Here is a 72,089-nt window from a genome sequence, read left to right as displayed (position 1 = left end):
AAACCGAGCCATGTCCCCACTAGCACCTACCTAGGAGGGTGCTACATAAAGATTAGTTAGCAAAATGAATTTTTTTACTTTGCATAGTCATTTTTTCCCCAATCCTTATAATCAAGCTTGATGAGTCCTTCCTGTGGCTCAGTCTTTGATTTGGGGCTAACAATCAGGTTGCGTCCGTTCTTGGTTTCTTCCCGATGTAATTAGACTGTTTACAATGCATTGACGTGTTCAGCCGTTGGGTGGCACCCCGTTGGCATCCCACATATAGGGCTAATCACGCTGTATATAGGACATGCATCCAGCGTGAGGGATGTGTACACCACTCTGGAGAATGTACAGCCTGAGCACAGAGCCTTCACGTTGTCTTGAAATGTCATTGACTTAGAGATAGAAGAGGATTTATGATGTCTGAGGAAGGCGGGCAGTCTGCATAAGACATTATACCGATTTAAAGAGAAACTTTACAAGGCAAATTCTGAGGAGCCTCGCTGGGGGGAACCCATGCTGGGTCATACTTGGAACTCCTGACATTTCCGTTGGAATTCATACAAACCTTGGTATGGGATGGCATCTATGTGTGGTTCGCAATAGAAGATTCCTTATTGTAACTTTAAATCAGGGGTCTCCAAATTTTCTATTTTCTATTTTTTTCAGTCCCTGTCTCAGTAGCCTCAGCTGCACAGATGAATGACTATGAAGTGCTCCAAGGCTTTCTGCTCATTCACAAACTGAAGCATAATAAACACAGTTTACTATGATTCAGTGATGATTGGACACATGAGTGATTGGTACCGATCGCTCACTGTATTTATTCAGAAAAGGAAGAGGCAGTAAATTCCAGATCTACTGGCCCCTTCACCCAGAAAATTGGCATTGGTGTTGATGATAGTTACTGCCAACCAGGGGCGTAACTACAGGGGTTGCAGGGGTTGCAATTGCAACCGGGCCCCTGCTCCAGGGGTCCTGTGCGGCTCCCCTGTACACCTGGATAGGAGGGGCGGCGGGGGCAGCATGTAGAAAAATCACTGTCCTCCTTTTTCCTCCTGTAGCTGCAGGAGGAAAATGGAGGAGATTGGTTCCTCTGTATGCTGCCCCCGCCACTCCTCCTATCCAGTTCACTTGTGTTCTGCTGTCTCTGGGCCCCTGTGTGCTCCCCTGGTCCCCCCCCCCCACTGTGCTCCCTCCCCTCTCCTGCCGGCTGCTGCAGGGGATGTGTCACAATAGAGAACCAGGAAGGGGTCGTTAAATATGTAATTTACCAGTGCCTTCATTTTTTGAATGGACAGAGTCATAGTCAGTGACATTGTACAAAAAATAAAATAAAATAATAAAAAATAATACAATAAAAATACCAAAAAATAAAAACTACTGACACCAGTGGGTGAACTTCCAGGATCACACTTGTGACCGGGGCCCTGGCATTCCACCACCATGGGGAGGCCCCAAGATGGCAGGAAGGGGGCCCACTGCAGGACTTGTGAAAGGGTCCTGCTGCGGGACCGTAATAAAGGGCCCTGCAATGAGAGTAAAGGGCCCCAGGATCAGTGGGAAGAGCCCCAGGCTGCCAGGGGTCCAGGGGGGCCTTCATGGTTTCTTGCACCGGGGCCCTGAAGGTTCTAGTTATGCCTCTGGTGGGAGTAGAAAATTTAATGGCGTCAGTGGAAGTAAGCAATGCCCCATCTTTAGTATTGGGGAGGGAACAGTGCCCCAGTGTTGGTGTCAGTTGGAGATATAGTGCCCCATTGTTACTGTTAGTGGAAGGAATAATGGCTCATTGTTGGTGTCAGTGGCAGAAATGATGCCCCACTGTTGGAGTGTCAGTGGAGAGCATAGTGCCTTTTATCATTGGTGTCAGTTTGAGGAATAGTGCCCCATCATTGGCATCAATGGGAGAAATAGTGCTCCATTGTTGGTGTCAGTGGGAGGAAAAGTGTCTTGTATCAGTGGAAGGAGAAGTGTCCCAAGGGCTGGATAAATATAAGCAAAGGGCCACATCTGGCCCCTGGGCTGCAGCTTGGAGACCATTGTTTTAAAGTAGGGGTCTCCAAACTGCGGCCCAGGGGCCACTGTGCAGGCCTTTACCTGGCCCTTGGGGCACTTTTCCTTCCACTGATACAAGACACTATTCCTCCCACTGACACCACTAGTGTGGCCATCGTGAGTAAGGCCATGTGATTTACTTCCTGGAATTCAAGGGTAAGCCATTGGGTGACTGCCTCCGGTATTTATTGTGTCATGGTAACCATAGGAACCAATGCGGACGCCATTCTGCTGTTAACCCATATGCGGAGGTTAACTCTTACGGTAATGCTGCCGAAGTATTGTACATTCAAAGCAGCATTATATAACTTCTACGATTAGAGGGGAAAAGGTATATCTGAAGGACAGTTAGACCCCGTTCAGACAGGGGCGACACGACTTGCTGGGGCGACCTGTGACCTCGGCGCGACTTGCACAGACTTCATATAATTGAAGTCAATGCAAGTCGCCTCCAGGTCGCCCCAAAGTAGGACCCTTGTGTCGCGCCTATTAGAACAGGTCCTGTACTACTCAATGGCGGGCGACCGACCGCGACTTGTCAGGCGACCAAGTCGCCTGACAAGTCGCGCTAGTGTGAATTTATAATAACATGAATCGTTAAAAAACAACAGTCATTAAAAAACAACTTAAAAACTCCGGTCGTCTGATTAAAGGTAATAATTACCAAGGGCACCATCTAGTGTTCAAAGTGTATAAGGTGCCCTTGGTAATTTTTGGCAAGGGGAGGTCTACGGCCGAGACCGGAAGTATCGGAACGGACCGCATCCTATATATTTTTATTTTTTTTTACCGTTCTTCAGTTACTTCCTCGTTTCTGGCTTAGGAAAATGATGTCGTACATCCCAGGAGGGGAGGAGGGACTTTATCAGCTAACCACACCCACCTGCCTGCATGCTTGAGGTAAGGACAGATGAATTCCAGGAAGTAAATCATCTGGCCTTACTCACCATGGCCACACTAGTGCTGGGGGTGTGGGGGGGGCTTTGCAAAGTGATTTCAAAATAAAGCATGGAGACATGGATGGAATGGGGAGTTTGCTTTTACAAATGAATAGTGTTTTTAGTTTGTAGTGCTCAGCTGCAGTGAAGCCCTTCTTTAAGATGGCCATACACTTGGCAATTTTCCGTAAATTGCAACCACTTTTGAGCCACCAAGATCAGAAAGAACGGTTTCAAGCAAATGCCAGAAAGTAAGCAATCTACGTTCGGTCGACCACCAGAATTCTGTTCATTGTGAAGTGGAAACTGGGCAATAAATTGGCGGCTTTAATATGATTCATGGAAAAATTGAATTGCAATGGCAGTGGAACAGGAAAAAAATCTCCAGCAGTTTTGTTGAGTAATCTGGTTTTTTCTTTGTGTTCCAACCACTTTAAGATTTCTGTATGACCAGCTTCCTGCATAACCATGAATACCTGGTTCAGCTGAGTGTTCATGTTTATACCTTTGGAGAGGGATGGACGAGGTGCACACAGCCACCTGTGATAACGCATACACATACATAGACCTCTATTCTTATGGACACATTATCGTCAAAAGTATTGGGACGCCTGCCTTTACACACACATGAACTTTAATGGCATCCCAGTCTTAGTCCGTAGGGTTCAGTATTGAGTTGGCCCACCCTTTGCAGCTATAACAGCTTCAACTCTTCTGGGAAGGCTGTCCACAAGGTTTAGGAGTGTGTCTATGGGAATCAGAGGCGTAACTAGAACCTTCAGGGCCCTGATGCAAGAAACCATGAAGGGCCCCCCAGACCCCTGGCCGGGGCCCTTACCTTCAAGCCCAGGGCTCTTCCCACTAATCCTGGGGCTCTTTACGCTCGTTGCATGGCCTTTTATTACGGTCCCGCAGCAGGATTCTTTCACAAGTTCTGCAGTGGGCCCCCTTTCTGCAATCTTGGGGCCTCCCCACAGTGGTGCAATGCCAGGGTCCGGTCGCAAGTGTGACCTTTGCAATCCTGGAAGTTCACCCACTGGTTTGCTACCGGGCCCCCTGGAGCATGGGGCCCAGTAGCGATTGCAACCCCTGCAACCCCTGTAGTTACGCCCCTGATGGGAATGTTTGACCATTCTTCCAGAAGGGCATTTGTGAGGTCAGGCGCTGATATTGGAGAGAAGGCCTGGCTCGCAGTCTCCGCTCCAATTCATCCCAAAGGTGTTCTATCGGGTTGAGGTCAGGCCAGTCAAGTTCCTCCACCCCAAACTCGCTCATCCATGTCTTTATGGACCTTGCTTTGTGCACTGGTCCAACTCATTTGGTGGAGGGGGGATTATGGAGTGGGGTCCTTTTTTTCAGGGGTTGGGTTTGGCCCCTTAGTTCCAGTAAAGGGAACTCTTAAGGCATCAACATACCAAGACATTTTGGACAATTTCATGTTCCCAACTTTTTAGGAACAGTTTGGCCCCTTAGTTCTAATGAAGGGAACTCTTAAGGCGTCCACTGAAACTAAGGGGTCAATCTGTTCCCACAAAGTTGGGAGCATGAAATTATCCAAAATGTCTTGGTATGTGAAGGGAACTCTTAAGGCGTCAGCATACCAAGACATTTTGGACAATTTCATGTTCCCAACCTTGTGGGAACAGTTTGGGGACGGCCCCTTCCTGTTCCAACATCACTGCACACCAGTGCACAAAGCAAGGTCCATAAAGACATGGATGAGCGAGTTTGGGGTGGAGGAACTTGACTGGCCTGCACAGAGTCCTGACCTCAACCCGATAGAAAACCTTTGGTAATTAGAGTGGAGACTGCGGGTAAAAGATTATGTATATGGGATTGGACAATTTCATGCTCCCAACTTTGTGGGAGGAGTTTGGGGATGGCCCCTTCCTGTTCCAACATCACTGCACACCAGTGCACAAAGCAAGGTCCATAAAGACATGGATGAGCGAGTTTGGGGTGGAGGAACTTGACTGGCCTGCACAGAGTCCTGACCTCAACCCGATAGAAAACCTTTGGTAATTAGAGTGGAGACTGCGGGTAAAAGATTATGTATATGGGATTGGACAATTTCATGCTCCCAACTTTGTTGGAAGAGTTTGGGGATGGCCCCTTCCTGTTCCAACATGACTGCGCACCAGTGCACAAAGCAAGGTCTATAAAGACATGGATGAGTGAGTTTGGGGTGGAGGAACTTGCCTGGCCTTCACAGAGTCCTGATCTCATCCCTTTGGGATGAATTAAAGCAAGGGAAGTCTTAAGAATTCCCATCACTGGAACTAAGGGGCTAAACCCAATCTCTCCAAAATAACCCCACATCATAATCCACCCTCCACCTAATGATTTGGACCAGTACAAAAAGCAAGGTCCATAAAGACATGGATGAGCGAGTTTGGGGTGGAGGAACTTGACTGGCCTGCACAAAGTCCTGACCTCAACCCAATAGGACACCTTTGGGATGAATTAGAGCAAGGGAAGTCTTAAGAGTTCCCATCACTGTAGTGGAGCGAGTTTGGGGTGGAGGAACTAGAGCAAAGACTGAGAGCCAGGCCTTCTTGTCCAACATCAGTGCCTTACCTTACAAATGGAAGAATGGTCAAACATTCCCATAGACACACTCCTAAACCTTGTGGACAGCCTTCCCAGAAGAGTTGAAGCTGTTATAGCTGCAAAGGGTGGGCCAACTCAATATTGAACCCTACGGACTAAGACTGGGATGTCATTAACCACTTCCGCAATGCTCACTAGAGCTGTACTGCGGCACAGTGGCTCGATAACGTCTAGCGACGTAGACCTACGTCACCAGACATTCCCCCTTCTCGGCGGCGCGCGCGCCGCCGGAGGCTAGCTCCCGCTGTATTCGGGTCGGGTCGGTGGAGTCGGGTCGGTGGAGTCGGGCCAGGGGAGGAGCGGCGGCGATCGCCGCTGCTCTTCCCCGATCGTCGGGGAATCGAGTGTGGAGATCCGCCCACTTGTGTAAACAGAGCGGGCGGATCTCCTAAGTGACAGGCAGGGTCAGATTGCAGGGTTCAGCGTAGCTCAACCTTTGATCTGTCCTTCTGTCACATAGTCCCCTCCCCCCACACACATCAGTAAGCACCAGGCATACATTAACCCCTTGATCACCAATAAAAATTAACCCTTCCCTGCCAGTGTCATTTTTACAGTAACAGTGCATATGTATAGCACTGATTACTGTAGTAATGTCACTGGTACCCCCAAAAGTGTCAAAAATGTCAGTCAAGGGTCCGATCTGTCCGCCGCAATGTCGCAGTCCCGCAAAAAAAACGCAGATCGCCGCCATTACTCGTTAAAAAAAAAACACTAAAAATGACATAAATCTTTCCCTTAGTTAGTAAACGCAATAACTTTTGCACAAACCAATCAAAATACGCTTATTGCGATTTTTTTTACCAAACATATGTAGCAGAAAACAAATTGGCCAAAAATCTAAAAAAATTTTGATTTTTACATTTTTTGGGGGGGGAATTTCATATAAAAAAATGTGAAAAATAGTGTTATTTTTTCAAAATGTATGCTATTTTTTTGTTTATAGCACAAAAAGTAAAAATCGCACAGGTGATCAAATACCACCAAAAGAAAGCTCTGTCTGTGGGGAAAAAAGGATGTAAATTTCGTTTGGGTACGGTGTCGCACGACCGCGCAATTGTCAGTTAAATTCGCACAGTGCTGAATCGCAAAAAGTGGCCTGGACGTAAGACAGCAAAATCCTCCAGTGGTAAAGTGGTTAAAGTTCATGTGCGTGTAAAAGCAGGCGTCCCAATACTTTTGACAATATAGTGTATAGGTGGGCACCAGAAATGTACAATAAATGTAAACGTCGTTAGACTGTACTATCGTTATAGGCCACCCATTACATAGGACAACTTTCCCCCATACCAAATGGATGATCAGTAAGTTTATTTTTATAGATTTTGCTGTTTTAAGGAAATTATAAATGACCAAAGCATCCTATGTGTGTTTTCTCTGGCTTCCTACACTAAGCCTATCCGAGATTATATTACAATTCAGCAGTAAAGGGAAAAAAAAGAGACCAGCGATGAACTTTGCCACTCGTTGGCCAAAAACAGTTTTGCAACTGGAAGCCTAATTTACAGTCGTCTACTGGTCTTCTTCCATATCCGGGGTCATCACTGGACACTGAGTCAGCTGTTTGGGTGGTTTCAATGAGACAGTAGACTCCTGAAGTTGAGGATTTAGTGGTCATCTCTAGCTTCCAGTTCGAAGCGTCGATGTTCAACCTTGTAGGCTTTTCCTCCCGTTCACTGTCTCTCGAAGGGGGGGTTATGAAGATCCGTTGACCCAGAATAAACCGGACCCTGAAATTTTTCCAACCGCACAAATTGCATTTAATGAATAAATTATGAGTCAGGCTCAAAATGTTTGACAGGGATTAGTGACATCGCGTACCCGAAACAGCCGCCAAACTAAAGTCTGAGGAATTGCAGATGCCGAGGATACTGTTTTCTAGGGAAGTCAGAGCCTCCAATTAGTGAAACTCCCCTCCCTAAAATTCAAAAGGGGTGAGCACGTGGAAGTGAGCCTGGGCTGTGTGGATGCTGTGGAGTTCCAACCCTGAGAATAAACGCTGAGGTCGTCACGTCACTGCATGTCCTCCTCCTAACCGGTACCGACACATTTCAGCAGCCCCTCCATTGTTCATTCACTCACCAACCCCAATTACTCATCGTCCGTACTGTAATTCTTCATCTGCTCCGACTCTGTGTGATGAAAAGTTTGTGTTATCCTAATTACTGGGCAATAGTGAAGGTTACAGAGATCTCTGTACTTTGATGGGTTCTTGGAAGGACTTGGTGCCATTCTCCAGATCTCCCCTCCCCTATTTTATGTGGCGTATGGTTTGATATTCTAAACCTGAAAAAGAGAGTTATTCTAGTCATACTCTTTACCACCATAAATAAAGAAATGTCTGGAAGTGAACCTGTCCACACAGAGCAGATCACAGGTATATTGTTACATAGTTGCATATATTGAACAAAATTAAAAAACGCAACACTTGTTTTTTGCCCCCATTTTTCATGAGCTGAACTCAAAGATCTAAGAAAGCCGGGATTCATCCGTGAAGAGAACGCCTCTCCAAAGTGCCAGACGCCATCCAATGTGAGCATTTGCCTACTCAAGTATATAAAAAATAACTGCGCTAAGCCTAAAATAAAGCTGCAGCTGTAGTGGGAATCATTAAAATGGTACAAAGATATAAAAAGAGCTGCGCTAAATTGAAGTTGCTGATAATGAATCAAGCAATAGGGTAAACCAGATGATATGCTATAGAAAAATTGATATCAAACAGAACAAGTCCATGTATGGCAATATTGTCCCAATATAGCAAGAGTAAGCAAGGAAAGTGTGTCTGGTATAGAAAACGATCCTCCACCTAATCAGTGTGCCTTCATCCACATCAAGTGCTGCATGCAAGATGCTCACACCATGCTTACCAGAACTCAATTGAGTATGGGCATATAACACGGATGTTTAGCAGTGGATCCAACCGGGAGACCGATACCTCATCTCAGCTGATCCCGAGAGCTCTAGAGCGTGGCGAGGAGCTGCACTGTATGCCAACACCAAAGGGGGGGGGGTCATATGCACCAACAACGTAAAAACATCAATTCGTCCTCGCACCAATCCTCCAGCAGATATGCAAGAAAGGGGAGCAACAATGGTGTAGCATAGACAGTTTATTCCCAAAAGAGGTTAAAAACACTCACATGTAAGTAGAATCAAAGCGCTTAACACGGATCGTTGTAACAAACGCTGCCGCCCGACTTCCGGGTTCCTCGTGGTGACGTCAGCACGCCTTCCCTATGCGTTTCGGCACCCCCAGGAAGACGTTATTTGTGATGAAACGCGTAGGGAAGGCGTGCTGACGTCACCACGAGGAACCCAGGAAGTCGGGCGGCAGCGTTTGTTACAACGATCCGTGTTAAGCGCTTTGATTCTACTTACATGTGAGTGTTTTTAACCTCTTTTGGGAATAAACTGTCTATGCATACTACACCATTGTTGCTCCCCTTTCTTGCATATCTGCTGGAGGATTGGTGCGAGGACGAATTGATGTTTTTACGTTGTTGGTGAATATGACCCCCCCTTTGGTGTTGGCATACAGTGCAGCTCCTTGCCACACTCTAGAGATCTAGGGATCAGCTGAGATGAGGTATCGGTCTCCCGGTTGGATCCACTGCTAAACATCCGTGTTATATGCCCATACTCAATTGAGTTCTGGTAAGCATGGTGTGAGCATCTTGCATGCAGCACTTGATGTGGATGAAGGCACACTGATTAGGTGGAGGATCGTTTTCTACACCGGACACACTTTCCTTGCTTACTCTTGCTATATTGGGACAATATTGCCATACATGGACTTGTTCTGTTTGATATCAATTTTTCTATAGCATATCATCTGGTTTACCCTATTGCTTGATTCATTATCAGCAACTTCAATTTAGCGCAGCTCTTTTTATATATTTGCCTACTCAAGTCGGTTACAACGACGAACTGCAGTCAGGTGGAGACCCCGATGAGGACGACGAGCATGCAGATGAGCTTCCCCGAGACGGTTTCTGACAGTCTTGGCCCCTTTCACACTTGTACGACTCCAAAGTTGCGCCGACTTTGGAGTGCAACTTTGATGCAACTTTGGATGGGTGCGACTTAGGTACGACTTTGACCAATATTAATGGACAACTGTTTGCATGTCTTTGGAGTGTGGGAGGAAACCCAAGCAGGCACAGGGAGAACATGCAAACTCCAGGCAGGTAGCGTTGTGGGTGAACCAGCGACCCCTTTGCTGCTAGGCGAAAGTGCTAACCACTACACCACTGTGCTGCCCAGGGGTGGCCCAAGACATTGTGCTGCCTGGGTCCAAGAATGAAATGCTGCCCCCAGCCCCCCAAAAAAATAAATAAATAAATCATGCCCACCAAAAGGCCCCCACATCTATTATTTTATATCATGATAATTATAACTAATATTACATTTATCAGGAAGTCAGGTTTACATGCAACAGCTCTGTATCTATATGCAAAATCATCTGACATACCATTATGTTCAATTCCAAACCACAAACTCCAGTGTTATTTTGTTTGTCTGAATGTCTGACGTCATTGCGCACATGAGGAGGAGACGCTTCGCATCCTCATACTCATCAGTGTGCACTACGGGCGGAGGCCGCTGACGAAGTCCCGTAGGACGTAACACGTACGGGAGGTGGAGTCTTTGGCGTCACCCGCTGCTGTCTTGAGAGCTGGAGGAGGAAGCATCGGCTCCCGGCTCGCTTTTACATGCTTTTATGCCGCATCTCCTTTGTAAGTGCAATATTTTTTATTTAATAAAAGACGGATTTATTATACAGTGTACACTTAGATCCTTCTTTCTATATTTTGACTACTACACTGTGGGCTGGTTTGGAGCCTGGAGTATTACACCGTACCTAGGAGGATTTCATCCAGGGGCGTAACTACAGGGGTTGCAATTGCAACCGGGCCCCATGCTCCAGGGGGCCTGTGCGGCTCCCCTGTACACCTGGATAGGAGGGGCGGTGGGGGCAGCATGTAGAGAAATCACTGTCCTCCTTTTTCTTCCTTGGTTCCTCTGTATGCTGCCCCCGCCACTCCTCCTATCCAGTTCATTGTGTTCTGCTGTCTCTGGGCCCCTGTGTGCTCCCCTGGTTCCCCCCCCCACTGTGCTCCCTCCCCCCCTCCTTCTGGCTGCTGCTGGGGATGAACCAGGAAGGGGGTCGGTAAATATGTAATTTATCAGCTCCTTCCTTTTCTGAATGGACAGAGTCATAGTCAGTGACATTGTAAAAAAAATAAAATAAAATGATAAAAAATAATACAATTAAAATACCAAAAAATAAAAACTACTGACACCAGTGGGGGAACTTCCAGGATCGCAAAGGTCACACTTGTGACCGGGCCCTGGCATTCCACCACCGTGGGGAGGCTGGGGGACCATAATAAAGGGCCCTGCAACGAGAGTAAAGGGCCCCAGGATCAGTGGGAAGAGCCCCAGGCTTGAAGGGAAGGGCCCCGGCCAGGGGTCCGGGGGGCACTTCATGGTTTCTTGCACTGGGGCCCTGAACGTTCTAGTTACGCCTCTGATTTCATCCTATTACTGTGGAGGTTCTTATGCCTGTTGATCTTTACTTTTTATGACGTTTTGAGCCCATTTGACCCGCTGGTGACACAGGGGTCATTCATTTAAGGTGGAGCACCTCTTGATGAAGGGAGTGTCACCATACAAGAATATTTTTCTGGCACCTTATTGTGGTCTTTTACTGTAATTTTCCTAAAGGACTTTCACATTTAATGAACTTTTTAGATTTTCGATGTTATTGCGCTGCACTACTTTCTTTATCATACCTCTCAAAGTTCTGCCTGGGTCCAATTGACCCAGTGGGACCCATGGTAGGCCCGGCCCTAAGGCCGCCTATATAATAGTGCATATATAGGGGACATAACTGGATAATGTCCGTCTTCTCCTCACCTGTGCTGCTGTAATGATGGATGGATGAGGAATGCATTATCTCACACCAGGCTTTGCATAAATCACTCCATTAACATCAATGCTAGGACTTATTTACACAAGGAAACCTTAAAACCCCCATACATCCTGACCCGAAGCACCGGTGCCCTTCTCTCTAAATAGTTACAAATTCTGCTTCCTGTAGCAGTTCCTATCTGTGTCCCGCTGCGGGCAGGAATTCCTTGTGATGTGCTGGCCTGGTACAGGATATAAACAGGAAGCGCAGAGCAGCGCTCACACTGCAGCACGCAATCCGCCGGACCTTCCTCGCAGGATCAGGTCTTCTTGTCCCCCCTCTCGAAACATTTGCAAACTCAGCAGGAAATTCCTCCACATTTCTCACTGTAAATCTGTGCGTGATCCGATCTTCTTACTAAACATCTGTTTGTGAGGAGTCTTCAGGAGGAAATCTCCAGTGCCAGAACAGGCCCTTTGTGTTTGATGATGGGGAAGTCATGTATTAGATGAGCTGCCTGTAAAAAAAAAAAAAAAAGCCCTGCTGGGCACTTTTACTGAGTGCAAGTGGATGTGAAGTCATTTCCCGACTCGGAGAAACAAAAGCTGTGCAGTAATATTGTATCATACCTTCACAAATCAAACATTCTTCTTCTGGATATATGGAGGTCCTAGCAGGGAAGGGTGTGAAAAACAATACCTTGGGAACTTAAAGCGGAGTTCCAACCAAAAGTGGAACTTCAGCTTTAAGGACTCCTGATCCCCCAACATGCCACATTTGGCATATCATTATTTTTTGGGGGGGAGAGCGGGTACCTAGTTTTGACGAGGCGGCTTGAGCAGAAGTTCTCCTCTCCTCCTCCCACTCTGCAATCTTCTGGGACACGTCACAGGTCCCAGAAGATTGCCCGGCCATTTAGGACAATTTCGACCACTTGGGGTTTTCACAAGCCGAAAACTCCAACTTTCCAAGATCTCCAACGACGTTACTTCCAGTGAGTGTACACCAGGAATAATAGGATATTTGGACCACTTGGGGTTTTCACAGAACACCGGCAACCTATATACTCCGGTAGATGCCCGCTGGCTGGCCGAAGACCGAAACAAAGCCGGTGTTCTGCTGAAAAATCTAACATTACAAAATCTCCAACCACGTCATTTCTGGTGGCTCTCGAGCAGCAATAATTGGAGATTTCGATAAGTTGCTGTTTTCACAGACCACTGGTGTTCTACCGAAAGCTCCAACTTGCTGAGATTTCCAACGACGTTACCTCCAGTGAGTGTACACCAGGAATAATTGGAGATTTGGACCACTTGGGATTTTCACAGAACACTGGCAGCCTATATACTCCTGTAGATACCCACTGGCTGGCCGAAGACCCCAACAAAGCCGGTGTTCTGCTGAAAAATCTAACACTCCAAAATCTCCAACCATGTCATTTCTGGTGGCTCTCGAGCAGCAATAATTGGAGATTTCGATAAGTTGCTGTTTTCACAGACCACTGGTGTTCTACCAAAAGCTCCAACTTTCCGAGATCTCCAGCGACGTTACTTCCGGTGAGTGTACACCAGGAATAATTGGAGATTTCAACCACTTGAGGTTTTCACAGAACACCAGCAGCCTATATACTCCGGTAGATGCCCCCTGGCTGGCCGAAGACCCGTACAAAGCCGGTGTTCTGCTGAAAAGTCTAACACGCCAAATCTCCAACCACATCACTTCCGGTGGCTCTTCAACAGCAATAATTGGAGATTTCGACATGTTGCTGTTTTCACAGACCACCGGTGTTCTGCCAAAAAACTCCAACTTGCCGAGTTCTCTAGCGACATTACTTTGGGTGAGTGTACAGCAGGAATAATTGGAGATTTCGACCACTTGGGGTTTTCACAGAACACCAGCAGCCTATATACTCTGGTAGATGCCCGCTGGCTGGCCGAAGACCCGAACAAAGCCGGTGTTCTGCTGAAAAATCTAACACTCCAAAATCTCCGACCATGTCATTTCTGGTGGCTCTCGAGCAGCAATAATTGGAGATTTCGACAAGTTGCTATTTTCACAGACCACCGGTGTTCTGCCGAAAACTCCAACTTGCCGAGATCTCCAGCGACGTTACTTCCAGTGAGTGTACACCAGGAATAATTGGAGATTTGGACCATTTGGGGTTTTAACAGAACACCGGCAGCCTATATACTCCGGTTGATGCCCGCTAGCTGGTCGAAGACCGAAACAAAGCCGGTGTTCTGCTGAAAAATCTAACACTCCAAAATCTCCAACCATGTCATTTCTGGTGGCTCTCGAGCAGCAATAATTGGAGATTTCGATAAGTTGCTGTTTTCACAGACCACCGGTGTTCTACCAAAAGCTCCAACTTTCCGAGATCTCCAGCGACGTTACTTCCGGTGAGTGTACACCAGGAATAATTGGAGATTTCAACCACTTGAGGTTTTCACAGAACACCAGCAGCCTATATACTCCGGTAGATGCCCCCTGGCTGGCCGAAGACCCGTACAAAGCCGGTGTTCTGCTGAAAAATCTAACACTCCAAAATCTCCAACCATGTCATTTCTGGTGGCTCTCGAGCAGCAATAATTGGAGATTTCGACAAGTTGCTGTTTTCACAGACCACCGGTGTTCTACCGAAAGCTCCAACTTGACGAGATCTCCAACGACGTTACTTCCGGTGAGTGTACACCAGGAATAATTGGAGATTTGGACCACTTGTGGTTTTTACAGAACACCGGCAGCCTATATACTCTGGTAGATGCCCGCTGGCTGGCCGAAGACCCGAACAAAGCCGGTGTTCTGCTGAAAAATCTAACACTCCAAAATCTCCAACCATGTCATTTCTGGTGGCTCTCGAGCAGCAATAATTGGAGATTTCGACAAGTTGCTATTTTCACAGACCACCGGTGTTCTACCGAAAGCTCCAACTTGCCGAGATCTCCAACGACGTTACTTCCGGTGAGTGTACACCAGGAATAATTGGAGATTTGGACCACTTGGGGTTTTTACAGAACACTGGCAGCCTATGTACCCCGGTAGATGCCCGCTGGCTGGCCGAAGACCCAAACAAAGCCGGTGTTCTGCTGAAAAATCTAACACTCCAAAATCTCCAACCATGTCATTTCTGGTGGCTCTCGAGCAGCAATAATTGGAGATTTCGACAAGTTGCTGTTTTCACAGACCACCGGTGTTCTACCGAAAGCTCCAACTTGACGAGATCTCCAACGACGTTACTTCCGGTGAGTGTACACCAGGAATAATTGGAGATTTGGACCACTTGTGGTTTTTACAGAACACCGGCAGCCTATATACTCTGGTAGATGCCCGCTGGCTGGCCGAAGACCCGAACAAAGCCGGTGTTCTGCTGAAAAATCTAACACTCCAAAATCTCCAACCATGTCATTTCTGGTGGCTCTCGAGCAGCAATAATTGGAGATTTCGACAAGTTGCTATTTTCACAGACCACCGGTGTTCTACCGAAAGCTCCAACTTGCCGAGATCTCCAACGACGTTACTTCCGGTGAGTGTACACCAGGAATAATTGGAGATTTGGACCACTTGGGGTTTTTACAGAACACTGGCAGCCTATATACCCCGGTAGATGCCCGCTGGCTGGCCGAAGACCCAAACAAAGCCGGTGTTCTGCTGAAAAATCTAACACTCCAAAATCTCCAACCATGTCATTTCTGGTGGCTCTTGAGCAGCAATAATTGGAGATTTCGACAAGTTGCTGTTTTCACAGACCACCGGTGTTCTACCGAAAGCTCCAACTTGACCAGATCTCCAACGACGTTACTGCCGGTGAGTGTACACCAGGAATAATTGGAGATTTGGACCACTTGGGGTTTTTACAGAACACTGGCAGCCTATATACCCCGGTAGATGCCCGCTGGCTGGCCGAAGACCCAAACAAAGCCGGTGTTCTGCTGAAAAATCTAACACTCCAAAATCTCCAACCATGTCATTTCTGGTGGCTCTTGAGCAGCAATAATTGGAGATTTCGACAAGTTGCTGTTTTCACAGACCACCGGTGTTCTACCGAAAGCTCCAACTTGACCAGATCTCCAACGACGTTACTGCCGGTGAGTGTACACCAGGAATAATTGGAGAGTTGGACCACTTGGGGTTTTTACAGAACACCGGCAGCCTATATACTCCGGTAGATGCCCGCTGGCTGGCCGAAGACCCGAACAAAGCCTGTGTTGTGCTGAAAAATCTAACACGCCAAAATCTCCAACCACGTAATTTCTGGTGGCTCTCCAGCAGCAATAATTGGAGATTTCAACAAGTTGCTGTTTTCACAGACCACTAGTGTTCTGCCGAAAACTCCAACTTGCCGAGATCTGCAACGACATTACTTCCGGTGAGTGTACAGCAGGAATAATTGGAGATTTTGACCCCTTGGGGTTTTCACAGAACACCGGCAGCCTATATACTCCGGTAGATGCCCGCTGGCTGGTCGAAGACCCAAACAAAGGCGGTGTTCTGTTGAAAATCCTAATACACCAAAATCTACAACCACGTCACTTCCGGTGGCTCTCCAGCAGCAATAATTGGAGATTTCGTCAAGTTGCTGTTTTCACAGACCACCGGTGTTCTGCCGAAAAACTCTAACTTGCTGAGATCTCCAACGACGTTACTTTCGGTGAGTGTACACCAGGAATAATTGTAGATTTCAACCACTTGGGGTTTTCACAGAACACCGGCAGCCTATATACTCCGGTAGATGCCCGCTGGCTGGCCGAAGACCCAAACAAAGCCGGTGTTCTGCTAAAAAAACTAACACTCCAAAATCTCCAACCATGTCATTTCTGGTGGCTCTCGAGCAGCAGTAATTGGAGATTTCGACAAGTTGCTGTTTTCACAGACCACCGGTGTTCTACCGAAAGCTCCAACTTGCCGAGATCTCCAATGACGTTACTTTCGGTGAGTGTACACCAGGAATAATTGGAGATTTCAACCACTTGGGTTTTTCACAGAACACCGGCAGCCTATATACTCCGGTAGATGCCCGCTGGCTGGTCGAAGACCCGAACAAAGCCGGTGTTCTACTGAAAACTCTAACACGCCAAAATCTCCAACCACGTCACTTCTGGTGGCTCTCCAGCAGCAATAATTGGAGATTTCGACAAGTTGCTGTTTTCACAGACCACCGGTGTTCTGCCGAAAACTCCAACTTGCCGAGATCTCCAATGACGTTGCTTCCGGTGAGTGTACACCAGGAATAATTGGAGATTTCAACCACTTGGGGTTTTCACAGAACACCAGCAGCCTATATACTCCGGTAGATGCCAGCTGACTGGCCAAAGACCCGAGCAAAGCCGGTGTTCTGCTGAAAATCCTAACACGCCAAAATCTCCAACCACGTCACTTCCGGTGGCTCTCCAGCAGCAATAATTGGAGACTTTGACAAGTTGCTGTTTTCACAGACCACCGGTGTTCTGCCGAAAACTCCAATTTGCAGAGATCTCCGGCGAAGTTACTTCAGGTGAGTGTAAACCAGGAATAATTGGAGATTTCAACCACTTGGGGTTTTCACACAGCACCGGGAGCCTTTACACTCCGGTAGATGCTATAATTGGTGGAGATTGTTAGTCCGCCTGCTAGTTGTCGCCGCCTAGAAGGCAACCATGTTTTTGGTTACTATCTGGCGCACTAATAATCTGCACTAATTATAGCATGTACTGGAGTGTAAAGGCTTCCGTTGTTCTGTGAAAACCCCAAGTGGTCAAAATCTCCAATTATTCCTGGTGTACGCCTACCAGAAGTAACGTCGTTGGAGATCTCGGCAAGTTGGAGCTTGCGGCAGGACTCCGCTGTGAAGCCGCAAGCTGTCACAGCCGGGAGAGAAGCGATCATGGGACAGGTGAGCATGTTCATTATAAATCAGCAGATACACTTTTTGTAGCTGAAAAGTGGATCCTCTAATAGAGATTAGATGTAATAAAGCTCCCCACAGTTGAGGGTCACTCTATGTTCCTCCAGTTGGACTCAACATGTTTCGAGGGGATACCGCTTCATCAGGAGTATAGATTCAAGAGGAATTAATCTAAAATCTTCTCTGATTTTATTATTGTAGGCTTCAGCCTAGATGTCCTTAGTGGACCAGCATATTGTGTTGTGCAATCGATACATTCTTCCTCATGGGCGGAGCTTTTTTAACCAATGTGTAATAAAAATGTATAAATTTTTTAACCTCTTTACGACCGCCCGCCCGCCACAGATGTACTGCAGCAGGCAGCCGCTCCCAGGCAAATCGCCGTAACTGTACAGCGCTCGCGAGCAGGAGGCTAGGGGGGCGAGCATGCGCCACCAGCGGCGCGCTCCCGCTCATCAGCTGGGGAAGCCGATGCACAGGGCAGGTGGCTCCGATTGCCGCCTGACATCCACGATCTCTCCCTGCTGAGAGAGAAGGACGGGCAGCTGTTGTAAACACATCCGACCGTTCTTCTCCCTGGAATGATCACAGAGCGCCCGTGATCCTTCTATGTAGGATCACATGTCTCTATGATCATTTCACAAGCCACGCCCCCCACAGTGAGAAACACGCCCCTAGGCTCACATTTAACCCCTTGATCACCCATAATGTTAACCCCTTCCCTGCCAGTGTCATTATTACAGTAACAGAGTGTCAAAAGTGTCAGTTAGGGGTCCGATCTGTCCGCCGCAATGTCACAGTCCCACTAAAAATCGCAGATTATTAGTAAAATAAAAAAAAAAACAATAAAAATGACATAAATCTTTCCCGTAGTTAGTAGACTTTTAGTATAACTTTTGCGCAAACCAATCAAAATACGCTTATTGCGATTTTTTTTTTTTTGCCAAAAATATGTAGCAGAAAACAAATTGGCCTAAAATGTTAAAAAAATTAGATTTTTACATTTTTTTTTTTTTTATTGGGAACGTTATATAGCAGAAAGCTTTCAGAATAATCGCTTTTTTTGGTTATAGCGCAAAAAAAAAAAAAAATCCCAACCATGACACTACCTGCCTGGAGTTTGCATGTTCTCCCTGTGCCTGTGGGAGTTTCCTCCGGGTACTCCGGTTTCCTCCCACACTCCAAAGACATGCTGGTAGGTTAATGGGCCCCTGTCTAAATTGGCCCTCGTATGTATATATCGTTGTGTGTTAGGAATCTTAGATTGTAAGCTCCTTGAGGGCAGGGACTAATGTGAATGTACAATATATACATGTAAAGCGCTGCATAAATTGTCGGCGCTACATAAGTACCTGTAATAAATACAAATAAATATTGTTAACCCCTTCGTGCCTAAGGGTAAAACAAATCTTAATGCCTAAGAACAGTTTTGCAACTTTGACATGTGTTAGTAAAATTTTACATATCATCTCTAACTAGCAGGGCCCTCTGATTCCTTTTGTTCCAAATTGTATTGTAACTGTAATGTCTGCCTTCATTTTGTTAAGCGTTGCGCAAACTGTTGGCGCTATATAAATCCTGTATAATAATAATATCATCACAACTACTTTGTGAATCCAGGTGGATTATACTGTGTTTTTTTTTTTTTTTTCAGGACAAATTGGGGTTTTATTTGGTGGTAAATGGTAATAGATAACGTCTTCTTGGACGAAACGCCGTCAGGTCGCGGCGTGCTGACGTCATCCCGGAAGTTATCCTAGGAACGGATGCGCTTTGCCGTCCGGCCGGCGGCTTCCCATCCTTCACGATTTTATCTTCTTCGTTTGTAAGTGTTTTCCTTTATTTAAATAAATCTGTCAAGATTGTATAACACTATTGGCGCTCTCTCTTTTTACTCTGGCTGGTGCAATACACTCTGGCACTGAGTTTACAGCAACATTATCGATGCCGTTTGGTCATGAAGCTATACCTATGATGGGAAGGCGTTAAGAGATCATACTGCACAGATTGTTTTATCGTCTGGTAAGAGGCTTGCAGTGCTATTTGAGTGACATTCTTGGCTTCTTGGTTCTTTTGGATTGACCTTGTCTGCTTATTTTAATTAACTTTTGGTAAGAGGCTTTGCAATCGGTGGTGGTTCCTTTTCTATATCTTGTTCCCTGACACTGGTGTATTCACTGACCATAATTTTCATCTATCTGGTGAGCTGCTGCACAATTGATAAGGGATTTCCTTTGGTGGTGGAATTCATATTTTGATCATTATTTGTACGGTATCACACTATGCAAGTTTTTTTCTTTTATGTACACCATTAACACCATTCGTTGAGGACTCTGATCACTCCAATCTCCCAGATCTGTGACTACATCTTGGCTCATGAATCTTGCTGATTTTTAGTGGCTATTTGGTAAGCGCATTTCCTAAAGAGACCGTGGAGTTATTCACTGTTTTCAACGTCATTCAAGTTGATATTTGGGACACTCATTTGTTTGGACATTAATTTGTTTACCCACATCACGCAGCGCGACTTATTTTTTTATATGTTATTTAAGGGTGTGGTCGCACTTGAAGTCGCTGCTTTTTGATTATTCTTGTTTACCTTAGCGCGGTTATTTCTCCATTTACAAATGGTAATAGATATCTCTATTTTTTTTTTTTTTTTTAAATATAGTTGTATATTTCTTAATATTACTATAACCTTCCACCAAAGAACAACCCAAATTAAATTCTGCTGCTCCTGATGATTGCAGTGATACCACATACGTGTATATTAGTTGTTGTATGTACAGTCCAAAACAATGGTGCGCATTTTGCTTTTTCTATTCTACCTAAAACACACTCATACTGACACTGATATATATTTAAAAAAAAAAATCCTGTCCCAAAAACATACTGACCCTGACCTTGACCCAACCACTGACCCTGATCTAGTGTGCGGCCCCACGGAAAAAAAGAGCCCAGTCTAGTGGGGCCGCATATTTGTGTTAGGTCGGCGTGAAGGGATAAAAAATTTGACAATGCCGCTCCCTAGGATAGGTAGTATGTTACATAGTTACATACATAGTTACATAGTAGTTGAGGTTGAATAAAGACAATAGTCCATCCAGTTCAACCTGTGTAGGTGTGTGTGGCCGTAATCATCTCTCATACCCCTGAATGTTCTGATCATTGAGATGTACGTCTAAGAGTCTTTTGAAAGCCACCATACTTCCCGCAGAAACCACCTCTTGTGGTAGAGAATTCCACAATCTTGTAGCCCTAACAGTAAAGAACCCCCTACGCTGCCTGAGTTTAAAACGCTTCTCCTCTAATCGCATTGTATGCCCTCGAGTCCTCATGCAATCCTTTCGACTGAATAGCTTTTTTTCTATGCTGAGATCACCATTGAGATATTTATAAATTTCTATCATGTCCCCTCTCAGACGTCTCTTCTCCAGGGAGAATAAATCAAGTGATTGCAGACGTTAGATACGCTTTAAAAAAAAAAACAAAATTTTACAATAAATGCAAAGCCTTTAGCACATCTTGGATGCGTGCGTCATATTTAAGTACATACACGTGACTGTGCAGTAATATTATAGAAGCACAGGACAGATGATCCCTATGTGATCCATATGTGAGGGCATTCATCTTATCTTGTTGTACCTGAGTGTTCTTCTATTTCAGGCTTACTTATCCTTTAGGAAGCCATAATAAATAAAGGTCTGTCCATCAGCTGTCACCCCCACACATCTGTACAGGCAGCATATAGCTAAACAGATGTCTCATTTCCTGTGTCAGACATGTACAGTCACCCTATTACATGTCTAGGTGAAGGTATTTATCATTGAATATTGGGTGTTATCCTCTCATACACTGGACAATATACAGTAGAAACTTCTGCTCAGCACCACACTGGACCAACGTTGGTCCTGTTAGGAGTATATTGGTATACAGTATCTCACAGAAGTAAGTACACCCCTCACATTTTTGTAAATCTTTTATTCTATCTTTTCATGTGACAACACTGAAGAAATGACACTTTGCTACAATGTAAAGTAGTGAGTGTACAGCTTGTATAACAGTGTAAATTTGCTGTCCCCTCAAAATAACTCCACACACAGCCATTAATGTCTAAACCGCTGGCAACAAAAGTGAGTACACCCCTAAGTGACAATGTCCAAATTGGGCCCAAAGTGTCAATATTTTGTGTGGCCACCATTATTTTCTAACACTGCCTTAACCCTTTTTGGGCATGGAGTTCACCAGAGCTTCACAGGTTGCCCCTGGAGTCCTCTTCCACTCCTCCATGATGACATCACAGAGCTGGTGGATGTTAGAGACCTTGCGCTCCTCCACCTTCCATTTGAGGATGCCCCACAGATGCTCAATAGGGTTTAGGTCTGGAGACATGCTTGGCTGGTCCATTGACTTTACCGTCAGCTTCTAAAGCAAGGCAGTGGTAGTCTTGGAGGTCTGTTTGGGGTTGTTATGTTGAAATACTGCCCTGCAGCCCAGTCTCTGAAGGGAGGGGATCATGCTCTGCTTCAGTATGTCACAGTACATGTTGGCATTCATGGTTCCCTCAATGAACTGTAGCTCCCCAGTGCCGGCAGCACTCATGCAGCCCCAGACCATGACACTCCCACCACCATGCTTGACTGTAGGAAGACACACTTGTCTTTGTACTCCACACCTGGTTGCCGCCACACACGCTTCACACCATCTGAACCAAATATGTTTATCTTGGTCTCATCAGACCACAGGACATGGTTCCAGTCTTCCACTCCTCCGTGATGACATCACGGAGCTGGTGGATGTTAGAGGCGCTCCTCCATCTTCAGTTTATGGATGCTCCACAGATGCTTAATAGGGTTTAGGTCTGGAGACATGCTTGGCTGGTCCATCACTTTTATCTTGAGCTTCTTTAGCAAGGCAGTGGTCATCTTGTTCCTCGTTTCCACTGAGCAGAACGGTTCAGGTCAGTACAGTTTGGAAGGGTTAGAATGGTCCGGCCTATTCAGGTGAGCGTTTCCACTGCAAGTCAGACCGCTCAGGGGTCATACAGGGTTCACACTAAACGTGTTGTTTGTTTTGTGCTTTTGTTTGACGTGAGCATTGACGTTTTCCTGTCCACCAATCAGTGGAATGTATCGTGTTACGCCAGTAGCTCCGCCCTAACCGTACCATTTCCTATGGCCCTACATCTGAAGGAGGACCAGGAATGGTGCAGTTTGGTTCGGTTGTATGGGCCAATTTCATAATGGAATCACTCAAAATAGCGTACCGTACCGAACCGACCCGAACCGATCCGCTCAGTGGAAACAAGGCATTGGAGGTATTTTTGGAGTCGATATCATGTTGGAATACTGCGGCCCAGTCTCCGAAGGGAGGGGATCATGCTTTGCTTCCGTATGTCACAGTACATGTTGGCATTCATGGTTCCCTCAATGAACTGTAGCTCCCCAGTGCCGGCAGCACTCATGCAGCCCCAGACCATGACACTCCCACCACCATGCCTGACTGTAGGAAGACACACTTGTCTTTGTACTCCTCACCTGGTTGCCGCCACACACGCCTGACACCATCTGAACCAAATAAGTTTAATATTTGAGAGAAACAGGCCTTTTGTGTACATAGAAAAAGTCTTAGCTTTATATAGATATATATATATATAGCTCATGTATATCGTTAAACAGGTGCCTCGCGTCTACCTCATCTGACATTTGTGAATGACTACTTGTATTTGCATTCTACAAAACTTTAATAAAAACCATTTGAAAGAAAAAGTCTTAGATCTTTGAGTACAGCTCATAAAAAATGGGGTAAAAACAAAAGTGTTGCGTTCGTAATTTTGTTCAGTGTATATACTGTAATGTTATACGGTGTTTCTTTTCGGGGTTTTGGAGACGTTCCTCATGTGCCCCGTTTAGCATTGTCTAAAACAGTGGTCCTCAACTCCGGTCCTCGGGGCCCACTAACAGGCCAGGTTTGCAAGATAACAAAATTACATCACTGGTGATCTCATTTGCTGCTCAGTGATTGTAGTATTCTAGTCTGCATTTCCCCAAGGTAATACTTAACCGCTTGCCGACCGCCGCACGACTATTTACGGCAGCGGTCAGCCCCTCACAGGCAAGGTGACGTAGGACTATGTCACTAGCCTGTGAGCCTCTAGGGAGCGAGCGCGCGCCGCCGGAGACGCGCTCCCGCCCCCGCTCGTTCCCCAAGCAGTCTGCGCGTGTGACCGGCAGACCTGATGTCCGCCGGTCACTCGTGATCTCCCCGTGGAAAGGGAGAAAGGCAGGCGGCTAATGTAAACACAGCCGCCTGTCATTCTCCCCTGTGTAAGAACAGAGATCATAAGGGTCCTACTGAGTAGGATCGTATGTCTCTGTTGTTACACCACTAGCCACACCCCTTTACAGTTAGAAGTACGCCCCTAGGGACACACTTAACCCCTTGATCACCAATAAAGTTAACCCCTTCCCTGCCAGTGTCATTTTTACAGTAACAGAGCATATGTATAGCACTGATTACTGTAGTAATGTCACTGGTACCCCCAAAAGTGTCAAAAAGGTCAGTCAAGGGTCCGATCTGTCCACCGCAATGTCGCAGTCCCGCAAAAAAAAAAAACGCAGATCGCCGCCATTACTCGTTAAAAAAAAAAACACCAAAAATGACAGAAATCTTAGTTATAAAACGCAATAACTTTTGCGCAAACCAATCAAAATACGCTTATTGTGATTTTTTTTACCAAACATATATAGCAGAAAACAAATTGTCTAAAAATGTTAAAAAATTTAGATTTTTAAATTTTTTTTGGGGGGGGGGGGGATTTCATATAAAAAAATGTGAAAAATATTGTTATTTTTTCAAAATTTTCGCTATTTTTTTGTTTATAGCGCAAAAAGGAAAAATCGCACAGGTGATCAAATACCACCAAAAGAAAGCTCTGTTTGTGGGAAAAAAAGGACGTCAATTTCATTTGGGTACGGCGTCGCACGACCACGCAATTGTCTGTTAAAATCACACAGTGCCGAATCGCAAAATAGGCCCTGGTCTTTGAGCGGGAAAATCCTCCGGGGCTTAAGTGGTTAATAAAAAAACATTTGAAAAAAAAGTCTTAGATCTTTGAGTTCAGCTCATAAAAAATGGGGGCAAAAACGAAAGTGTTGCGTTCATAATTTAGTTCAGTGTATATACTGTAATGTTATACGGTGTTTCTTTTCGGGATTTTGGAGACGTTCCTCAAGGGCCCCGTTTAGCGTTGTCTAAAAGATACAAAACCGGATCTTGAATCCCGGATAACATCACCCTGGACAAGCAGTTTTTATGGAACAAACCCCTTTCTTTTTAAATTTTATAATGTTCTAAATAAAGCTATGTACCCATGATTTTATATAACGTGTTGGCTTATTATGAAAAGTCCCAAACCTCACTTAGAATTCTATAAAAGAGCAATGGGCCACCCAGGTATAGCCACTCCCACTTCCATTGTTCTTGAGTTTTTGCTATTATCCTAGCAGGATTGACATCTTTTCTCTATTGAGAAAGGTTTACCCTGTTTTCCCAGCCATTCCATTCTCTAAGTTTTACCAGATGGATGTTCAGGCCTCATCTGGTCCATCTTTTGGTGTAAGGTCCTTCAGGCAGTTCTTTGAGCTGCAGGCTGCCACTAGTTTTATTATTATAGTTGCAGGCCTGTTACTGTTGTCCACCCCTCAGTTGGACTTCTTTTGGACATCTTAATTGTCTCTGAACGTCTGGAGGGGGCCAGCAGCTAAAGGCACAGCATGAGCAAATGGCCTACATGACTGGGTTTGACAAAATAGGCAAGAGGGAACCAAGGGTTAATAATAATAAGGGCTTAAGAAAAATAGAGGACTTACCTTATTGGTGGAGGATGGGATTGGGCAGGGTGTGGTCCCACAGTGACCAGCGTGCCCCCTTTCAATGCACAGTGACCAGCGTGCCCCCTTTCAATGCACAGTGACCAGCGTGCCCCCTTCAATACAGTGACCAGCGTGCCCCCTTCAATGTAGTGACCAGCATGCCCCCTTCAAAACAATGACCAGCGTCCCCCCTTTCAATGCAGTTACCAGCGTGCCCCCTTCAAAAGAGTGACCAGCGTGCTCCCTTCAATGCAGTGACCAGTGTGCCCCCTTCAATGCAGAGACCAGCGTGCCCCTTTTCAATGCAGAGACCAGCGTGCCCCCTTTAATGCAGGGATCATCGTGCCCCCTTTCAATGCAGAGACCAGCGTGCCCCCTTTAATGCAGGGATCATCGTGCCCCCTTTCAATGCAGAGACCAGCGTGCCCCCTTTCAATGCAGAGTGAACAGCGTGCCTAGCCCCCCCCCCCCCCGAGACCAGTGCACTTACCTGTAGCGGCGGCTTCTCCTCAGTCCCCCGGTGTCTCCTCGAGTCCTCAGTCCTCCCGCCTCCTCCTCGGCCAATGGCATGGGGTGTGCCTTTCGGCCAATCAGGAAGCGGGTTCCTGATTGGCCAGGAGGAGGATCCGTGTGACAATAGCGAATTTTCATTCACTATTGTCACACAATGGGTGGGCTCGGGGCGCACTGCTCTGCGCCCCAGGTCCACCCTTTGCTGTAGCCAAATTGTAATAGGCGGGGACTGGGAGGCCTGGAGGAGAAAGGGGGTGACGTCACTGGTTGCTAGACGCTAAGTGGCTCTAGCCTAGCAACCAGTACAATGTGTGGGCTCTGGCCGCCTCCCCGCAGAGAGAGAGCGCCGCCGTCACGGCCACAGGCAGGGACAGAGGCAGAGAGAGCCAGAGCGGATGATACAGATGGTCACAGTAAGGCGGTTCAGCGAACTTCCAAATGTTTAGTAACCGGTTCTGTGGAACCGGTGCGAACTGGCTGAGTCCCACCATTGTGTGGTCCTAGGGTCTTCTGGTGCTGCTTTTAGCATCAGTTAGCAGGGGAACAGAGTAGGACAAGATTCTCCTGCCCTCCTGCCCCTTTTTTTATTGGTTATACTGGGTTTTCATTTATTGAGTAGGATGGTAATAGTGTTGTAATAGCAGCAGGCAAAGGTCGCTGGGTTTTTGAAGGCAGGGGATGGTTACGTACTTTAGAGAACGAGGGTCTGGGCATATCTTCAGTATGGGTGTACCTGCTCTAATGAGCGTCTGCAGTAATATGGAAGTGGTTAAGCTGGCTGCATCGGCTTGAGAATGGATAAACGTTTGTCCCCGAGTCTGTGTAATTACGGCTGGGGGCCCCTGGTGACGCAAGTTGGTGCCAGATACAGCCGATTGGTCATTCAAGGGTGCATTCAAAAAAGACCTATTAGAAGAGCCGGTAGCTAGAGTATATCAGGCTGTTTATGTTCTGTTATGTTTTTTTTTTTTTTTTAAATAATGTTATATTATATAATGAAGAGATTTGTTATTTATGGTTGTTTAATAAATGGGCTGCTATGGGCAGTAAAAGCCAAAATAAAGATGTGTTGGTCTGAAATTGGGTAAAATGGTTGAAGGAAAATGGGTGGTAGTTGGGTCATGGCAGCCGTAACATTGGGCAATATCCGGTCATGTTGCTTTCAAACACCTCAGGAACAATACAGCTTGATGGGAAATCCCCTCTACAACAGTATGACCAAGGTATGATGTCACCCTGGAAGGTTTCCCTCACCTCCTGTTGTGGTGGTAACTGACATTCCCTCCAAACAACAATGGTCACCACCAGGGAGAGGAGGGAGAATCTTCCCAATGAGGGCATCAAAAACCTGGTTTGTCTCCGAGCCAGTTCTTCTGCGGCTGGAGGCCTATAATGGTGGTTTTGGCAGGTACTTGAAGTCTTTGCACAAGAGGAGCTTGGGGCTCCTGGGAATACTGTCTGTGTGTTCATAGGTTAATATGTTTATTATGATATTTATATTTGGTTAATAAAGAGGCTGCTATGGCCATTAAAACTCCAGTTGGTGTCATGTCTGGTTAATTTATTATAGTGGTCATTGGAGTGGTGGTCAGGCAGTCTGGTAGAAAACATCTGTAGCACCCTCCTAGGTAGGTGTTAGGAAGAAGCATATGGGTGGCCCTGTATGCATATCAGGAGGGCGTAGGCTGTCATGTGCTTCCAAGGGTGTCTGTTGAGTCTGGGGAGTCTCCCCACTGTGCCCAATGAGGGTTCTTATTGGACAGTGGAGGAAACCTGACCAATAGCACACCAGGGCTTGTATCCATCTCAGAGGGCAGAATCTGCCGCAAACCATCCTGGGATAGGGTATAAGTCTGAGGGGAGCATGTGACATGGGGTCTTTGGCGGGAAGCAGAGTCCCAGGAGGAGGGTGACGACTGTCTCTCCTCCTGTCAGCGCAAGTGAGAGAGTGTCCTGGGCGGTCGGCCTAGAGGATGAAGGTTGAGCTGAGCTGCAGAGGAGGGATCCAGAGTGCTGTGGACCTAGTGGAACTACTGGGCAGAAGTTTTGGGGAAAAACAGTATCGTGAGTACTTGAAACTGCCCAGGGGTGTCACGGAACCATGAACCAGACGTACAACAACAGATAAGTGAAAATAAGAAGGCTTTATTGAAAATCAAGCTGTAAAGCAAAAGTCCAAACGGCCTCCTCTCGCTCATCCCTCTCCTATACGAAGTTACGCGCCCTGAAGCGTGCCCTTCACAACATGCGCCTTGTTGATGTAGGGAGGATCCTCCACCCGACCTCTCGGACCTACACTCACTTTTCGTCGGCCCATCAATCATATAGCAGGATAGACTATTTTTTCGTGGATCATGCTTGCCTTGATTGGTCCCCCGAGGATAGCGTTGGGACATTGGTCTGGTCCGACCATTCCCCGATCTTTCTCACACTATCCCCCCCGGATACTCCGCTGAGAGAGTGGACCTGGAGGCTTAATGACTCTATACTGGCGACCCCGGGCTGCGTGGACACGATCTCCACTGTCGTTAACCATTTCTTTTCGGACCACGCTGACGACCCTACGCCCCTTCCTTGTCAGTGGGAGGCGCTCAAAGCAGTGCTACGGGGTACCTTTATTCAGATGGGTACCCGGCTTAAAAAAGAAAGATCAGCCTCCATTGCGGCTGCGACTCTAAAGCTCCGCGAACTAGAAACGAAGCACAGCCAGACCCCTTCCGATGCCATTCTAGCAGACCTCTCTATGGCCCGCTCCCAACTTAGAGACCTATATGTGGCCTCTGCCCACACGTTTGACCAGAAACTGGCCCTGCACAGATACAAGTCCCAGGATAAATGTGGACGCCCTTTGGCTGGCGCTCTCCACCCACGCACTGCCTCTACGTTTATCACCCAGATTCGTGACCCTACAGGGTCCCTGGCGACGACCCCAACACAAATTGGTCAATCCTTTGCAACCTACTACCAGTCGCTTTACAATATTTCTGCGTCCCTACCCCAGGGTGCCCCAAGGGCCTCCCTCGACGACAAGGCCGCATATGTGTCGACGACCGCCCTCCCATCCTTGCCTGATGAGGCCGTATCAGACCTAGAAGTGCCGATCTCAGCTGACGAGGTTATGGCGGCGATTGCATCCTCCCCTACTGGTAAAAGTCCTGGCCCCGATGGCTTTACTGCTAAGTTTTATAAGGTGTTTGGCTCCCTTCTGGCCCCTTTTTTAGCCCGGGTATTTAACTCGATTCCGGACGGCTCTGCATTTCCACCTCAGACGTTGGAGGCCCACATATCTCTAATTCCAAAACCGGGGAAAGACCCCGCCTCGTGCGCCAATTACAGGCCTATCTCTTTGATTGGAATTGACCTTAAACTCTATGCTAAGATCCTAGCGACCCGACTGAAGCCTTTATTGCCAGACCTTATCCATAAGGACCAAGTGGGCTTTGTCCAGGGCCGAGAAGCTAGGGACAACACCCTGAAGACCCTCTTGCTTACTGATTATGCCCGCTCCCAAGCTGTACCCCTATGCATGCTGACAGTGGACGCGGAGAAGGCCTTTGATCGCGTGGACTGGCATTTTTTACGTCTTACCCTGGAGCAAATCGGTGTAGGCCCGTTGATGCTAGCTAGAATTATGGCCCTCTATAAGTCGCCTTCCGCTAGGCTCCGAATTAACGGTTCCCTGTCCCCTGCTTTCAGCATACACAACGGCACGCGCCAGGGTTGCCCCCTATCTCCGCTCCTCTATGTCCTGGTTATGGAACATTTGGCCGTTGCACTTCGCAACAACCCCAATGTTTGCGGACTGACCATTGGCCCCATACATTCTAAGCTGGCACTGTTTGCCGATGACCTACTGCTCTATATCACTTCTCCTCAAAAGTCCCTGCCCGCGATCCTGACCGAGTTCCGCAAATTTGGCCTTGTGAGCAACTTTAAAGTTAATCACTCTAAATCGGAGATACTAAATATCTCCCTGCCTAACTCAACTCTCCAGCGTATCTCGGATGCTTATCCCTTTAAGACGGGATCCTCCTCCGTTCGCTACTTGGGCGTCCAGCTACCTTCTGACCCGACACGACTCTTCGCTGACAATTTTGCCCCTCTCTTCACTAAAACCCTATCTGACCTATCTACCTACTCCACGAAACGCTTGTCCTGGTTTGGGAGGATCAATGTTTTGAAGATGGACGTTCTACCTCGTTTTTTATACCTCTTTCAAGCGCTTCCTATCCACATACCTGCCTCCTTCTTTGACAAGCTACGCAAAGCGCTCTCGAGATTTGTATGGTTTCATAGCCGACCCCGCTTAAAATATGCGACTCTCACCCTTCCAAAGTCTAGAGGGGGCACTGGTATCCCAGATTTCGCTCTCTACCATCGAGCGGCGACCTTGACGCGCTTAGTGGATTGGTTTCACAATGCCCCAACTAAACTGTGGGTGCAACTTGAACACCTTCTGGCCCCTTTCGATCTCAGGGCACTCCCCTGGACCCCGGTGCATCTCCGTGGCCACACTTCTTCCTTCGGCGCTTTAACGCGTCAGACCTTGCGGGTCTGGGATTGCCTGAATAAATCGGGACGTCTGTCAAGTCCTCAGGGCCCCATGACACCCTTCTTTGGATCCCCAGCATTCCCTCCGGCGGACTCGTGTTCCAGATTTGGCCCCTGGAGTGCGACGGACCATCGACGGGTGGCCCAGATTCTCCGAGCTGACCCGTCCCTGTTGATTTCTCCTGCATCCGCCACCCCCAGTGGTGATCTTGTGAACTGGCTGCAGCGCCGCCAGGCCCTCTCCTATATGCACACTCTGCCCTCGTTGACTGATGTTAGAGGAGATCCTTCGGAGTTGGACTCTATCCTGCTCCAGGATGTTCCCCCCACGCACACGGTGTCTCTCTTATACTCCTTGCTACTGCGCACCCTCCGCCCTGACCCGCCGACATATACTGCTGTCTGGGACAAGGACCTGGGCCGAACCCTTTCATCTACCGACTGGCACAAATGTTTTGCGATGACCCACTCGCTGTCTCCTGCTACCCAAGTTCAGGAGAAGGGGTTCAAACTCTTAAGCAGATGGTACAGGTGCCCTTCCTCGATTGCCTACATTGACCCAATCCAGTCGGACCAGTGTTGGCGGTGCTCGTCCTCGAGGGGAACGCTTATCCATATCTGGTGGGAATGTCCCCAGATCCATGAATTGTGGACAGGAATCATAGCTCTGTATTGCAGGCTCCAGGCGACCATTGTTCCTGCGACGCCGGAACTGGCCTTGTTGTCTTTGTTACCCGGTTCCTTCCGGTCGATCAAGAGAGACGTTCTGAGGTTTTTCTTGGCGGCTGTTCGGACAGTGATACCCAGACACTGGAGGACCAAGCACGTACCCTCTAAACTTGAGTGGGCTCTGGAACTGGATCGGCTTAGGGACATGGAAAACCTGTTGGTGCGGGAGGGGGGCAGGGAGGACCGATTCTCTGCTGCTTGGAGGTCCTGGGACATGTTTCGGTGTTCGGATGCCTTTCAGTCCTGGCTCGGGACGTCTGTGCTACCCGGTGCTGGGGGGCAGTAGTGGGACGTGGGCGGCCCCTCCTGATTTCATCCACCTTCTTTTCCCCCCTTGGCATACCTCTTTACATTCTCCTGCTTTATCCCATCCTCTAAGCTCTTTTCCCCTCTCTAGCTATATCATTGACACCATAAGGCAATTCTCTTTGTTTATTTGTTGTTTTTAGGTGTTTCTTACTGGAAAACCGAGATATTTAACAATGCCTACCACACTTTCCACATTCTTCCCAAGTGACGCCAACCATGAAAGTGTTTGTACCGGTGTTGGCCTTTCTTTGATTTTTCTCTTATTTATGTTAACACCTGACACCCCAAGTTGCTGTTATCTTGTCCTTGTGCTGCTGCCAGGTTCTAATGGACCTGGCGATTTAGGTTCCATATTGACACTTATTGATGTTGATTGTTGTATGCATTTACTCACGGTTTACTTTATGTCATTCCTGAACAACTTATTTTACTGTATGTTTCATGCTCCATGCTTCTCCCCTAACTCTGTAAAACCCTTCTCTTTCAAAATAAGATTGAACTAAAAAGTCCAAACGGATGGCGAAACCGAGGCAGAGTCCTTGCGAAGCCAGAGGTCAGGAACCAGGAGGGTAGTCAGACGAAGCCGGGATCAGGAACCAGCAGGGTAGTCAGACGAAGCCAGGATCAGGAACCAGCAGGGTAGTCAGACGAAGCCAGGATCAGGAACCAGCAGGGTAGTCAGACGAAGCCAGGATCAGGGACCAGAAGCAGCAGCAGTCTTAGAAGCATGTGAACACAGGAGGACCAAGCAAGGAACTGAAGCCACAGACCTCCTATATATATGAGCTAGGCATCCAGCTCCTCCCAGTGGGAAGGAGAAGCCGCAGGGTGGGAGGCTACAAGAAACCCAGAAACCAAGATGGCCGCCAGCACATGTCAAACGAAGGAGAACAGCAAGAAGGTAAGACCATGACAGTACCTCCCCCTCAAGGGCCCCTCCTCCGCGGAGTAAAGAACGGTTTCTGAGGGAAGCGTGCGTGGAAGGCTCGGAGCAAGGCAGGAGCATGGACATCTGCGGAGGGAACCCAGGAACGCTCCTCTGGACCATAACCACGCCAATGAACCAAAAACTGCACCCGACCGCGGACCAGGCGTGAGTCCAGGATATTGCTCACCTCATACTCCTCACGATTGCCCACTTGGACCGGACGAGGCCGAGGAACCGAGGAAGTGAAACGATTACACACCAGTGGCTTCAACAGGGAGACATGAAACACGTCCTCAAGGGACTTCTGGATCTGTACCCAAGAAGCACGTAGGACGGAAAGGTGATCCTCCACAGCCGGAATATCCTGGGGAGAGAATACCTCCGGTAACACGGCAGGTTGGAACCCATAATTGGCCATGAAGGGAGACGTCCCAGAGGAAGAGTTCACCGCCGTGTTCCTGGCAAACTCAGCCCAAAGCAGGAGGTCAACCCAATTGTCTTGGTGATCGGAGACATAGCAACGAAGGAATTGCTCCAAGGCCTGATTGGATCGTTCTGCGGCCCCATTGGACTGAGGGTGGTAGGCCGAGGAGAAGGAGAGATGAATCCCCAACTGGGAGCAAAAGGCGCGCCAGAACCTGGACACAAACTGACTCCCCCGATCCGACACAATCTCCTTGGGCAAACCGTGCAACCGGAAGACCTCCCTGGCAAAAATCGTGGCCAACTCCTGTGCAGAGGGTAACTTCTTGAGAGGAACACAGTGGCACATTTTGGAAAATCGATCCACAATCATGAGAATGACCGTATGGCCTCGGGATGCAGGGAGGTCCACAATGAAATCCATCCCCAGGTGTGACCATGGGCGCTCCCCGGTGGCTATGGGTTGCAGAAGGCCCAACGGAAGGTGCCGAGGGGACTTACTCTGGGCACAAACGGAGCATGCCGCTACATATGCAGCGATGTCGGAACGTAGGGAAGGCCACCAGAACAGACGTGAAACAGCCCAGGACAGCTGATTCTTTCCAGGATGCCCCGCGGTCTTGGAGTTATGGTAGGTTCGCAACAACCAAGTGCGCAACTCCTCAGGCACAAAACATCTGCCGTTGGGTCTCCCAGAGGGAGCACCAGATTGAGCCGCCAAAATCTGCTCACCCAGGGGAGAGGTCAGGCTGGTGCGAATGGCGGCCAGGATCTGATTCGGAGGTATGACCGAAGTCGGAATCGACTCCTCCCTGGACAGGTCGGAGTACTGCCGTGATAAGGCATCCGCCCTGATGTTCTTGGAACCGGGTAGGTAGGAGACCACGTAATTAAAACGTGACAAGAACAGAGCCCATCTGGCCTGACGTGGTGTCAATCTCTTGGCCTCAGAAAGGTAGGTCAGATTCTTGTGGTCCGTCAGGATGAGGACCGGAACCACCGAACCCTCGAGCAAGTGCCTCCATTCTTTAAGGGCCTGCACGATGGCCAATAACTCCCTGTCACCAATCTGATAGTTGCACTCCGCGGAAGACAGTTTCCGGGAGTAAAACCCACAAGGAAGCAGAGGACCCTCTGGTGTTCTACGCTGAGACAGAAGGGCGCCTACTCCCGTCTCAGATGCGTCCACCTCGAGGACAAAGGGCAACCCAGGGTTGGGATGCAACAGAATCGGAGCCGACACAAAGGCGGACTTTAGAGCCTCAAAAGCTCGGATGGCCTCGAGCGGCCAGACCTGGGAATTACTGCCCTTCCTGGTCAGATCCGTGAGAGGCTTGGCTAGCATGGAAAAGTCCCTGATGAACTTCCGATAATAATTGGCGAAGCCCAAAAAGCGCTGCAGGGAGCGAAGACCACTGGGCTGGGGCCACTGTAAGACAGCCGAAACCTTCTCAGGATCCATGGAGAACCCCTCAGTGGAAATGATGTAACCTAAGAAGGTTACCTGGGATCGGTGAAATTCGCATTTCTCAAGCTTACCGAACAGCTTGTTCTCTCGTAACCGTTGCAACACTCGTCTGACATCCAGAATGTGGGTCTCCATGGATTCAGAATATACCAAGATGTCATCCAAATAGACCACCACACACTGCTGCAACAGGTCACGGAAAACATCGTTAATGAATTCCTGAAAGACTGCGGGCGCATTGCACAACCCAAAGGGCATAACCAAGGATCGATAATGACCGGTCCTGGTGTTAAACGCGGTCTTCCACTCATCGCCCGCCTTGATCCTCACGAGGTTATATGCCGCCCTCAGGTCGAGTTTGGTAAAGACCGTGGCCCCTTTAAGGCGATCAAACAGCTCGGAAATCAAGGGTATCGGGTAAGCGTTCTTGATCGTGATGCGATTGAGACCCCTGTAATCGATGCAAGGCCTCAACTCACCGCCCTTCTTTTTCACAAAGAAAAATCCAGCCCCTGCCGGGGACGAGGATTTGCGAATGTGTCCGCGTGAAAGCGCCTCCTTCACGTACTCCTCCATGGCCTCATTCTCCGCTACCGACAGTGGATAGACCTTGCCACGAGGAGGAACGGCACCAGGTTGTAACTCGATGGCACAATCGTATGGGCGGTGCGGAGGTAGGGCAACCGTGCGCACCTTATCGAATACATCCCGGTACTCCTCGTATTCAGGAGGCAACAGAGAGTCTGAGGAAGTACACAGCAACTTGACAGGCCCATGGATGCAACTAGCCCCACACTGCGGTGACCACGAGAGGATCTCGGCCGATCTCCAATCGAAAGTCGGATTATGCTTCTGGAGCCAGGGGTACCCCAAGACCACCGAGTAGTGAGGAGACGAAATAACCTGGAAGCAGACCGACTCTCTGTGAACGGCACCAATGGCTATCCCCACTGGAAGGGTCTCATGAGTCACGTGTGGCGGCAGAAGGGGTCTGCCGTCTATCGCCTCAAGAGCCAGTGGAGAACCTCGGGCCTGCAGAGGAATGGAATTGGCGGCAGCGAACACACTATCAATGAACAAACCACCAGCACCAGAGTCCACCAATGCCTGGGTCGTCACTGAGCCCCCGACCCAGGAGAGGACAACAGTGATCAGTGGTTTGTCAACACGGGAAACCGGGGACGAGGAGACTCCACCCAAGATCTGCCCCCGACAGGATCTCAGGTGCGAGCGTTTCCCGGACGGTTCGGACATGCCAACCGAAAATGCCCACCGAGACCACAGTACATGCATCGACCCTCGCGTCTTCGGAGTACCCTCTCCCCCTCGGACAGGCGAGCAAAGCCCAGCTGCATGGGTTCACCCCCAGCCAAGTCATCCCCAGGAGGCGTGGGAGGAGAGGGAGGCACGGGTGGGACAGCAAAGGTAGGCGCCAATCTGTTAGGAGGCCTCCGCAGACTCTCCTTAAAGGAAGGTCTCTCCCTGAGTCTGGTGTCAATCAAAATCAAGAAAGAAATAAGAGACTGGAGCTCCACTGGTAGGTCCTTAGCTGCAACCTCATCCTTCAAGGCATCCGAGAGACCATGAGAGAAAGCAGCGACCAGAGCCTCATTATTCCAGCCCACCTCTGCTGCCAGGGTACGAAACTCAATGGCGTATTCAGCTACGGATCGTGAACCCTGTCTGATGGACATAAGGAGCTTCGCAGCAGAGGCAGCACGAGCCGGCACATCGAATACCCTCCGAAGAGAAGCAACAAAACCGGAAAACTCGGCAACCACCGGATTGTTGTTCTCCCATAAAGGGCTGGCCCAGGCCAAGGCCTTGTCCGAGAGCAGCGAAATTAAGAAGCCCACCTTTGATCTCTCAGTAGGAAAGGCATGTGGCAGCAACTCGAAATAAATGCCCACCTGGTTAAGGAAACCTCGGCACTGAGTTGGCTCTCCCCCAAAGCGCTGTGGAAGGGGGGCAGAACCGGTCATACCCCGAAACACCGCAGGCGCAACAACAGGTGTCGGGGTAGACTCTGGCGCAACAACCGGAGCGGCAGTAGGAGCGGGCCCAGGAGCGACAACCGACCCATCGGCAACGGGAGCGAAATGAACCGTGCGTTCAAGCAGGGTTTGCAACGCCACGGCGAACCGACCCAACAGGTGATCCTGCTGATCAAGTCTGGCAACCAGCGTGGGTAGCGAGGATGGCCCTGTACCGTCAGAATTCATGGCTTGGTCCTAATGTCACGGAACCATGAACCAGACGTACAACAACAGATAAGTGAAAATAAGAAGGCTTTATTGAAAATCAAGCTGTAAAGCAAAAGTCCAAACGGATGGCGAAACCGAGGCAGAGTCCTTGCGAAGCCAGAGGTCAGGAACCAGGAGGGTAGTCAGACGAAGCCGGGATCAGGAACCAGCAGGGTAGTCAGACGAAGCCAGGATCAGGAACCAGCAGGGTAGTCAGACGAAGCCAGGATCAGGGACCAGAAGCAGCAGCAGTCTTAGAAGCATGTGAACACAGGAGGACCAAGCAAGGAACTGAAGCCACAGACCTCCTATATATATGAGCTAGGCATCCAGCTCCTCCCAGTGGGAAGGAGGAGCCGCAGGGTGGGAGGCTACAAGAAACCCAGAAACCAAGATGGCCGCCAGCACATGTCAAACGAAGGAGAACAGCAAGAAGGTAAGACCATGACAAGGGGTCTGCCTAGGAGAGGGGACCACTCCAGAAGGTCAAGGGGATCCAGCAGCGCAGCAAGCCAGCGTTAACCAGCATCAACCGGCGTTGACCGGCATCTACCCAGCATCAAGTCAGCGCCAAGAAGCATTTTCAGTTTTCCCTAATAAATTGTGCATAGTTGAGCCAAAGCAGTATCCCACTCATTCCCTTCTCCCATCCAAGTTCTCAATAAATACAAAAAACCCAAAGATACTGAGCTGAGCTACAGAGGAGGGATCCAGAGTGCTGTGGACCGAGTGGAGCTGCTGGGCAGAAGTTTCGGGGAAAAACAGTATCGTGAGTACTTGAGACTGCCCAGGGGTCTGCCTAGGAAAGGAGACCACTCCAGATGGTCAAGGGGATCCAGGAGCCAGCTAAACTGTGGAGAAGGTTTAAAGAAAGGGGGTGCCAGTGTTTAAGCCCTGAAGATAAGTGAGAGGAAGAAGGTGCCGGTGTGGGCCCTGAAGTGTTTAGCAGCGCAGCAGCACAAATAGCTATCTCAGCAAGGAGTGCTTAAGGGAGCTAAAGAAATTACTTCTTTATATGAGAAAGCAGTCCAAGGTCAGTTTGGAGTTAACAGGCAGCAAGCCAGCGTTAACCAGCGTCAACCGGCGTTGACCGGCATCTAGCCAGCGTCAAGTCAGCGCCAAGAAGCGTTTTCAATTGTCCCTAGCAAATTGTGCATAGTTGAGCCAAAGCAGTATCCCACTCATTCCCTTCTCCCATCCAAGTTCTCAATAAATACAAAAAACCCAAAGATACTGGACTGGCCATTGTCTCTGCACTCGCACTTGGAGGAACATGCGCAGGGGTACTTTTGTTGCACCCGGTGGCCCAGGGGGACCCATATCCAGCAAAACGGCTGGGAATCCTGCTAGGCATCTTTCGCACCTAGTCATGGCATGTTGAAGCTTTTATGTTTTAGTGATTGGGTTTATATTTGCATGAACACCACTCAGGCTAAATGTTGCATGTCCCACCCTGTGTAGGATCTGACGCATGGTTCCATGGATAAAGTGGTATTCAATGCATTGAGCTGTAGCACCCAACCTCTGCACTGTAAGCAGTTGTATAGGTGAGGTGGGGGGGTAAACTCACTTTTTATGTAGACTTTCCTTTTATAAATAAGTAAAATAATATTATTACGAGGGGGGGGGGTTAAGGTTTATCTTTGATTGCGTGCTCCTCAGATTTTGGTCTTGGCGGATAAATCACACTCACGGGGGGGATTAATTTGTCCTTCATGTGACATGGACATCTCTAACCCAAAAAATGTAACTTTGTAGCAGTCTGATAAATGTAATGGAGAATGCTGTGATAACAGCGGGGGTAAAATATGAGGTGAGATGTAATGAATGTGAAATTATAAACACAGTTCCCGGGATAGAGGGAGAGGCGGCACAGAATATAGTAAGGAGTGGTGTGGGAATTACAGTCTGCTTCTGTGCTCCCTATAGATGTGATCTGCACAACTGTCATGATGCAGACTGTAGGATTCTTGCACGCCGGTTTGCCCCTCCCCCATGGCGTTCATGCAGACAGGGAGCCACCGAAAACTTTTTTGACAGCAGTGGAGACTGAATGTTTCTGATTTGATGGGCGCTTTGAGTATTATCCCGGGTGCCCCTGTGTATTGTGCTGGAGAAAATAGTCTTGGTGACCTTTAGTCTATAATATGTGCCACATCCCTATATAGATACAAGCAAAAGAGTTCCCCTGGGTGGTTGGGACTTTGAAGGCACTTAATTATATAATAGAATGTTAAAATCATAAAAGTTTATTGATTCAAAGAAGAGGAGAGTTTGCAGCTTGTTGCCGGAATGGGGTGCATCATCTCCCTCTTGTTAGACAACCACAGTTGTCTGTTACCATCTATTTATCCTTGGTGTCATACTTAGGCCTGATGGGCGAATGTTTCTGAGACTTTGTTCTTACCATACATATGAATTGGAATGCATTATCAATACAAAAGACTGTATGCACAATGTACCCCTGAAGAAGAAGCGATACATGCTTTGAAACGCGTTGGGTAATCTTGCTGCCTACATGCAATATTTATACACATATGTATTGTGATGATTATATTCATGCAGTTCTCATGTAAATGTATTCTGAACACAGCGTTTTGGTGAAAACCTTTTATTAGTACTATTTTTTTCCTCTTTTTTTGAATCAATAAACTTTTATTATTTTAACATTCTATAGTATCATTAAGTGCCTTTAAAGTCCCAACCCCCAGGGGAACTCTTTTGCTTGTGTATTGTGCTGGGTGCTCCTGTATATTATTTGCAGGTGTCGGGTGCTTCGTGTATTGTGCCGGGTGCTCTGTGCATTGTGTCGGGTACTCCGTGCATTGTGCCAGGTGCTCCGTGCATTATGCCAGGTGCATCGTGCATTGTGCCAGGTGCTCTGTGCATTGTGCCGGGTGCTTCGTGCATTGTTTCGGGTGCTCCGTGCATTGTGCCAGGTACTCTGTGCATTGTGTCGGGTGCTCCGTGCATTGTGCCAGGTGCTCTGTGCATTGTGTCCGGTGCTCCGTGCATTCTGACGGGTGCTCTGTGCATTGTGCCAGGTGCTCTGTGGATTGTGTCGGGTGCTCCGTGCATTGTGCCGGGTGCTCTGTGCATTGTGTCGGGTGCTCCGTGCATTGTGTCGGGTGCTCCGTGCATTGTGTCGGGTGCTCCGTGCATTGTGTTGGGTGCTTTGTGCATTGTGCCGGGTGCTCCATGCATTGTGTCGTGTGCTCCATGCATTGTGCCGGGTGCTCCGTGCATTGTGCCGGGTGCTCTGTGCATTGTGACGGGTTCTCCGTGCATTGTGCCAGGTGCTCTGTGCATTGTGCCGGGTGCTCTGTGCAGTGGGCCGATTGTTCTGTGGATTGTGCAGTACACTTCGTGGATTGTGCAGGGTACTTTGTGTATTGTGCCTGGTGTTGTGTGGATTGTGCCGGGTGCTTTGTGGATTGTGCCAGATGCTTTGTGTATTGTGCCCGGTGTTCTGTGGATTGTGTCGGGTGCTCTGTGCATTGTGTCGGGTGCTCCGTGCACTGTGTTGGGTGCTCTGTGCATTGTGTCGGGTGCTCGGTGCACTGTGTCGGGTGCTCCGTGCATTGTGTCGGGTGCTTTGTGCATTGTGCTGGGTGCTCCATGCATTGTGTCGGGTGCTCTGTGCATTGTGTCGGGTGCTCCATGCATTGTGTCGGGTTCTCCGTGCATTGTGCCAGGTGCTCTGTGCATTGTGCTGGGTGCTCCGTGCATTGTGCCGGGTGCTCCGTGCATTGTGCCGGGTGCTCTGTGCAGTGTGCCGAGTGTTCTGTGGATTGTGCAGGATACTTTGTGAATTGTGCAGGGTACTTTGTGTATTGTGCCTGGTGTTGTGTGGATTGTGCCAGGTGCTTTGTGGATTGTGCCGGATGCTTTGTGGATTGTGCCCGGTGTTCTGGGGATTGTGTCAGGTGCTCCATGCATCGTGCCGGGTGTTCTGTGGATTGTGCCGGATGCTTTGTTTATTGTGCCGGGTGTTTAGGTGTACCTACTGGAAATGATGGACTGCACAGGAAACTGTGTTGTAATGCACCAAGCTGGCCATACAAAAATCAAAATGTTGGTTAAACAATGTAACACTCCCAACAATGCAGTGTAAGAGCAGCTCACCTGTTGCACACTTGTTGGTCAAATCTTTGGAATTAGTCTTTATCTTCTGTATAGATAAAATATCTGCTACGTTTTATTTTTGTAAATGAGCCCCAGCGTCGTTCTATGATTGGTTTCAGAAATCTGGCGCTCACGTCACCGTATAGATGCACAGATAGGATCTCTCAGCAGATGTCAGGGTAGTAATTCTCAGATGTCTGACTCCAGATTGCACAGAGACACGTGCAGATCACTATAATGATGAACAGGAAGTCCGGTATGAATGGATTTCCTCTCCACAGCCCCTCTCTCATCACAACTTTCTCCTGGTGGGCTCCTCACAACCTGCTCTTCCTCTCACCTCCCTTCCTCCTCCTGAACACATTATGACATTTCTGTGTAATGAAGTGAAGGATTTGATTTGAACATCCGGTGATGGTGGGATCGGGGGGAAAAGGGGACTTTCAAAATGATCTAATATTAACGCAGAGACCGTGAGCCAGAGCGGACCTCTGTATTATCCCCGTTGCTCTCAGTGGCCGTTTCCAGCCTGCTGGTTTTTCATGTGTCAGATTCATGCATTACTTGTGGTTATTGAACGGGCAGCTGAGCGTTTTCTCAGCAAGCGGCTATGAGTGTTGGACATGTTGGTTGATGCTTAGAGCAATGTTTCTCCTTTTTCCAGTCAAGGCACCCTCCAAAATTATACATAAACTGAAGGCACGCTTCAAAAATCATGGGCAGTCTTGAGGCACCCCATTCTAAAATGTAAAAAAACATTCTAAGGCACTAAGACAGAACGAATCCGCAGCCCTAAATAGACAGCGTGAGTTGCCGGAGTTAACTTTCTAACTTAACAAGCAGGTGATTGGTTGCTAGGACCCCCTAGCAATCAATCACCTGCTGTTAACTTGGATAGGTAACTCCGGCAACTCGCACTGTCTATTTAGGGCTGCGGTTTTGTTCTGTCTTAGTGCCTCCTGGTCCGCTCTCCTGTGTCTCCCGATCTGCATGCCCAAATAAGGTAAGAAGAGCGAGAGCTGGGAGGAGCTGTGTAATGTAAAGGGGTCCATAGGTAGGTGGGGGGGGGACTGTGTAAAGTACAGAGGTCCATGGGGGGCTGTGTAAAGTAAAGGGGTTCATGGGGGGCTGTGTAATGTAAAGGGGTCCTTGGGGGGGCTGTGTAGTGTAAAGGGGTCCATGAGGGGGGCTGTGTAATATAAAGGGGTCCATGGGGGGCTGTGTAACATAAAGGGGTCCATGGGGGGCTTTGTAAAGTAAAGAGGTCCATGGGGGGGGGCTGTGTAATGTAAAGGGGTCCATGAGGGGGGGTGTAATGTAAAGGGGTCCATGAGGGGCTGTGTAAAGTAAAGAGGTCCATGGGGGCTGTGTAAAGTAAAGGGGTTCATGGGGGGGGGCTGTGTAATGTAAAGGGGTCCATAGGTAGGTGGGGAGGCTGTGTAATGTAAAGGGGTCCATGGGGGGGCTCTGTAAAGTAAAGTGGTCCATGGGAGGCTGTGTAAATTAAAGGGGTTCATGGAGGGCTCTGTAATGTAAAGGGGTCCATGGGGGGGGGCTGTGTAATGTAAAGGGGTCCATGAGGGGGGCTGTGTAATGTAAAGGGGTCCATGGGGGAGGCTGTGTAATGTAAAGGGGGTCCATGGGGGGGGGTGTGTAATGTAAAGGGGTCCATGAGGGGGGCTGTGTAATGTAAAGGGGTCCATGGGGGGGCTGTGTAATGTAAAGGGGTCCATGAGGGGGGCTGTGTAATGTAAAGGGGTCCATGGGGGGGCTGTGTAATGTAAAGGGGTCCATGAGGGGGGCTGTGTAATGTAAAGGGGTCCATGGGGGAGGCTGTGTAAAGTAAAGAGGTTCATGGGGGGGCTGTGTAATATAAAGGGGTCCATGGGGGGGCTGTGTAATAAAAAATGAGCTTGGCAGCACAATGGGGCAGCAGTGTTTGAACTGGCTTTTACTCATGTGTATAGAAAATGACATCCTGAAGACCATTGACTTCAAGACAATTATAAAAGAATTCTCTACAAAGAAGTATGGCAAATGTAATAAATAATTAATCGTGCTTCCGCACTGCGCCATTCCACTCTGTAATGTATACTTAACAAAATTATAAACACAATACTTGTTTTTGCCCCCATTTTTCATGAGCTGAACTCAAAGAACTAAGAAAACCGGAATTCATCTGTGAAGAGAACACTTCTCCAAAGTGCCAGACGCCATCCAATGTGAGCATTTGCCCACTCAAGTCGGTTACGACGAGGAACTGCAGTCAGGTGGAGACCCCGATGAGGATGACGAGCATGCAGATGAGCTTCCCCGAGACGGTTTCTTCAGAAATCCTTTGGTTATACAAACCGATTGTTGCAGCAGCTGTATAGGTGGCCGGTCTCAGACCATCTTGGAGGTGAAGATGCTGGATGTGGAGGTCCTGGGCTGGTCTCAGACCATCTTGGAGGTGAAGATGCTGGATGTGGAGGTCCTGGGCTGGTCTCAGACCATCTTGGAAGTGAAGATGCTGGATGTGGAGGTCCTGGGCTGGTCTCAGAACATCTTGGAGGTGAAGATGCTGGATGTGGAGGTCCTGGGCTGGTCTCAGACCATCTTGGAGGTGAAGATGTTGGATGTGGAGGTCCTGGGCTGGTCTCAGACCATCTTGGAGGTGAAGATGCTGGATGTGGAGGTCCTGGGCTGGTCTCAGACCATCTTGGAGGTGAAGATGCTGGATGTGGAGGTCCTGGGCTGGTCTCAGACCATCTTGGAGGTGAAGATGCTGGATGTGGAGGTCCTGGGCTGGTCTCAGACCATCTTGGAGGTGAAGATGCTGGATGTGGAGGTCCTGGGCTGGTCTCAGACCATCTTGGAGGTGAAGATGCTGGATGTGGAGGTCCTGGGCTGGTCTCAGACCATCTTGGAGGTGAAGATGCTGGATGTGGAGGTCCTGGGCTGGTCTCAGACCATCTTGGAGATGAAGATGCTGGATGTGGAGGTCCTGGGCTGGTCTCAGACCATCTTGGAGGTGAAGATGCTGGATGTGGAGGTCCTGGGCTGGTCTCAGACCATCTTGCAGGTGAAGATGCTGGATGTGGAGGTCCTGGGCTGGTGTGGTTACACGTGGTCTGCGGCTGTGAGGCCGGTTGGATGTACTGCCAAGTTCTCTGAAACACCTTTGGAGAGAAATGAACATTCAATTTACGGGCAACAGCTCTGGTGGACATTCCTGCAGTCAGCATGCCAATTGCACGCTCCCTCTAAACTTGGGACATCTGTGGCATTGTGCTGTGTGATAAAACTGCACATTTTAGAGCGGCTTTTTATTGTGGGCAGCCTAAGGCACACCTGTGCAATAATCATGCTGTCCAATCAGCATCTTGATATGCCACACCTGTGAGGTGGATGGATTATCTCGGCAAAGGAGAAGTGATCACTAACACAGATTTGTGAACAATATTTAAGAGAAATCGGCCTTTTGTGTACATTCGATCTTTGAGTTCAGCTCACGAAAAAAGTGTTGCGTTTTTGTTCAGCGTAGATCTTATTATACGTTATTGGAGTTTTCTGGTTTTCTCCATCCTGGTCAGAAGTTCTGCATAGTCCATGAGAAAACTACTTTCCACTTGCATGTGTCTTCTAATGCCGGAGTGTGAACAGGCCTTGTAGAGAGTTTAGGTAACACTTCATTGGGAATACGCTGTAAGTAATACTCGCAGGTGTCTTCTACTGCCTGCATTCACATTTCCCATGAACAGCTGTGGAGCTCCATGCCTGTGGGGGATTCTAACATGAGGACGATGAGCTGGGTCCATGAATCAGCGCTCTTCGCTTCTTTGGAAACTTGTTATGATGTCACTCAGGATCCAACCCAGAAAACTCGCTGGAGCCAGTCTTCCTTGTTGTGTAATCCGGTGCTGGAAGGGAGCAGAGGTCTTCCTGGCGACAGGCACCTGCACTCCGATATTAAGTCACTCTGCTGAGATTAACAAAACATAACGGAGATTAGAGCGGAGAACCTTCCAAACTATGAGAGCGCCAATCCCGGGACTTTCCTGGAACACTGGCTAATGTCACAGGAACGTGTGCGCCACTAACGCATCTAACAGGGCCGGGTATATGGGGTGCTGCACTGACCACAAGACGTTTAATTCAGGGCGTGGTCACTGTAGCGCCACCCTTTGGGAAGAGAACAGTACATTATTTGTATCAGAAAAAAACACATCTCTGAACAATGGAACCATCAGGTAAATGGAAACGTCCATCAGGGGCACAGGCTGCGGCAGTGGTGGCTGGTGCTCCATGGGCCGAGGGGGTGGCAGATGGACCTGACCACAGGCCACACCAGCTCCAGCCCGCACACCATATCCCCCCCCCCAGACCACACCAGCTCCAGCCAACACACCATATCCCCCCCCGGACCGCACCAGCTCCAGTTCGCACACCATACCCCCCCCCCCCCGGGCCACACCAGCTCCAGCCCGCACACTATACCCCCCCGGACCACACTAGCTCCAGTCCGCACACCATACCGCCCCCCCCCCGGGCAACACCAGCTCCAGCCCGCACACTATACACCCCCCGGACCACACTAGCTCCAGTCCGCACACCATACCGCCCCCCCCCCCCGGGCCACACCAGCTCCAGCCCGCACACTATACACCCCCCGGACCACACTAGCTCCAGCCCGCACACCAAAACCCCCCCCCCCGGGCCAAACCAGCTCCAGCCCGCACACTATACCCCCCCCGGACCACACTAGCTCCAGCCCACACACCATAACCCCCCCCCGGGCCACACCAGCTCCAGCCCGCACACTATATACCCCCCGGACCACACTAGCTCCAGCCCGCACACCAAAACCCCCCCCCCCCGGGCCAAACCAGCTCCAGCCCGCACACTATACCCCCCCCGGACCACACTAGCTCCAGCCCACACACCATAACCCCCCCCCCCCCCCCGGACCACATCAGCTCCAGCCCGCACACCATACCCCCCACGGACCACACCATTTCCAGCCCACACACCATATCCCCCCCCGCCCCGGGCCACACCAGTTCCAGCCCGCACACTATACCCCCCCCCCCTCCCCGGACCACACCAGCTCCAGCCCGCACACCATAACCACCCCCAACCCCTAGACCACATCAGCTCCAGCCCGCACACCATACCACCCCCGGCCACACCAGCTCCAGCCCCCCCCCCCCCGAGCGCCGGCTCACTCACCCTGTACTGACATGTGGGGACAGCAGTGGCGGCTTCCCCCTCAGTCTCCTCCATGTCCCCCTTCCTTGGTCAGGCTTCCCCTGCGTCTCCTCCCTCCTCCTCCTTCACCAATAGGATGGCTTCTACTTGTGGCCAATCAGGAAACGGGTCTCAGGACCCGCTTCCTGATTGGCCAGGAGGAGAATCCGTGTGACAATAGCAAATATTCATTCGCTGTTGTCACACAACTGGGTGGGCTCAGGGCGCAGTGCTTTGCGCCCCGAGCCAACCCTTTTTTGAAGCCTGTTAGAGCCTCTGACTCTAATCACGTGCTTAAAAAAAAAAAACATTGGAATCCATGCTTCCGGCACCCTGCATGTAGATTAGAAGGGCCGGACGCATGGATAGGGCCCCTGCGCCCCCAATGGACGGGCCGCCACTCAATTTCTCTACATGCTGCCCCCGCTGCCCCTCCTATCCAGGTGTCCAGGGGAGCCGCACAGGCCCCCTGGAGCATGGGGCAGATGCAACCCCTGTAGTTACGCCCCTGATTTAAGTTGAATGAAATAATGAGGTAACAATGCAGAATACCACCCCTAGACCTGCACAAATCTTACCAGCTAACGCACCTAAGAAGGGATCATTCACACTAACCTGCGCAGTAAAATGGCAACAGTTTGCATTCAGTTTTTACACAACTTGTGTACACAACTTCTTATAGATACCAAGGGCACAAACTGGGCAACTATTCCTTTGTCCATATTTATTATTGAGCCGGACATTTCCTGACAATTAAAAAGTTATACTTCGGCAGGCAGCCACACCTGTGCAAACCGATGGAGGTATATGTTGGTCACACGCCTGCAGCTAGGGGGTGAGCGTGCGCCGCTGGTGACGCGCTCCCACCCCCCGATCGTCAGCGGAGAAGCCGATGCACAGGGCAGGCGGCTCCGATTGCTGCCTGACACCCGCGATCGCTCCCTGCTGAGAGAGAAGGACGATCAGCTGTTGTAAACACAGCCGACCTTCCTTCTCCCTGAGATGATCACAGAACGCCTGCGATCCTTCTATATAGGAACACAGGTCTTTATGATCATTTCACAAGCCACGCCCCCCACAGTTAGAAACACTCCCCTAGGCTCACATTTAACCCCTTGATCACCCACATTGTGAACCCAATTTTTTTTGGGTGCAGCATCGCACGACCGCGCAATTGTCCGTTAAAGTAACGCAGTGCCGAATCACAAAATATGGCCTGGTCAGGAAGGGGACAAATCCTTCCGGTCCAGAAGTGGTTAAACTATTGTCATCAATGAAGGGGGCACAATTCCTCCCAATGACACCAACAACAGGGTCCAATGGCATTAAAGATGGGGCACAATTCCTCTCAATGACACTAATGATGGGACCCAATGACAATAACAATGGGGCATAATTCCTCCCTCTTACACCAATACCGGGGCTTAATTCCCCCCATTGACATCAATGAAGGGGGCACAATTCCTCCCGATGACACCAACAACGGAGTCCAATGGCATCAATGATGGGGCACAATTCCTCTCAATGACACTAATGATGGGACCCAATGACAATAACGATGGGGCATAATTCCTCCCACTTACACCAATACCGGGGCTTAATTCCCCCCATTGACATCAATAAAGGGGGCACAATTCCTCCCAATGACACCAACAATGGGGTCCAATGGCATCAAAGATGGGGCACAATTCCTCTCAATGACATAATGATGGGACCCAATGACAGTAACGATGGGGCATAATTCCTCCCACTTACACCAATAACGGGGCTTAATTCCCCCCATTGACATCAATGAAGGTGGCACAATTCCTCCCGATGACACCAACAACGGAGTCCAATGGCATCAATGATGGGGCACAATTCCTCTCAATGACACTAATGATGGGACCCAATGACAATAACGATGGGGCATAATTCCTCCCACTTACACCAATACCGGGGCTTAATTCCACCCATTGACATCAATGAAGGGGGCACAATTCCTCGCAATGACACCAACAACGGAGTCCAATGGCATCAATGATGGGGCACAATTCCTCTCAATGACACTAATGTTGGGACCCAATGACAATAACGATGGGGCATAATTCCTCCCACTTACACCAATAACGGGGCTTAATTCCCCCCATTGACATCAATGAAGGGGGCATAATTCCTTCCAATGACACCAACAATGGGGTCCAATGGCATCAAAGATGGGGCACAATTCCTCTCAATGACATAATGATGGGACCCAATGACAGTAACGATGGGGCATAATTCCTCCCACTTACACCAATAACGGGGCTTAATTCCCCCCATTGACATCAATAAAGGGGGCACAATTCCTCCCGATGACACCAACAACGGGGTCCAATGGCATCAATGATGGGGCACAATTCCTCTCAATGACACTAATGATGGGACCCAATGACAATAACAATGGGGCATAATTCCTCCCACTTACACCAATAACGGGGCTTAATTCCCCCCATTGACATCAATGAAGGGGGCACAATTCCTCCCAATGACACCAACAATGGGGTCCAATGGCATCAATGATGGGGCACAATTCCTCTCAATGACACTAATGATGGGACCCAATGACAATAACAATGGGGCATAATTCCTCCCACTTACACCAATAACGGGGCTTAATTCCCCCCATTGACATCAATGAAGGGGGCACAATTCCTCCCAATGACACCAACAACGGGGTCCAATGGCATCAATGATAGGGCACAATTCCTGTCAATGACACTAATGATGGGACCCAATGACAATAACGATGGGGCATAATTTCTCCCACTTACACCAATAACGGGGAGCAATTCCTCCAACTGACACAATGGGGCATTTTTTTTTTCTCACCGATATCGGGACCTTTTCTACTCCCACTGGCCACAGCCCGGCTTTCCTAAAGTCTGAAGGACAGTAAACTGGCCCTTTGCTTAGAAAGTTTGGAGACTCCTTCTTTAACCACTTGCCGACCGGTCATGTTGACCGTACTGCGACAAAGTGGCTCGATATCATCCAGCGACGTAGACCTACGTCGCTGGACTCCTCCCCTTGTGGGCGGCGCGCGCTACGCCGGAGGCTCGCTCCCGCTGTATTCAGTCACAGCGGGAGTCGGGCCAGGGGAGGAGAGGCGGTGATCACCGCCGCTCTTCCCCGATCGTCGGGGATCGAGTGTGGAAATCCGCCCGCTTGTGTAAACAGAGCGGGCGGATCTCCTAAGTGACAGGCAGTGACAGATTACAGGATTCAGCATAGCTCAACCTGCGATCTGTCCCTGTGTCACTCAGTCACCTCCCCCCACACACGTCAGTAAGCACCAAGCATACATTAACCCCTTGATCACCAATAAAAATTAACCCCTTCCCTGCCAGTGTCATTTTTACAGTAACAGTGCATATGTATAGCACTGATTTCTGTAGTAATGTCACTGGTACCCCCAAAAGTGTCAAAAATGTCAGTCAAGGGTCCGATCTGTCCGCCACAATGTCGCAGTCCCGCGAAAAAAAAATCGCAGATCGCCGCCATTACTAGTTAAAAAAAAACAATAAAAATGACATACATTTCCCATAGTTAGTACCTGCTATAACTTTTGCGCAAACCAATCAAAATACGTATATTGCGATTTTTTTTCACCAAAAATATGTAGAAGAAAACAAATTGGCCTAAAATGTTAAAAAATTTAGATTATTAAGTTTTTTTGGGGGGAATTTCATATAAAAAAATGTGAAAAATATTGTTATTTTTTCAAAATTGTCGCTCTTTTTTTGTTTATAGCGCAAAAAGTAAAAATCACACGGGTGATCAAATACCACCAAAAGAAAGCTCTATTTGTGGGGAAAAAAGGACATCAATTTAATTTGGGTACAGCATCGCACGACCGCCCAATTGTCTGTTAAAATAATGCAGTGCCGAATCGCAAAATATGGCCTGGTCAGGAATGGGGTTAAATCTTCCGGTCTTAAAGCGGTTAAAAATACACTCATTGAGAATTTGTTTGTCAAAGACATGGAGCTAAATACATTTTGGCCCAAATATATGACAAAAATTGAATATATTGGATATTTTTTAACTGTCAAAGTAGAAAAATATTGTTATTTTTTCAAAATTTTCACATTTTTTTTATTAATATTGCAAAAAATAAAAAGTGCAGAGGTGATCAAATACCACCAAAAGAAAGCTCTGTTTGTGGGGAAAAAAGGACGTAAATTTCGTTTAAATACGGCGTTGCATGACCGTGCAATTGTCAGTTAAATTCGCACAGTGGCGAATCGCAAAAAGTGGCCTGGACGTAAGACAGCAAAATCCTCCGGTGGTAAAGTGGTTAAGCGGAGGTTGTGTAATTCTGTTTTATATTCTGTGTAATATCTGATGGCGCTGGTTGTCTGTATACAGCAGATGCACCATACATTGGATGCCGCGTTGGTGAATAGGAGGGAATGGTGGAGCGGGAGGGAAGGCGATGCACCTGCACTTCCTGCGTCAGCTCCAGAAAAAAAGACAACAAAGCAAAAATCCTCCACGGGGCGCATATTTGAGTGGCGTGTTGTGCTGGTTATTACACAGCAGGGTGATCCCGGTTCATAAGTGTATCCAGGCAGGAAACAGATGCTGTAAATATTTAGAAAAACAGCCAGCGGACTTTCAATAGAAAAATGTGGAGCTGGTTGCAGGCGATCTATATACTGTATATATATATATATACCATGAGGCTAATATCTGTGCACGGCTTAGTTGGTGAACATGTATAGAGATCTAAGAGCCACCCAAACCACCCAGTCCTGACACCCCCGTACAAACCAAGATTGACATCCATAAACGTCAGGCAGGAAATTATACATTAAATTCTTCCAGCTGCACAACCCCCGACTCATATTAAAGGAAATAATTCCCGCGTTTTGAGCCCTGATTTGTTTTATCCGGGATAATCTGACAGGAAGTGTAATAAGTTCCCTAAATTGTAGCCAGAACCCATTTCTGTTTACTAATGCTGCAGGAGACGTAAAGAGAACCCGTATGAGATCTGACAATGGTGGGGGTTGGGTGGATGTGGGCTCTGGGTATTTAATTATTTTAACCACTTAAAGACTAATGCCCCGTACACACGTGCAGATTATCTGAAGACTTTTGTCTGCAGACTTACCTTTTCTATGTAGTGCAAGGGCCTGCCGGATTGCATACAAATTGAAACTGTTTAGGTTTAACTTCATATTATATGGTTTTGGTAAGTCTACAGACAAAAGTCTTCAGATAATCTGCACGTGTGTACGGGGCATAAGCCTATTTCTGTTGTTTACAAGATAACCAAACAGGGGTATGCAATGTACAACAACTTACAGGGGTATACAATGTACAACATACAGGGGTATACAATGTACAATATACAGGGGTATACAATGTACAACATACAGGGGTATACAATGTACAATATACAGGGGTATACAATGTACAACATACAGGGGTATACAATGTACAACATACAGGGGTATACAATGTACAATATACAGGGGTATACAATGTACAACATACAGGGGTATACAATGTACAATATACAGGGGTATACAATGTACAACATACAGGGGTATACAATGTACAATATACAGGGGTATACAATGTACAACATACAGCGGTATACAATGTACAACATACAGGGGTATACAATATACAACATACAGGGGTATACAATGTACAACATACAGGGGTATGCAATGTACAACAACTTACAGGGGTATACAATGTACAACATACAGGGGTATACAATGTACAACATACAGGGGTATACAATATACAACATACAGGGGTATACAATGTACAATATACAGGGGTATACAATGTACAACATACAGGGGTATACAATGTACAATATACAGGGGTATACAATGTACAACATACAGGGGTATACAATGTACAATATAAAGGGGTATACAATGTACAACATACAGCGGTATACAATGTACAACATACAGGGGTATACAATATACAACATACAGGGGTATACAATGTACAACATACAGGGGTATGCAATGTACAACAACTTACAGGGGTATACAATGTACAACATACAGGGGTATACAATGTACAACATACAGGGGTATGCAATGTACAACATACAGCGGTATACAATGTACAACATACAGGGGTATACAATATACAACATACAGGGGTATACAATGTACAACATACAGGGGTATGCAATGTACAACAACTTACAGGGGTATACAATGTACAACATACAGGGGTATACAATGTACAACATACAGGGGTATACAATATACAACATACAGGGGTATACAATGTACAACATACAGGGGTATACAATGTACAACATACAGGGGTATACAATGTACAATATACAGGGGTATGCAATGTACAACATACAGGGGTATATAATGTACAACATACAGGGGTATGCAATGTACAACATACAGGGGTATACAATGTACTACATACAGCGGTATGCAATGTACAACATACAGGGGTATGCAATGTACAACATACAGGGATATACAATGTACAACATACAGGGGTATGCAATGTACAACATACAGGGGTATGCAATGTACAACATACAGGGGTATACAATGTACAACATACAGGGGTATGCAATGTACAACATACAGGGATATACAATGTACAACATACAGGGGTATGCAATGTACAACATACAGGGGTATACAATGTACAACATACAGGGGTATGCAATGTACAACATACAGGGGTATACAATGTGCAACATACAGGGGTATACAATGTACAACATACAGGGGTATACAATGTACGGTTAACAGCAAACACACACACACTATTGGTTGAACTGGATGGACTAATGTCTTTTTTCAACCTCACTAACTATGTAACTATGTAACTACATAACCACTTAAGGACCGCAGGCTGGCCCTCCTGCATGAACCGACGTAGGTATAGGTCAGTTGCGCGCCTGCAGCTAGGGGGCGAGCACGCGCCAGCGGCATCGCGCTCCCGACCCCACTCGGCAGCGGGTGGCTCCGCAATCGGAGCCGCCTGCTACCTGCAATCGCTCCCCACTGAGAGAAAAGGACGGTCGGATGTTGTAAACACAGCTGACCGTTCTTCTCCCTGGAATGATCACAGAGCGCCTGTGATCCTTCTATATAGGAACACAGGTCTCTGTGATCATTTCAAAAGTCCCTCCCCCATACAGTTAGAAACACACCCCTAGGCACACATTTAACTCCTTGATCACCCACTGTGTTAACTCCTTCCCTGCCAGTGTCATTAGTACAGTGACAGTGCATATTTTTAGCACTGATTACTGTAGTGATGTCACTGGTCCCCCCAAAAGTGTCAAAAATGTCAGTTAGGGATTTTGATCTGTCCGCCGCAATGTTGCAGTCCCGTTAAAAATTGCAGATCGCCGCCATTACTAGTAAAAAAATTAAATAAAAATGACATAAATCTTTCCCCCCGTCTGTAGACGCGATAACTTTTGTGCAAACCAATCAAAATACACTTATTGGGATTTTTTTTTTTTTTTTTACCAAAAATATGAAGCAGAATACAAATTGGCCTAAAATTATGAAAAAATTCGATTTTTACATTTTTGTTTTTTTGGGAATGCCATATAGCAGAATGTGAAAAATATTTCTTTTTCAGAATTGTCGCTCTTTTTTTTGTTTATAGCGCAAAAAAATTAAAATCGCACAGGTGATCAAATACCACCGAAAGAAAGCTCTGTTTGTGGGGAAAAAAAGGACGTCAATTTTATTTGGGTACTGCGTCGCACGACCGCGCAATTGTCAGTTAAATTAACGCAGTGCCGAATCGCAAAATATGGCCTGCTCAATCCTTCCCAGGGATGAAGTGGTTAAAGTAATGCAGTGCCGAATGGTCATTAAGGGGGCAAATCCTTCTGGTCCAGAAGTGGTTAAAAGAGGAAAAAATGGGTGGAACTCCGCTGTAAAGCGTAACTCCACTTTGGTTGAGAAACAAACATTCCCCTCTGGGTGATCTCTGTACATTGCAGGGATTGTAACAAATTTGTTGCAGATTTCTACCTTATGTTATTCTGAAGAAATCATTGTTTGTTCCTCTGTGCTGAGTGGGTCTAATGGGAGTGGTTTCATAATTATCTGTCAGCTGTGGCAGCTGCAGGGCTCTAATGAGGAAATCTGCTGGGCCTGCATCCCTTTAGACGTGTTCCTATTGGGAGGATCTCACCAAAAATGACATTTTTGTTGCAGGGGATGCCAGAAATCTGACTTGTATCTTAGTGCAGACTTCTGGGAAAATTGGTGAGCCAATCACACAAGCAGGAAATTATGTTTGTGGGGGTGTGGTCAGTATACATTCTGTGTACAGAACACCTCCAGACGGCCATATTGCATTGCATTTGCAGAGAATTACAACAGCTGCAGATTGAAGGTCATTTTTAATAACTTAATTTTAATTAATTAACCACCGGAGGATTTTCCTGCTTTACGTCCAGGCCACTTTTTGCAACTTGGCACTGCACGACTTTAACTGACAATTGCGCAGTCATGCAACGCCGTACCCAAACGAAATTTACGTCCTTTTTTTCCCACAAACAGAGCTTTCTTTTGGTGGTATTTGATCACCTGTGCGATTTTTATTTTTTGCGATATTAACCACTTAAGCCCTGGAAGATTTTACCCCCATTCTGACCAGGGGGTATTTTGCGATTCGGCACTGCGTGACTTTAACGGACAATTGCGCGGTCGTGCGACACTGTACCTAAACAAATTTGACGTCCATTTTTTCCCACAAACAGAGCTTTCTTTTGGTGGTATTTGATCACCTGTGCGATTTTTATTTTTTGCGATAATAATAAAAAAAAGAGCAAAAATTGTGCGAAAAAATTGCCATTTTCTACTTTGACAGTTAACAAAATTTCCAATATATTCAATTTTTGTCATATATTTAGGCCAAAATGTATTTAGCTACCTGTCTTTGACAAAAAATTCTCAATGAGCGTATTTTTAACCGCTTTAAGACCGGAAGATTTTACCCCATTCCTGACCAGGCCATATTTTGTGATTCGGCACTGCGTTACTTTAACGGACAATTGCGCGGTCATGTGACACTGTACTAAAATTAAATTTATGTTCTTTTTTTCCCCACAAATAGAGCTTTCTTTTGGTGGTATTTGATCACCTGTGCAATTTTTGCTTTTTGAAAAAAAGAGCAACAACTTTGAAAAAAAAAAACAATATTTTTTACATTCTGCTATATAACATTCCCAAAAAAAATTAAAAATCAAAATTGTTTAACATTTTAGGCCAATTTGTTTTCTGCTACATATTTTTGGTAAAAAAGAAAATCACAATAAGCGTATTTTGATTGGTTTGCGCAAAAGTTATCGCGTTTACAAACTACGGGAAAGATTTATGTCATTTTTTATTGTTTATTTTCTTACTAGTAATGGCGGCGATCTGCGATTTTTTTTGCGGGACTGCGACATTGCGGCGGACAGATCGGACCCCTAACTGACATTTTTGACACTTTTGGGGGTATCAGTGACATTTCCACAGTAATCAGTGCTATAAATATGCACTGATACTGTAATAATGACACTGGCAGGAAAGGGGTTAACTTTATTGGTGATCAAGGGGTTAAATGTATGCCTGGTGCTTACTGACGTGTGTGGGGGGAGGGGATTGTGTGACACAGACAGAGATCGCAGGTTGAGCTATGCTGAATCCTGTAATCTGTCACTGTCTGTCACTTAGGAGATCCGCCCTGCTTTGTTTACACAAGCGGGCGGATTTCCTCACTCGATCCCCGACGATCGGGGAAGAGCAGCGGTGATCACCGTATCTCCTCCCCTGGCCCGACTCCCGCTGTGTCTAAATACAGCGGGAGCGAGCCTCCGGCGGCGCGCGCGCGGCGCCGACAGGGTGCGGACTCTACGTCTACAGGTCTACGTCGCTGGACGATAACGAGCCACTTTGCCGCAGTGCCCTCAACGTGAGCAGTTGCCAAGTGGTTAATAACTTAATTGTAATTATTTAAACTTAATTATTTTTCAAAAATCATTTTTAATAACATTCAATTACAATATAATTTGTGTTGCAATTGTATACGCTATATTGTTTTTTCTTTATTTGCTATTTTTTTTTTCCCCATGAAAATGGAGTTACCATTGAAGTCCAGTTCTATGGAGATATTCCTGGGTATGACGCGAATCCCTCCTCTACATGGCTGGAAACCGGTGAGATGAATGAGGGCTTGTACTAGCCGTGTCGTTCCCGGACAATAAGCCGGCTGACCCTGTACTTATCAATTAGTAGCAGTAGATGAAGAAAGACCCCGAAACTGTGTCTATTCAGTGTGAAGGGGGCTGCCTGCGGAGTCCCACACAATCGGCCCATTGTGGGCCTGCTGGGTGATTATTACCCTGGGTTATAAGGTTTGGAGCCAGAGAACCTCAGGGCCCCAGTTTCCCCTAATCAATACCACCGCCAGTGTCCGTCTATTACACCTACTATAATAATTAGGCATGTCGTGTCACAGCTGGAGCCCGGGGCCCGACACCAACACATGAGAGACACATATATACCTGCAGGCTGTCCCAGCAGTGAAGGAATGTGCATTCAGCACTTCCATCCATAGATCTTCCGCTCTGCGTTATCAATGTTATCTGTGTTCCTTCCATGTATACAGGACAACTAAAATGTCATCCATTGTGTATGGAACCATCTGCACCAGAGAACAAGTTCTATTATTTAATGACAAAGAAGATAACCCCCCCCCCCCCCGAAATACACGGGCTCCCCTTCCCTGTGACAGCTCAGCCTGGCAGGTTACTTTCATTGTAGGCCTCATGCACACGGGCTGTTTTTACCGCGGCTGTTTTTGGCATCAGATGTTTTTTTCCGCAGGCAGTAAACTCCCTAACATGTTATCCTATGTCCCCCCCCCCCCCCCGGCATCAGGGCCGGCCCTACCATGGGTCCCGGTGGGACCATGGGACCCAGGCGGCACTTAGAGAGGGCCGCCTCTTCTCTTCTTCGGCTATTGTAAAAAAAAAAAAAAGTCAGCGGCCGGCCTGACATGCGCATGCGGCGCCGCCGCCGCTCGGGAAAGATTGCAAAAGTTTGGCTATTTCCGGGAATAGCCGAACATCTACGAGTTCTCCCGAGCGGCGGCGCATGCGCAATGTGCATGTCAGGCCGGCCGCGTCCGCGGTGACGTGTTGGCGCCGGGGGGCGCCATTTTTAAATCCTAAGCCGCCTTTGGAAACAGGTAAGTGAGACTGCTCCACAGCCACACTACTACCCACCATTATGCGGGGCTGCAGGCATGCTACAGAAGATGCAGTGCTGCGGGCATGGTACATGCCCACAGCACTGCATCTCCTGTAGTATGCCCGCAGACCCACATTCTCCTCTACCATGCCCGCAGCACTGCATTCTCTTGCACCATGCCCACAGACCCGCATTCTCCTCTACCATGCCCGCAGACCCGCATTCTCCTCCACCATGCCCGCAGACCCGCATTCTCCTCTACCATGCCCGCAGCACTGCATTCTCTTGCACCATGCCCACAGACCCACATTCTCCTCTACCATGCCCACAGACCCGCATTCTCCTCCACCATGCCCGCAGCACTGCATTTTCTTGCACCATGCCCGCAGGCCCTGCATTCTCTTGCACCATGCCCAAAGACCCGCATTCTCCTCTACCATGCCCGCAGACCCGCATTCTCCTCTACCATGCCCGCAGCACTGCATTTTCTTGCACCATGCCCACAGCCCCGCATTCTCCTTTACCATGCCCGCAGCACTGCATTCTCCTCTACCATGCCCATAGCACTGCATTCTCTTGCATCATGCCCACAGACCCGCATTCTCCTCTACCATGCCCGCAGACCCGCATTCCCCTCCACCATGCCCGCAGACCCGCATTCTCCTCTACCATGCCCGCAGCACTGCATTCTCTTGCACCATGCCCACAGACCCACATTCTCCTCTACCATGCCCACAGACCCGCATTCTCCTCCACCATGCCCGCAGCACTGCATTTTCTTGCACCATGCCCGCAGGCCCTGCATTCTCTTGCACCATGCCCAAAGACCCGCATTCTCCTCTACCATGCCCGCAGACCCGCATTCTCCTCTACCATGCCCGCAGCACTGCATTTTCTTGCACCATGCCCGCAGCCCCGCATTCTCCTCTACCATGCCCGCAGCACTGCATTCTCTTGCACCATGCCCGCAGCCACGCATTCTCCTCTACCATGCCTGCAGCACTGCATTCTCTTGCACCATGCCCACAGCCCCGCATTCTCCTGCACCATGCCTACAGCCCTGCATTCTCCTGCACCATGCCTACAGCCCCGCATTCTCCTGTAGTATGCCCGCAGCCCTGCATTCTCCTGTAGAATGCCCGCAGCCCTGCATTCTCCTGTACCATGCCCGCAGCCCCGCATTCTCCTGTAGTATGCCTACAGCCCTGCATTCTCCTGCACCATGCCTACAGCCCCGCATTCTCCTGTAGTATGCCCGCAGCCCTGCATTCTCCTGTAGAATGCCCGCAGCCCTGCATTCTCCTGTACCATGCCCGCAGCCCTGCATTCTCCTGTAGCATACCTGCAGCCCTGCAGGGCACCGTGGCACTATAGACAGTAGAAAGCCTGGTGCGCTCATCTGCCCAGTGTCTACTGCTCTGTCCTGCTCCGGCTGTCACTCCGTACACACACCCCTCTGACTGCTTTCATAGTCCTATAGAATGTGGGGGCCTCTTGGAGGGCGTGAATTATTTTTTTTTTTTGGGGGGGGGGGGCAGCATTTCATTCTCGGACCCAGGCAGCACAATGTCTTGGGCCAGCCCTGCCCGGCATGATCTCCTATGTCTCCCCATGTTATCCTATGTCTCCCCAGCATGTCCTCCTATGTCTCCCCAGCATGTTATCCTATGTCTCCCCAGCATGTTCTCCTATGTCTCCCCAGCATGTTCTCCTATGTCTCCCCGGCATGATCTCCTATGTCTCCCCATGTTCTCCTATGTCTCCCCGGCATGTTCTCCTATGTCTCCCCCAGCATGTTCTCCTGTGTCTCCCCAGCATGTTCTCCTATGTCTCCCCAGCATGTTCTCCTATGTCACCCCGGCATGTTTTCCTATGTCTCCCCAGCATGTTCTCCTATGTCTCCCCAGCATGTTCTCCTATGTCTCCCCGGCATGTTTTCCTATGTCTCCCCAGCATGTTCTCCTATGTCTCCCCAGCATGTTCTCCTATGTCTCCCCAGCATGTTCTCCTATGTCTCCCCAGCATGTTCTCCTATGTCTCCCCGGCATGTTTTCCTATGTCTCCCCAGCATGTTCTCCTATGTCTCCCCAGCATGTTCTCCTATGTCTCCCCCAGCATGTTCTCCTATGTCTCCCCGGCATGTTCTCCTGTGTCTCCCCAGCATGTTCTCCTATGTCTCCCCCAGCATGTTCTCCTGTGTCTCCCCAGCATGTTCTCCTATGTCTCCCCAGCATGTTCTCCTATGTCTCCCCAGCATGTTCTCCTATGTCCCCCCAGCATGTTCTCCTATGTCTCCCCAGCATGTTCTCCTATGTCTCCCCAGCATGTTCTCCTATGTCTCCCCGGCATGTTCTCCTATGTCTCCCCAACATGTTCTCCTATGTCCCCCCAGCATGTTCTCCTATGTCTCCCCAGCATGTTCTCCTATGTCTCCCCAGCATGTTCTCCTATGTCTCCCCGGCATGTTCTCCTGTGTCTCCCCAGCATGTTCTCCTATGTCTCTCCAGCATGTTCTCCTAGGTCTCCCCAGCATGTTCTCCTATGTCTCCCCAGCATGTTCTCCTATGTCTCCCCAACATGTTCTCCTATGTCTCCCCAGCATGTTCTCCTATGTCTCCCCGGCATGTTCTCCTATGTCTCCCCAACATGTTCTCCTATGTCTCCCCGGCATGTTCTCCTATGTCTCCCCAACATGTTCTCCTATGTCCCCCCAGCATGTTCTCCTATGTCTCCCCCGGCATGTTCTCCTATGTCTCCCCAGCATGTTCTCCTATGTCTCCCCAGCATGTTCTCCTATGTCTCCCCAGCATGTTCTCCTATGTCTCCCCAGCATGTTCTCCTATGTCTCTCCAGCATGTTCTCCTATGTCTCCCCAGCATGTTCTCCTATGTCTCCATGCACACACAAGCTGTTATCAGCAGTTTTTGGCAGGGAGTGTTTTCTGGCTGTAAACCCCCCGAAAACTAGTATGTTTTAGGCCCTGTTCACACCTGAGCGTATTTCAGCTTGTAAAACGCTCATCTCTGAAGTGTCAAAACGCCCAACATTTCAATGACCCCTGTTCACATCTGAGGCTCCATTCACACCTCAGCGTTTTTTCTGGCTTTTTTCAGGCATTCTTTCAGGCGTTTTTTTCAGGTGTTTGGAAGCAGGCATTGACATCTAACAAAAAAACACCTGTAATCTGCCAAAAAAGAAGCTCATGTACTTTTTTTTGAGCTTCAGGCATTTTCCTTCAGGCGACAAAACGCTGAGATGTGAACAGGGGCCATTGAGATGAATTGGGATTTTGCTTGTTGGGTATTTTGAGACTTCAGAGATGAGTGTTTTACGAGCTGAAATATGCCTGAAGCCCGCAGGAGGAAAATGGAGGAGATTGATTCCTCTGTATGCTGCCCCCGCCACTCCTCCTATCCAGTTCACTTGTGTTCTGCTGTCTCTGGGCCCCTGTGTGCTCCCCTGGTTCCCCCCCCCCCACTGTGCTGCCCCCCCCTCCCACTGTGCTGCCCCCCCTCCCCCCTCCCGTGCTGTCGACTTCCTCCCTCCCCTCTCCTACCGGCTGCTGCAGGGGATGTGTCACAATAGAGAACCAGGAAGGGGTCGGTAAATATGTAATTTACCAGCTCCTTCCTTTTCTGAATGGACAGAGTCATAGTCAGTGACATTGTAAAAAAATAAAATAAAATGATAAAAAAATAATACAATAAAAATACCAAAAAATAAAAACGACTTACACCAGTGGGTGAACTTCCAGGATCGCAAAGGTCACACTTACGACCTTAGCCCTGGCATTCCACCACCGTGGGGAGGCCCCAAGATGGCAGGAAGGGGGCCCACTGCAGGACTTGTGAAAGGGTCCCGCTGCGGGACTGTAATAAAGGGATCCGCAACGAGAGTAACGGGCCCCAGGATCAGTGGGAAGAGCCCCAGGCTTGAAGGGAAGGGCCCCAGCCAGGGGTCCGGGGGGCCCTTTATGGTTTCTTGGACCGGGGCCCTGAAGGTTCTAGTTACGCCTCTGGTGTGTACCCCACTTTAGGCCTTGCTTACACCTGAGCGTATTTCAGCTCATAAAACGCTCATCTCTGAAGTCTCAAAACTCCCAACAAGCAAAATCCCATTCATTTCAATGGCCCCTGTTCTCATCTCAGCATTTTGTCGCCTGAAGCAAAACGCCTGAGGCTGAAAAAAGTATTTTTTGGCAGATTACAAGCGTTTTTGTTAGATGTCAATGGAGCCTGAAAACAATACGCACAGGTGTAAATGGAGCCTAAAATTCTGCACGTTTTTGTTAGATGTCAATGCCTGCCTCCAAACACCTACAAAAAACGCCTGAAAAACACCTAAAAAAAAGGCCAAAAAAATGCCTGAAAACGATACATGGTGACATCTCTGCTGACACCCGCTGCTATCCAATCTGATCCTGTGCATGAAATCCAGACGGATGGAAACCCTATTTTCCATCCATCTGGTGGATCGGATCGGATCGGATGAGAATGGATAGGTGGTCCGTTTTCATCCGATCTCCCATAGAGAAGAGCGGGGATCTGACAGGTTTGTCTCTGCACAGTAAGCGGAGACGGAGCTGTCATCTGCCTGCCCAGCGGGAATCGGCGGATCGATCCCCGCTGAGCACAACGGAGTTTGTTGAGCTTTTATACAGTATCCCAGAATGCACAGAGGCGACCTGCCCCTGCCAATCACCAGGACTGTATCAAAGCCTATGCATCCATTGGTCAGGTTTCATCCCATTGTCCAACATGCCTCCCTATTGGACCAGTGTGAAACACTCTCTGAATGAATCGCATACTGAGCACACTGAGCAGACCTCACTAACAGATCCTGCTCTCTAATAAACAGAGAGTAATATAGATTTGCCTGCTGCTCCTCTGATAGGAGGATAGGAGCCCAAAACTATACTCTCTCACTATCACTTACCTAGGAGGGTGCTACACTTACTTTGCAGAGATGGATCTGTCAGATCCCCACCCTCCTCTATGGTTGCACATGTGCTGCGTGGTCTTTGGCTGGAGAGCAGAGTCCCGGAGGGCGGCTGCCTCCTCCTCTGTAGCAGTGGCACGTGGCCTCAGGAGGTCGTCCCGAGGGCCAGAAGAATGGAGCTGAACCCAGAGGTCCAGGAGAGCTGACTGAGAGGGAGACACTGGAGACCCTGGAAAAACAGTATCGTGAGTACAGGGGATCATGTCAAGGGGCCTGACCTGAGGGGGGCCACCCCAGGAACAGGATAGTCAGTGGACGGGTGTCAGCAGCCAAGAAAGAGGATACTAAGGAAAGTGTCCTGAAGATACACTTAGTTCATCAAGTCGTCTAGGAAAGAGACCTAAAGCTAAATTCACCTCAGTTGCAAGGTGGATCAATAGCCAAGTACCAAGAGATAGAAGTCTTCAAATCTTGTGCATAGTCAATTCGGAGTATCCCATTATTCCCTTCTACCATCCCTAATTTATCAATAAAACACAAAAACAACATGGGCACGGTCCCCTAGGAGCGCTGCCACAAACCGCCGTCCCTGTACCTGTTCACGCAGCCGAGCCAGCCTGCTGCAGTATATCTGCGGCGGGCAGTCAGCAAGTAGATACGTGGACACCAGGTATTTCCATTCAATGTAAATGTTGTTAGATTGCATAATGTTCTGAAATATATAGACAGGCCATCCATTACAAAGGACAATTTTCACCATACCAGACTGGGATGACTGGGGTGCCATTAAAGTTCATGTGTGTGTAACGGCAGGCGTCCCAACACGTTTGCCTTTAGTAAATCGGATACCTCGTTGGGTATTCTGTATGAAGTAGTCTGTGCTGCCTACAGACGAGGGCTGACTGGCAACTTTCAGCCCAGGGGGCAAGTACAAACCAGAGGCCCAGGGTGCAGTGACTTGGCCCCCCTCCCACTCTCCCTAATCCAGGTCTCCTCCTGACCCTCATTCCAGGCTGAAGCTCCGCTCCAGGTACTCTCTACCCATCGTCCAAATCTGGTTTCTCAAACTGGCCAGCAGGGGGCAGTTGGGGGAGCTGGGACAGCTCAGTTGGGGCTGGCAGGGGGAGAGTCTCTAGTGGGGCATGGAACCGGCCTCTGCTCAGACACAGTTTACAACATCCATGCTGGGGGGGAGGCCTGCACTCTGTCCTTGTCTTCATCCTGCACTGCAGTAGGTCAACTGCGGGGACTTCTTACTTCTCTTCACCAGTAATCATTTAGGCATGTCTGTGGCAGAAGCAGTGCAGCCTTTTTACAGGGCATCAGAGCGACCCAGGGGGGCAATTGCCCCCCTGCTCCCTGGCCCAGCCCTCCCCTGCCTACAGAAAGCAGAAAAGATCTGAGCTGGGAAAGTAGTGTCCATAATCTAGTTGCTATAGGTGGCACACTTTGCTACCAGGCATGAGATCCGAGGAGGTCGCTAAATGTGTCCAGCAGGGGGCGGTTGGGGGAGCTGGGACAGCTCGGTTGGTGCTGGCCGGGGGGGAGATTCTCCAGTGGGGCATGGAACCGGCCTCTGCTCAGACATAGTTTACACCATCCATGCTGGGGGGGAGGCCTGCACTCTGTCCTTGTCTTCATCCTGCACTGTAGTAGGTCATCTGCGGGGACTTCTTACTTCTCTTCACCAGTAATCATTTAGGCATGTCTGTGGCAGAAGCAGTGCAGCCTTTTTACAGGGCATCAGAGCGGCCCAGGGGGCAATTGCCCCCCTGCTCCATGGCCCAGCCCTCCCCTGCCTACAGAAAGCAGAAAATATCTGAGCTGGGAAAGTAGTGTCCATAATCTAGTTGCTATAGGTGACACACTTTACTACCAGGTATGAGATCCGAGGAGGTCACTAAATGTGTCCAGCAGGGGGCAGTTGGGGGAGCTGGGACAGCTCGGTTGGGGCTGGCCCGGGGGAGAGTCTGCAGTGGGGCATGGAACTGGCCTCTGCTCAGACACAGTTTACACCATCCAGGCTGGGGGGGGGGGGGCCCGCACTCTGTCCTTGTCTTCATCCTGCACTGCAGTAGTTTAACTGCGGGGACTTCTTTCTTACAGGGCATCAGAGCAGCCCGGCGGGCAATTGCCCCCCCCCCCTGCTTCCTGGCCCAGCCCTCCCCTGCCTACAGAAAGCAGAAAAGATCTGAGCTGGGAAAGTAGTGTCCATAATCTAGTTGCTATAGGTGACACACTTTACTACCAGGCATGAGATCCGAGGAGGTCGCTAAATGTGTCGCCCCCCCCCCCCTTTGTGTCGCATGGACAGCGATGAACAGGGCCTCTTTATGTCATAAATGGTTACAGTAAATACAGCAGCCGGGATCTTGTAGTGTGAATGAACAAAGGCTGGATGTGACTGTCCAAGTTCCTAATAAAACATAAAACTCACTTCCAGTTCTTACATCACCCTGCTGTGTCCCGGCCAGGCCTGGTCCCAGCAGACCGGAGACTCTTACCAGAGTGATGTATTCACAGAATCGCACCTCATCTGTGTTCCTGTACCACTTCAATCCTATGCAACAGGCAGGACGTGTCACAGGAACAGGCAAACAGTACCTGTCAGGAACCGTCCTCCTGTGTGTGCAGCACGGGGTATTTCAGGGGAGCAGATTACTCCTAGAGAGAGATGTTGGTCCCCTCTCACACAGGTTTTCGGATCCGGTCCCTGTCAGTTTTTCAGGCGGACCTGATCATATGCTATATGTACCTTTATAGGGCAGTGAATGTCAGCTGCAGTGGCAGTGACAAATAATAATTTGGGGGGGGCGGCAAAACCAACACCCCCCCCCTCCACAGGCTGGCTGGCTGACAAATCCACCACCGCCGCAGGACAGCCGGACAGCCAGCAGTAAAATCTACCACCCCCCGGGATGGACGGACGGCCAGCACCCTTACCTTCCCCGAGTGGCTGTGAGTCTCCTCCGGTCGTACGTCTCATCCCTCTTCCTGGCCAATGGCCTGTAAAATCGCTTCTCTTTTCAGCCAATCAGGAAAGGGATCTCACGACTGCAACTTAATCTATACCATTTGTATCGTGTGTTTTTTCTGGATTTTTGTTCGATATTCTTTCTCTATCATTTAAAATACACCAATGATAAAAATGATAGTCCCCTCATTTCTTTGAAAGTGGGCAAACTTACAAAATCTGTAAGGGATCAAATAATAATTTTCTCCACTGTAGACAGCATGATTATTGCACAGGTGTGTCTTAGGCTGGCCACAAAAAAAGGCCACTATAAAATGTGCAGTTTTATCCAAGATGGTCTGAGACCAGCCCAGGACCTCCACATCCAGCATCTTCACCTCCAAGATGGTCTGAGACCAGCCCAGGACCTCCACATCCAGCATCTTCACCTCCAAGATGGTCTGAGACCAGCCCAGGACCTCCACATCCAGCATCTTCACCTCCAAGATGGTCTGAGACCAGCCCAGGACCTCCACATCCAGCATCTTCACCTCCAAGATGGTCTGAGACCAGCCCAGGACCTCCACATCCAGCATCTTCACCTCCAAGATGGTCTGAGACCAGCCCAGGACCTCCACATCCAGCATCTTCACCTCCAAGATGGTCTGAGACCAGCCCAGGACCTCCACATCCAGCATCTTCACCTCCAACATGGTCTGAGACCAGCCCAGGACCTCCACATCCAGCATCTTCACCTCCAAGATGGTCTGAGACCAACCCAGGACCTCCACATCCAGCATCTTCACCTCCAAGATGGTCTGAGACCAGCCCAGGACCTCCATATCCAGCATCTTCACCTCCAAGATGGTCTGAGACCAGCCCAGGACCTCCACATCCAGCATCTTCACCTCCAACATGGTCTGAGACCAGCCCAGGACCTCCACATCCAGCATCTTCACCTCCAAGATGGTCTGAGACCAGCCAAGGACCTCCACATCCAGCATCTTCACCTCCAAGATGGTCTGAGACCAGCCTAGGACCTCCACATCCAGCATCTTCACCTCTAAGATGGTCTGAGACCAGCCCAGGACCTCCACATCCAGCATCTTCACCCCCAAGATGGTCTGAGACCAGCCCAGGACCTCCACATCCAGCATCTTCACCTCCAAGATGGTCTGAGACCAACCCAGGACCTCCACATCCAGCATCTTCACCTCCAAGATGGTCTGAGACCAGCCCAGGACCTCCACATCCAGCATCTTCACCTCCAAGATGGTCTGAGACCAGCCCAGGACCTCCACATCCAGCATCTTCACCTCCAAGATGGTCTGAGACCAGCCCAGGACCTCCACATCCAGCATCTTCACCTCCAAGATGGTCTGAGACCAGCCCAGGACCTCCACATCCAGCATCTTCACCTCCAAGATGGTCTGAGACCAGCCCAGGACCTCCACATCCAGCATCTTCACCTCCAAGATGGTCTGAGACCAGCCCAGGACCTCCACATCCAGCATCTTCACCTCCAAGATGGTCTGAGACCAGTCCAGGACCTCCACATCCAGCATCTTCACCTCCAAGATGGTCTGAGACCAGCCAAGGACCTCCACATCCAGCATCTTCACCTCCAAGATGGTCTGAGACCAGCCCAGGACCTCCATATCCAGCATCTTCACCTCCAAGATGGTCTGAGACCAGCCCAGGACCTCCACATCCAGCATCTTCACCTCCAAGATGGTCTGAGACCAGCCCAGGACCTCCACATCCAGCATCTTCACGTCCAAGATGGTCTGAGACCAGCCCAGGACCTCCACATCCAGCATCTTCACCTCCAAGATGGTCTGAGACCAGCCAAGGACCTCCACATCCAGCATCTTCACCTCCAAGATGGTCTGAGACCAGCCTAGGACCTCCACATCCAGCATCTTCACCTCCAAGATGGTCTGAGACCAGCCCAGGACCTCCACATCCAGCATCTTCACCTCCAAGATGGTCTGAGACCAGCCCAGGACCTCCATATCCAGCATCTTCACCTCCAAGATGGTCTGAGACCAGCCCAGGACTTCCACATCCAGCATCTTCACCTCCAAGATGGTCTGAGACCAGCCCAGGACCTCCACATCCAGCATCTTCACCTCCAAGAACGTCTGAGACCAGCCACCCGGACAGCTGCTGGAACAATCAGTTTGCATAACCAAAGAATTTCTGCACAAACTGTCAGAAACTGTTTTAGGGAAGCTCATCTGCATGCTCATCGTCCTCATCGGGGTCTCCACCTGACTGCAGTTCGTCATCGTAAACCGACTTGAATGGGCAAATGCTCAAATTCTATGGCATCTGGCACTTTGGAGAGGAGTTCTCTTCATGTATGAATCCCGGTTTTCACTGTACAGGGCAGATAGCAGACAGCGTGTATGGCGTTGTGTAGGTGAGCAGTTTGCTAATGTCAGCGTTGTGGATGGAGTGGCCCATGGTGGCGGTGGGGTTATGGTATGGGCAGGTGTATCTTATGTAAGTACCTTTTATTGATGGCATTTTGAATACCGAGATACCGTGATGAGATCCTGAGGCCCATTGTTGTGCCATTCATCCACGACCATCACCTCATGTTGCAGCATGATAATGCGCGGCCCCATGGTGCAAGGATCTGTACACAATTCCTGGAAGCTGAAAACATCCCAGTTCTTGCATGGCCAGCATACTCCCCGGACATGTCACCCATTGAGCATGTTTGGGATGCTCTGGATCGGCGTATACGACAGCGTGTTCCAGGTCCTGCCAATATCCAGCAACTTCTCACAGCCATTGAAGAGGAGTGGACCAACATTCCACAGGCCACAATCACCAACCTGATCAACTCTATGCCAAGGAGATGTGTTGCACTGCATGAGGCAAATGGTGGTCACACCAGATACTGACTGGTTTTCGGACCCCCCAAATACAGTAAAACTGCACATTTTAGAGTGGCCTTTTATTGTGGCCGGCCTAAGGCTCACCTGTGCAATAATCATGCTGTCCAATCAGCATCTTGATATGTCACACCTGTGAGATGGATGGATTATCCCGGCAAAGGAGAAGTGATCACTAACACAGATTTACACAGATTTGGGAACAATATTTGAGAGAAATCGGCCTTTTGTGTACATAGAAAAAGTCTTAGATCTTTGAGTTCAGCTCATGAAATATGGGGGCAAAAACAAAAGTGTTTATAATTTTGTTCAGTGTTTGTCCTTAGGCGTGGGTGTCCACAAGGGGGGGCAAGTGCCCCCCCCCTCCTGGAAATTTCCTGGCCTGCTCTAAGAGGGGAAACTATGGGGACCCTGCTCTAAGGGGGGATCTATGAGGGTCTCTGGCCTGCTCGAAAGGGGGATCTATGGGGACCCTGGTCTGCTCTAAAGGGGATCTGTGGAAATCTCGGCCTATCCTCAAGGGGGTTATACTGGCTAAATATATATATATATGTTCTTTGCAGGGAGAGCTTGGAGTACCTGGTGGTGTAGGAAAACCTGGTAGCACGGGGAATATAGGTGAAAAGGTAAGACTAAAGCAGGATCTATGGGGACCCTGGCCTGCTCTAAAGGGGGATCTATGGGGGACCCTGACATGCTCTAAAGGGGGATCTATAGGGGACCCTGGCCTGCTCTAAAGGGGTCATATTGGCTAAATATATATATCTATTCTTTGCAGGGAGAGCCTAGAGTACCTGGTGGTGCAGGAAAACCTGGTAGCATGGGGAATATAGGTGAAAAGGTAAGACTAAAGCAGGATTTATGGGGACCCTGGCCTGCTCTAAAGGGGGATCTATGGGGATCCTGGCCTTCTCTAAAGGGGGATCTATGGGGACACTGGCCTGCTCTAAAGGGGATCTATGGCGGACCCTGGCCTGCTCTAAAGGGGGTCATATTGGCTAAATATATATATCTATTCTTTGCAGGGAGAGCCTGGAGTTCCTGGCGGTGCAGGAAAACCTGGTAGCACGGGGAATATAGGTGAAAAGGTAAGACTAAAGAGGGATCTATGGGTACCATGGCCTGCTCTAAAGGGGGATCTATGGGGGACCCTGGCCTGCTCTAAAGAGGGATCTATGGTGACCCTGTCCTGCTCTAAAGGGGGATCTATGGGATACCCTGGCCTGGTCTGCTCAAAAGGGGGATCTATGGGGCAAAAAGGGGCAGAGCATGGGTGACCTTAAAATGATGCCCCTCCCTGAAAAAAGTTCTGTGGATGCCCATGTCCTTAGGTCCATTGTTAGTCATAAATGTGAAACCTGAGCATTTGTGTTTATGATACGAAGTGAATAGGAATGAAGTCCATGCAGACTGGGCCTGATGTCCTTTTCAGTTTGAGATCTCTTGGCTGCCAGTTTCTGCTGCAGGTTATCCTATGTGTCTGTACAACAGTGGCGGCCCGTCCATTGGGGGGCGCAGGGGCGCCGCCCCCCTTATCCATGCGTCCGGCCCTCTAATCTACATGCAGGGCGCCGGACGCATGGATTCCAATGGGGCTTTTTATTTTTGAAGCACGTGATTAGAGCCAGAGGCTTTGATAATAGGCTTCAAAAAAGGGTGGGCTCAGGGCGCAGAGCACTGTGCCCCGATCCCACCCAGTTGTGTGACATTAGCAAATGAATATTCGCTATTATCACACTGATTCTCCTCCCAGCCAATCAGGAAGCGGACGTTTCCCGATTGCCCGAAAGGAGAAGCCATGCTATTGGCGAAAGAGGAAGGAGACGCAGGGGAAGCTGCCGCTGCTGCCTGGTGAAGCCCCTGCCGTCGCCAATGCTGCTGCCCGGTGAATGCCCCTGCCACCGCCAACGCTGCTGCCGGGTGAAGCCGCCGCTGCCTACCCTCCACGCCAGTCCAGGGTGAGTGAGCCAGGGATGGGGGGGGGGGGTTGGGGATGGGGGGGGGTGGTTTTGTCCGTCTGCCACCCCCCCCATGGAGCACAAGCTGTACAAAATGAGCAAACTAGTCCTGAGTAGCCTGATTTCATATCACCTGCCTACAGGTTGCTGTGGACTACTGCACTTTGCTTAGCCTAAGCTTATATACAGCACACAGAGGGAGTTGTTCGCTGGCACTCGGCGCACTGATTGTACAATGCTTACTCTCCCCCCTCCCCGTTAACACATTTTAATCTGCCCTGCTGATTGGCCATTAGCTATATCGGGTGTACAGTAGCGTTCTCTCCGGTGCTCCGTCCCATGCACATATTCTGAATTTGGGTGGCTGCCTGAATCTCACGACTTGGCAGACACATCTGAAAAAGTCATTTCGAATTTATTCTGTGAAATAAAAAAAAAAAAAAAGAAGTGATGTTTGGGATGCCAAACCACGTAACTAAGTTCACAGATGGATTTCACAGCGATCCTGCGCTTCCTCCAAGGACGATGGCAGTGGTTGAATTTATACGTCGAGGCGCCACGGGCTATTTTATCCCTCTTAAACTAATTTGCAGTAAATGGTTCCTTTACAGCACAGCCCAGGGGAATGTTTGATCCTTCATCCCGGAGCTCTCCGCAGGAGGATGTTTCCGAACAGAGATGGCTTACACCATCCGTCATAGAACACCCTAAGAGAGCTCATATAACCTAAATATATACACATACAATTTGCTGTCATATGGTGCTTATTCCGGCTGTGGTCCCCGATCCTTGTTATGGGACATGATAGAAAGAATGCTTTCCGGACATATTAGAGGCTAGAGAAAACAGAGTAGCGCTACCATTTTCACACACGGGTTAAGGTACCACAGGCAGTGGTGTATTTTGGTTTTGTGCTGCCCTAGGCAAGACTAAAATTGGGCGCTCCCCTCCCCCTCCTATGTAAATTTGCCCCACTCCTTTCTTTTTAATGGATGTGACTCCCTCCAAAATTGAAGGACTACAAGTCCCAGAATGAACACTTGAGTTATCACGAGAGGGGAGTGAGAGGGGGTGGGAGAGAGAGGGGATGGGAGAGAGAGGGGGGGTGGGTGAGGGAGGAAGGGAGGGAGAGAGAGGAGGGATAAGAGAGAGGGGTGGGTGAGGGAAGGAGAGAGAGGGGGGGTGAGAGAAAGAGAGAGAGAGAGGGCAGATGAGAGAGAGGGGGGGTGAGAGAGGGGGGATGAGGGAGGGGGGATGAGGGAGGGGTTTAGAGACAGAGAGAAGGGGGGTGAGAGAGAGAGAGGGGGGAGAGAGAGGGGGGAATGAGAGAGAGAGAGAGTGGGGGGTGAGAGAGAGAGAGGGCGGATGAGAGAGGGGCGGGGTGAGAGAAAGAGAGAGAGAGAGAGGGCAGATGAGAGAGAGAGGGGGGGTGAGAGAGGGGGGATGAGAGAGGGGGGATGAGGGAGGGGTTTAGAGACAGAGAGAAGGGGGGTGAGAGAGAGAGAGGGGGGGAATGAGAGAGAGAGAGAGTGGGGGGTGAGAGAGAGAGAGGGCGGATGAGAGAGGGGGGGGTGAGAGAGGGGGGATGACGGAGGGGATTAGAGACAGAGAGAAGGGGGTGAGAGAGAGAGAGGGGGGAGAGAGAGAGAGGGGCTAACTTTACTGTTTTTTTTTTAATGCAGTGAAATTTGATTTTTTGTAATTTTTCCAAAAAAAATGCGTTTTAAAGACCACTGCGCAAATACCGCGTGACAAAAAATATTGCAATGACCGCCATTTTATTCTCCAGAGTCTTTGCTAAAAAAATATATATAATGTTTGGGGGTTCTAAGTAGTTTTCTAGGAAAAAATACTGATTTTATCTTGTAAACAAAAAGTGTCCGAAATAGGCCTGGGGCTTAAGTGGTTAAAGTGGTTGTAAAGCCTTAAGGTTTTTCATCACCTAAATGTATTTTATGCAATAAGGTGAAAAACCTTCTGTGCTGCAGGGACCCAGCCCAGGACCTCCACATCCAGCATCTTCACCTCCAAGATGGTCTGAGACCAGCCCAGGACCTCCACATCCAGCATCTTCACCTCCAAGATGGTCTGAGACCAGCCCAGGACCTCCACATCCAGCATCTTCACCTCCAAGATGGTCTGAGACCAGCCCAGGACCTCCACATCCAGCATCTTCACCTCCAAGATGGTCTGAGACCAGCCCAGGACCTCCACATCCAGCATCTTCACCTCCAAGCCACCCGGACAGCTGCTGCAACAATCGGTTTGCATAACCAAAGAATTTCTGCACAAACTGTCAGAAACCGTCTCAGGGAAGCTCAT

The sequence above is a fragment of the Pelophylax lessonae genome (assembly GCF_965119305.1).
Source record: "Pelophylax lessonae genome assembly, chromosome: 11".
Taxonomy (NCBI): domain Eukaryota; kingdom Metazoa; phylum Chordata; class Amphibia; order Anura; family Ranidae; genus Pelophylax; species Pelophylax lessonae.
The sequence above is the reverse complement of the archived record's forward strand: the minus strand, read 5'-3'. Positions refer to the sequence as shown.